This window comes from Solanum pennellii, chromosome 8 (genome assembly GCF_001406875.1).
Source record: "Solanum pennellii chromosome 8, SPENNV200".
NCBI classification, from domain to species: Eukaryota; Viridiplantae; Streptophyta; class Magnoliopsida; order Solanales; family Solanaceae; genus Solanum; species Solanum pennellii.
Window position 1 is genome coordinate 35,604,882 of NC_028644.1, and position 72,089 is coordinate 35,676,970.

Here is a 72,089-nt window from a genome sequence, read left to right on the forward strand (position 1 = left end):
TAGCACATAAACAACACCACCATAAGTGTACCATACCAATAAATACAATTCACTACAATTTTTACACAATATATATAGATTACGCCATCTTATTCCCATTCCCTAATAAACCCCACCATTCCATGGATCTTTCAATCAATTAACTTGACGAGGGATCTTACCAATAGCCGTATACTCAATTTCAAACCAATAATTCAACATAACAATGAACCAATCAATATAAAAAATGAAAATCATCAAATTAAGGTAGAGCATATCAAATTCTATCAAGATTGATAGTTAATTCAATACCCCAATTTAAACTACACAAGAGTTCAATACAATTAGGCCATCTTGAAATCACCCACATTATAGCAAAAAATAGGAATTAATGAATTGCGTTGAATCATAGAGTTTTTGATATAAGATCATTCAATTAACATTGATTCTATCATAAATCATTGATTCAAATCATTTTATGCAAGAACACGGCTAGAAGTAAAAATAACCCTTTATGTTTTCACAATGTCTTAGAAAAGAATTTGAAAATTTAAACCTTGAATAAAGAGGATTCAAGCATGAACCACCACGCCTTTAATAAAGGTAATCCACGAAAATGATGAAGATTCGATGGAGAAATCAAGCTCCTTTCTACAATCTTACATCAACCTTTAATGTAGTTTAGAGAGTTTTATTTTTGGTCTTGGGGTTTTGATTTGAAAAAAGAACTCTAATTCAAGTTATAAGCTTATAAAGTACCTGAAAATACCCAAACACCCATAAAATAACCGGCAAATCTATTTTTTATGGTAGGGGAATTTCCTAAAAGGCCCTCCACTTGGCAGAGAATATGCATGAATTGTGTAATACTCCAAAAGTCCATAACGTAATCTAGATCCTCACATGATGAACTAAGACTTGAAACAATTGTTATAAGAACAAAATTATGTATTGAAACTAAGTTGAAAGTGTTAGAGAAAACATTAAGAAACGACCATGACGTATGGAGGAGTGTGAAATGTGTGCTAGTGTGTCGTGTCATGATTCATAGGGTTTTAAGAGTCAAAATTTAGTGAAATTTTGTATAAATGTGTTAGATAATTAGAGTGTATTTAGGGTATGAATGTCGGGTACAAAGGCTATCAATTCCAAGTGTGCAACCATGAGCCAAGAAACGCTCCATCGATGGCCTTGTAGGTTGGTAGTTAGTCAATTGACAAGGATGGTCCAAGAGACCAATATCTGTCCCAAATAATAACCTGTGGTACGGGATCATCGATGAGAATATGGGGAATAGGTTGTGGGTTTGTACGTGGGGGTTCTGTTTCACCGTCATGTTTAAAGTTAAATTACCCGAATAGTCAAGTTGTTATTTAATTCGTAAAGAGTTAACAGATGATTAGTTAAGTTAGTTGAGGGACTATATGTGTAAGGATTCTCAAAATTAATTGAGGTTCTTAGATAATCACATGTAAATTATGTGTTTTACAGTATTTCTATTCGATTAGAAGTCATTTGGTTGTCAAATGTTCTAGAACGTCCGAGACATTCGAAAGTTAGCCCTTGAAATGTGTGTGTGTTTTCTACTAATAATTGGTACTTTTTATGTGATTTTTTATGATAAAAGTTATAGGAGAGTTTTCTTACATGTGTAGAAGAGTTTTTGAGGTGGAAACGTCCGGGCAAAACTATCCAAGGACCAACTGTATGGTCCTTAAGGAGAACCCAACCTTGGGCCAACAAGCTGCCCAAGGCATCAACTTTTGTTCCTTAGTAAAAATTGTTCCATGTCACGTACACAACTCATACATAACTTCTCCGTATATTATTTGCAACAAAATCATGCGGGAATCGATACGCATCGCAAACTTGTTCCACGACGAAGAGTTCGTAAATAGAAGTTGAGTTTAACATGTCTAAAAGTCAAAATAAGTGTTGGGGTGATTTGGTAATATTGGGAGACGGTTATAAAGAGTTTTTAAGCGTTATTTAACCCTTTTTCCAATTCAAAACCCCAACACCCAATATGAAAATAAAAAATCCCAAACAGTCTTTTTCTATAATTTCTCTTAAACCTCCATTGGAGGGAAAACTCAAGATCAAGCTAGAGACTAGATTTTTTTGTATTGTTTTGAAATTTCTCATGGGTATTCAATAAAAAAGGTATTTTATCATTCATTATTAGTTTTCCATTCATATAATCAAGTATATTCAAAATTGATTCGAAGACAAGAATTCAAACTTTTCAATCTGTCCATGTTTTATTCTCAAATTAATTTGAAAATCATGTTTATCACAAATTAATGATTATCTACGTTTTTAAATATGAATTTCAATCCAATTTCATAATGAACTCATGATCCTCCTAAATTCTCAAATTTCCCTATAATGTAGGTCTTGTGATATTGACTCTATGTTGATTGAATTATTTTTCAATTATGTTGAATTGCCTATTAGTATTTTTTTTTGTGTGAAATGAATATGAATTTTTCATGATAGATCAATCATGATCAATTTTCAGGGATTTGTTAAATTCATCTATATTTCTCTACTTTCTATAGATTTGATGAACTAGTGTACCCAATGTGATCTTTTAAACCATTATGTTTGAAGTATGAATTCGTTCATATAATGGTACCTTTATCTAATGCTTTATAAATGTATTGATATTTAATTATGGGAAATTATCAATTATAATCAAAGCTTTGAGGAATTTTAAGTTGGCCCTATTCTCTCTACTTTTCTATATAATTGCTAAATGGTTGGACTTGTATGACGTTGTATTGAATGGTCCACTTATGGTTGCAGTGTTTACCTTATTGTCCATACTTATATTTGTTGATCATGGCCTAGAATTCAATATTATCTTGAATGTGTGGTTATGATTATCACACAATGTGATTTAATATGCCTAGTCTTCAATACTAGTTCGTGATCTAGGTTATATTTATAATGCTTCCTATACATTTGAATTACTATGTTTGGGCTAGGTATGGTCTTCATGTTGATGTTTGAATAATCTTGTTTAGTATGATCCCTACATATGAACCTCCACATGAGTGTGTGGTCTTAAGCACGATTAGGAGTCTTAGATTCATGTAATGAAGATGTCTTGTCTCCTATGTTATAATTATGTTGTGTGTTGTCTATATATCCTATTACTCTATATGTAAGTTGTCTATGGTTTAAGGTACTTAAATGTGTATTGTGACATTTGTAGGGTGCCTGCCTTAATGTTAGGATTTTTGTCAATATGTAAAAATGTGGTCCAATATACACACACATCTGGTATTCTTATTAGTAGTACATGTTCATATTGTCTAATGAAAGAACAATACACATGTGCACTCTTGTCTACTACTACGCATGTAAATTTTATGTCCATGAAGTATGTTATATATCTCTTAACTAGGATGACTTGATAGGTGTACTAGTATGGATAAGGGTATGGGAATTTTTCAAGCATTACACATGTGTGTCTTTACAAAATAGTTCCTAGATTGGTTATCCATGTATATGAATATGAATGTATGAGTATGTTGTGAATGTGCATAGTTTCTAAATAAGTTTATATGAAAAGATTGCTCATATAGTTATATCTAAGAACTTATGCATGAATGAAGTACATTTATGAACATGTTTGGTCAAAGGGTGTATTATGTGAAATGTTTGCTAATATATATGCATACATACACACATATATGATGATCTAGTCAATATAGGGGCTCCTGAAATGTGCTCTCAATGGTACCCTAAACTATATTGTGCTTGAGTATGCGATGTCCATGTGGAAGATTTTCTCACATGAATTAGGTTGATGAAAGGAATCTTTCATCTATGACCTATGAGTTAAGCATATCGGGATTCAATCTTCTAAAAGCCTATTTTATAAAGTAATGAATAATTACAGATTTTCAAGAAGGAAACTTAGCTTAGCACCGAGAGAACGTGAGGATCAGGGATGCCCCTTTCTAATGTGGAAGGCTTCTTAACAATAGTCCGCATAAAGTTGATAACTACAGTGCCCCATTTGGAATAAGAGAGTTTCCATATATTCATCCTAGTTCCTTAAACTATTTTTGACCCATAGGATCTATCAAGTGATATCACCTAATATGCTAGTATTTTGTTAATGTTCTACTTTGGTAACGTAGTTCACCTTCCCTTTGTGTAAGGATCTATTACACCAATTCCATGTAGCACCCATGGTCTTTGTGTTGGTTAAGTCTATAGTTTCTTTAAAGTTAAATGGACAATATTTGAGATGAATCTATTATTTCGATTTGTTATTTGTTATTGAATTGCATGCACATAAAGACCATAAAAAGAGTATTGTTTTATGGTTCTTTCATATACGTTTTCTTTAATTGAATGAACGTTCTGATTCTCAATTTATCAAAATACTTCAATTGGTACACGCAAGAAATAGGCTAATTCAGCAGCCTTTTCTTCAAATTCTCATAGAGTCTGGTTTATCACAGGCAGTCTGTTAAGGGTTCCAAACTAAACGATGGAAAATAAACACGAGGGTTGCGCTCGTTGCGATACTAAACCGAACACCTTACAGCACGAGCGGACGACAACCAAGCACCACCTGTGTCCGCGTTCCCGAAGGCACCCCTCTCTTTCAAGAGGATTCGCGGCATGTCAATCCCTGGTAAGGTTTTTCGCTTTGCATCAATTTAAACCACATGCTCCACCACTTGTGCGGGCCCCCGTCAATTCCTTTGAGTTTCATTCTTGCGAACGTACTCCCCAAGCGAGATACATAGCACGTTAGCTACAACACTGCACGGGTCGATACATACAACGCCTAGTATCCATCGTTTACGGCTATGACTACTTGGGTATCTAGTCCCATTCTCTCCCCTAGCTTTCCTCTCTCAGTGTTAGGGTCGGCCCAGCAGAGTGCTTACGACGTTGGTGTTCTTTCTGATCTCTATGCATTTCACTGCTCCACTAGAAATTCCCTCTGCCCCTACCGTACTCCAGCTTGGTAGTTTCCACTGCCTGTCTAGGGTTGAGACCAGTAAGGACACTAACTAGAATAACCTAAGGGAAGTTGCTTAGTGTAGGTGAAGGCTTGGGACTTTACCTTTGCATTGCACAAGTAACTCTTGAAGGGAGTTCTAGGAAGGTATTCTAATGTATATGACTATGCATATGTTCCTTATGTATGACATTGTAGTGTTGTGTACTTTTTTTGATGATGTGCATGGCATGAGTCCTAATGATTCTATGTGATGTGGTATTACCTTATATGCATAACGTGGGTCGCATTGACCATTTGATGAAAGTCTTGCTTAATATGGATGAAATGTCTATACTTGTCTTGTTGATGTATGGAAATGCTATGATTGTGGTCTCTTTATGAGTTTACTAAGTATGTGTGAGGTTATGGGACTTAACATGAACACTGTACTATTGGTGTCTTACAGTGATTTATGTGAAGAGAAGTTCGCATGTATGCAACTTGAACATAGTTTCTATAATGGTAGTCTTGACTAAAAAGTCTCTTATGATATGTTATTCCACCAAGTATCACTAGCGTGTTATTGTGGAAGTTAATGAGTCGAAGAAATGAAGTTTACTGTAAAAGAAATGAGTTCACAGTAAATAAAATATGCTTATGTAATGTGTCTCTAATTATGCCTCCAATTCAATATATCGTTTTATGGGACATTATGACTATTGTATATGCCTAAATGAAGTATATGAATTGTGTGAGGCCTATTGTATCATGTTTTATGAAGTTTTCACAAAAACGAATGATGCATAGTTTTTAAGTAAAATGTCATTTTTAAATGCATATTTTTTGCATGGTTGCCATACTCAGTGCTTTCTTTTACTAACACCATTATTCTCTACCTTTTTAACTTAAAGTGTAGATTATCGATGCTTAAGGATGTCTCTAATGTGAAGGGCTTGATATGTGTTTCCCCAGCACAAGGAAAGGGATCCAAATGTTTCAAGGATTTCTTACATTATGTTTATGTTAAGTCTTGTAAAGGATTACATATGATTTATCTTTTATGGGTTGTGTGTCCCTGATTTACTCTAATGATCACGAGTCAAATATTGCAAAGAATATTAGAGTCTCACTATGTTAATAAGATATTTTATCTATTTAATGGAAGTGATGTTCTAGCATCTGATGTGCTATGAATGTTTTAAATTTTCCGCTACTTTTCCCATGGTAGTACGATGAACAATAATTATGGCCTTGTATAAGACCTCCAAGAGGTCAAATACAGTCAAAATCGGGGAGAACCCCCTAGAATTAACATGGCGTACTTGACCTCTCGGAGGTCTTAGACAAGCCCATAGTTATCATTCATCCAACTGTCATAGTAAATTTTAGCAGAAAAATTTAAAACTTTTCATAGCATATTATATGCTAGAGACTTTTCTTCATATATACCTAAAATATAAGTCTTAATACATACTTAGATCGTAAATCTCTTAGTCATGTTAGACTCAACAACATTAAAATACATTCGGGATACTACCCTTAAAACATAGGACATACCTATACAATATTTAGTAACCTTTACAGTACGAAATGAGTAGGGAATCCTTGGAACATAAGTATCCCTTTACTTGAGCTTGGGAATCACATATCATGTTTCTCAATCGTATAGACATTCTTTAACCATCCATAACCAAAACTTTGTGTAAATAGTATAGAAGAATGGGATAAGTACAAGAATGCACTGAGTATGACAACCATGCAAGAACATGCATTTAAAAGGGACATATTCTTGAAATCACACTTAATGCCTTTTTGACTAAATCTTCATCAAACCATTATGCAATAAAACTAATATCATTAACATACTTCATATAAATATATTCAAAGGGCAAACATCGTAGAAAATCAAATATAGAATTTATGACATTTTAAAGTAACATTACATTGAGCCAATTTCCCTTAACAGTGAACTATCTTCTCTTTTATTCGTTAACTTTCCAAGTAACCCTATAGTGATACTTGGTGCGATACATCCCCGTAAGGTCACAAACGACCATACATATAACATACATAAGCCTGCACATATCATCAGATAAGCATAATATATCAAAGACACATTTAAGTCAAAACCTTAGGAACATCACAGTAAGCTACATCACTTTGCACATGTATGTACTTCTTTTAATATACATCATTATTAGAGCCTGTTCATGACCCAAAAATTAGTATTCTACAGCAATGAATATATGAAGCCCCATAACCCCATATATTCTTAGTAAATCCTCATGAGACTACAAACCTTATCATTCAATTCATACCTCAATATAACACATAAGGACAACTCCATTTACATAAATAATCTTCATCAGGAAGTCATTAAGACTCACATAGTGCATGTAAGAATAAGACCATATCACATATACTCATACCATGCACATCTTCATTTAAAATAGACAAATCTTACCATGCCATGCGTAAACACATGCTCATGATCATAAACTTTAGGTCATCTTCCTAGGAATTCCTAAGCAACTATTTGAGCAATGTATACATGTGTTTATCACTTCCACCTATACTTTGCTCCCTTAAGTCCTCCTGGCAAGGATCCTATTCATTTACGTCCATTATCCATTTTAATTTAGGGAAATTTTAGCCTTAACAGACACTAAGACCATGGGTTCTAAACATGAAATTTTGGTGTTGTAGAGCCTTACACTAATGGAAGGTGATCCTGCCTAAAAAAGGTAGAACATTAACACGTGCTAGAATTTTAATTGATATAACATTGATAGATCTTATGTGGCAAGCATTGTTGATGGAACTTGGGGGCACAACAAAAACATCTCTCTTCACCCTTTTGTGTCATGCAGCTATCGACCCCGTGATTTCCGTAGTTGACCCTTTAGCCTACCCTTTTTAAAAAGGTGCCACCCCCTAATCTACAAGCTCATATGGTACTAAGCTAAGTTCCCTTTATTGAAAAAGACATTATTGCATTACTTTTTTAACATATAGGATTATGAGATTCATCCTATAATACGCTTAGCTCATATTTCATAGATGAAAGTACATCAACCTAAATCATCTGAGAAGATTCATTCACATGGACATAGCATATGTATTAGAACTATCTAGTTTAGGATATACTTGAGAACACCTTTCAATGCTCATCTATTGAGTTGATCCTCATTCATGTGTGTGCATTTATATATATGTGAGCAAATCTTTCACATAACACATAAATGTCACACGTGTTCATATATAAATGAATAAGTCTTTATGTGTACCCATATGAGCAATCCTTTCATTTCAACACTCCAAGACACTATGCATATCATTAGAATAAGAAGATAGTAACTATCCCATGAAGGTGCACATATGAAATGAATACACAAATTCCCATATCCTTGCCTATGCTAGTACACATATAAGTCATCCTAGAGAATGATACATCATTCAACATCATAGAATGGTAAGGATAGTATTCGACTCATTTGTTTAGACTTATAACTTTTTTACAATAAGCTTTAGTATTTATGTACCTATCTTAGCTTTACATAGCATATAGCATTATAAGACCTCATCATAGGCAGCATGTACATATAACCTTAACATAGCCATTTACATGCTCATAACAATAGTAACATTACCTAGATTCACAACTATAAAATAAGACTTGGCACAAGTTACACATATGGTGATAATTACAATCACACATTCATATGTTCATCAATTTTCCATAAAGGCTATGGTCAACACATCTATATTGACAACAATGTAAACACCGCCACCATAACTGGACCATACCACATAATGCCATACAAGGATTCATCAACTACATTAAGATAAAAAAGTAGAGAAATAAGCATTCTTACCCTTTGATCATCGTTGATAAATAAACCTTGTTATCGACAATTCATATACATAGGGAATTATCTAAAGAGATCATTACGCAACTGAAATCATTCATTATTTCCCCTAACATTAAGATAAGGTCAAATACATTGCAATATTTACTTTGTAGGATAGAAGAATCAAAATAAATCATTACCAATTCCATGATTATTTATTCATATCAGATCAATTATACCTAATTATTATCACAATATACATTTAGGCAGTAGCTAAGGACAATCAACTATAATTGACTCATATAGCAACCATCCCAATAAAGATCACAAGTTACTATTATATAACCTAGAAGAAACTAGATCAATTCATGCTAGACTCCTTTTCTTTGATCATCAAGAATTCATACACACAATTCATTAATATCATCCATATAAGAAAGTAGATACAACCATCCTTACATAATCGAATTCGACATTAATTCATTAAAAGTACAATGTTACAATGAATCTTTAAAAATTAAGCTAATCATTTTCAAATCTTCATACGTTGATCCATATGGATCCTTAATCATCGATTAAACATTAATTCACGTAAAACAATAGGCATAAGCAATTCAATGTAAGAGAATCACAATTCGATTTAGGGAAGTATCAAGGGTTCATCATGCAAATGGATTAAAATCACTTTAAAACCAATACATTAATATCAATTAATAATAATTGTACCATTTTAATTGATTTTAGAAAGAACCCATGGATAGATTGAAGAAGAAGAACTTTGATCATGAAACATTCTTTCAAAACCATTGAGATTAACTCTCCAAGTGAAAGGGTATTTAGAGATGAAGAATCACCATAACTTTATCGACATGAAAACCTCCAAAACATTGTGAAGAAAGCATAGGAATCCACGCTTCAAGCTTTTCTTTAGCTTCAACAATAATGGATGTTTCTAGGGAGAATATTTTTGGAGGGAAAGGTTCATTTCGTGTAGAAGGGATTGGGAATGGGTTTTTCACGTTTTTGATCCTTTAAATATTCCAAAAAATAGGTAAATTAATCAATCAAACTCAGTTTAGGACGTGGGCTAATTTTTTGATTCATCCCTTAAATAAAATATAGCAAGGCAGTGTTGCAGGCCACCATCGAGAGATCACCATCGATGGGGCGTTGGTTAATCTACTGGCCGTCTATGGTTTCCGTCGATTGGACCTTGGCCTTTTTTTGGGTTTAGACTTTCCCAGTATAAGTGTTCATCGACAATACCTCATTAAAGGTCCATCGGTCAACAAACTGGCTGTCGTTTTGTTCAGTCCACTCACACTGCTAAGGCAATGTCTCGACCAACCTTGTGTTCTTTTTCTAGGCCCTTTTGCGCGGAACATTAGATGTCATACATGGAAGTTTCCAACGTAAAAACAATCTTTAACAATTTTTAGACCTTCCAAATCAGTTTCACCCAAAACAGATAAACATAAAACGACCAAACATAGTAGGCCCCATCAAGACACACTTGGACGTCTCAATGGCTAACTTTCGAACGTCTTGGAAGTTGTTGGACGTTTGATCTCCAAACTTCACTAATCTCCATACATTGTCTATAAACATCGTTGTAACTCATTTCAAGACTTCATACGCTCATTAAATACAATCATAAACATGTATTGACACATGAGGCACATATGTTACTAGTTGTCGAACGTCTTGGTCGTCCCTTGATGTTTGACTTCCAAATCACCTCAAACATTACTCACTGCCTCTAAACCGTATTATAAGTCATTTTAGGACCTTATAACTTTATGATTAACATGTTAGGCTCTAGACATCCTATCTGATTTTGGGGGTATTACAATATCCCCCACTTGGGAACATTCGTCCTCGAATGACACTCAGAACACTTTAATCATAACAAGGAATTCCATGCCTCATAGAGTAGTTCATCACATTTAAAACATCATATAAATGAAATCAATGCACCCTACTTACCAAGAACATATCTTCAACTCATTTTAGCACTAAACGGAAACGACCAAGAAGAACTTTCTTTCACTTACTCTTTAACGCATCAAACACAAAGGCGCTTATCATGCTTATAGGAGGAACATCCTTCTCTTAGCTATAACATGGTAATCAAGTCATCTTACTTAAGATATCATCATGCAACCTTCTTTAACTCATACTTAGGAAGATTTCAACAACACTCAAGAAAAATACACACCCATACTTCAATGCTCAGAGAATTGAGTTAATTGAATCAACAAAGGTCTTTAGTTGTTAGACCTAGTGCCATGAAGGACATACACAACCATACCATTCCTAATGTTGTCCACATAGGAATTTCCTTCTCCTCAACACACTTACATGTATCATGAGTTGACACCTAAGAAAAGTACATGGTCAATTCCCTCTTAAAATGGGAAATTCTTAACTTTTTAACCAAGGTATGCTCATGTATTCGTACTAGTGATGTCTCAATGGTAGATCACAAAAAGTATATCACAACAAATAAGAATTCATCTCTCTAAATGTCAATTTCTAACATAGTAAAAACCTTTAGAGTACATATCATTAGGGAAAATAACATAATTCATAGGCAAACACATGTACACTAATCTAAACATACTTTAAATTTTCAAGAGTGAGCCTACAATCATGCTTTCGCAATCATAAAAGTCACAATATTTTTAGGAGACTCTACATATTTCATTTTAAGGTTAAACATCACCCCTCACAAGTGACTTCAACCTTGTTGCTTACCTTATATCTTGCAGTCAAATTCACAATTAGCAAGTTAAGATGCAAAATACACATGGGAAAACATGGATATCATAAAAATTATTCTCTCATGCACTTTGGAATCTTAAAATATCCTTAAGGTAATGTCAAACAATACATAAAAAACCTATAAAGTTTATGCAATTTATACTCTATGCAAAACTTTATTCACCCACAAGCTTACTAGAAATTATTAGTTTAAAGCTCATGTAAGAATAGAAGGACAAGGTAGAAAATATATACAACCTTACTACACCATCACCATCCCCCACTTAGGGTAAACCCAATGAAGAGCAACTTAACCCAACCTTAAGAGGATCATAGATTAACAACCTCCATTTTCATCACATAAAAGTAATTACCACTTTAAAAGGATTTAAAGTAAGTCAACCGAGGTATTCTAAACCTTATCACCTAGGAAATTTATCCCCAATTATCAAGTTAGCTCATACTATTCAACCGCATAAGTTTTTCAACAATACAATAGATACCAAGGTCATGCAACATTAGGGGAAACAAGAAGGAGACTTAGTCCTAAGGAGTCTTTCTTTTCTTTCAACATTAAAGTAAGAAAACTTCTAAGTCAATCAATCCCACATCATCACCATACAAATAAAAGAATACTAACCTCAATTCTAGGGGAAACATCAATTCCACAACATCAAGGGAGTCATAACACAATAAGAAGTTAGAAACCAATCTACAACTTATCATGCTATAAGACTATAATTCTATATTCCAAATAGTAAATCTCCTTTTCATATTCATTATCATGTTCATATGAATCAATTCTATGCACGTTTAAACAACATAACATTAAAGAACAATTTAGTCGATTTCCCAAAAAATATTACAGTAAGCTGCCTACATTACAGTAACCATGCTCCAAAATTCAAAAAATACAACATTTAGGCAATTGAAGGGAAAAGCATGAAAATATGATATACAAAACATTATCAATTCATCCTTGATAAAAATGCATACTACATTCACACCTAGGATCAAGTCTATACAAAAAATTACAATCCAAATAAAGAAATCATGAAGGTTCCCACTTCTAACAAAGGAAACATTAAACACCTTTAAACATATATTCTTAGGGTAGCATGCTTCCATAGGTAGTCACTAAACAGTCAAAGTTAAAATCATAGTATTGGGCTACCATCATGTAAAACCATATAGTGACACATTTTTTCAAAAGAAACTCATTTTAACTATAAAAACATCTAACATGGTTTAACAATATCATGACATATATTCTTCAACATAACATGCTATTTCACATAAATCACATACTTAGCCATAATTGACATGACATCATCAAAACATGCAAAAATTCATCTTCACATATACTTATAAACTTATAACAAAGATAAGCATTTTAACACACCTTTTCTCCTTCAAGCTTAAAAAACAGTCTTATCCAAGCAATCACATCTAAAAGACCACCGGACAAGAGAATATAAGAGAGGGATCTTATAGAGTTAAGTTCTATGGCACGATATGAGAATAACGAAAAAGGGAAACTCTATCTTCCAATAGCCTCTCATACCATTTGATGTGTCGCCACTCACCACCAATGCTACAAGACTCTAAAAGATCTGGTAATAGAAGGCTTCTTGGACCCTAAACCACTTTTAAAACCTGGCTCTGATACCACGTTTGTCACAATTGGGGAGCACCCCTAGATGTAAAATGGCGCGCTTGACCTGTTAGAGTTCTTATACAGGCCCATAGTTATCATTCATCGCATTGTCATAGTAAATTTAGCGGAAAATTAAAACTTTTAATAGCACATCATATGCTTGAAACTTTACTTCATATATACATAATACATAAGAAGACCTTATGTCTCTTACACATCTTAGACTCAAAAACATTAGAATGCAGTAGAGACACATCGCTTAAAACATAGGAGATAACTATAAAACATTTAGTAAACTTTACAATAATACATGAGTAGGGAATCCTTGGGACATAAGGAACCCTTTTCTCGAGCTTGGGGATCACATAACAAGCTCCTCAATCGTATAGACATCCTTTAAGTATCCATAACCTACACTTTGTGTAAAAATTAGAGAAGAATGTTATTAGAACAGCAATGCACTAAGTATGAGAAGCATGCAAAAACATGCGTGTAAAAGGTACATTTTCTTGAAATCATACTTTATGCCTTTTTGAGTAAATCTTCATAAAACCATTATATAGTTGAACGTATATCATTCACATACTTCATATAAACATATTCAAAGGCCAAATATCTTTTAAAATCACATATAGAATTAATGACATTTTCAAGTCACATAACAATAAGCCAATTTCCCATAACAGTGAACTATCTTCTCTTTCATTCATTAACTTCTCAAGTAACCCTCTAGTGATACATGGTGCAATACATAAAGTTAAGGTCACAAAGAAACATACATATAACCTACATAAGCCGACACATATCATTATATTAGCATAATATATCAAAGACACATTTAAGTTAAAACCTTAGGAACATCACAATAAGCTACATCAATATAAACATATATTTACCTCTTTTCAGATACTACATTATATGACCTTGTTCATGACCCCAATCTTAGTTTACTAGTGAAATGAACATATGAAGCCCCATAACCCATACATTCTTAGTAAACATTTCATGAGACCACAAACCTTAACATTGAATTCATACATCAACATAACACATAAGCACAGCTCCATTCGTATAAATAATCTTCATCATATAGTCATTAAGACTCACATAGTGCATGTAAGAATAATACCATATCACATAGACTCATACAATTAACATCTTCATGACAAATAGATAAATAGTACCATGCCATTCATAAAGACATACTCATGATCTTACACTTTAGGTCACATTCTTAGGACTTCCTAAGTAGTTACTTGTGCAATGTCTAGATTAGTTCATTACTTCCACCTATCCTACGTAGCCCGCCTTAAGTTCTCCTAGTTAGGATCCTATTCATTTACTTCTATTGTCCATTTTACTTTGTGTAAACTCTAGCCTTAACTGACACTAAGACCATGGGTGCTAAAATTTAATTTAGTGTTGTAGAGCCTTACACCAATAGAAGGTGTTCCTACCTAGCAAAGGTAGAACATTAACACATGCTAGTATTTTTGTTGATATGACATTTCTAGATCATATGTGACAATAATAGTTTATGTAATTTGGGGGCATCACGGAAACATATCTCTACACACTTTTGTGTCATGAGACTTTCCACCCCGTAAGGACCGTAGTGGACCCTTTCGCCTTCCCTCTTTAGAAAGGTGCCACCCCCTCATCTACAAGTCACTCGGTGCTAAGCAAAATTCCCTTTATTTTCAAATCCATTTTTGTATTATTTATAAAATATAGGTTTAGGATATTGATCCCCTCATATGCTTAGCTCATATGTCGTAGATGTTATTTAGCCTAAATCATGTGAGAAGATCCTTTCACATGGACATAGAATAAGTTTTAGCAGTATTGACTTTAGTATACACTTTATCACACCTTTCAAGGCTCCTCTATTGACTAGATCGTATTCATGTGTGTGTCTATATATTTATATGTTAGCAATCTTACAAATAACACATAAATGTCACACGTGTTCATATATAAAGGCATAAGTCTATATGTGTACCCATATGAGAAATCCTTTCATATAATCAACCAAGACACTATGCACATTCATACTTCATCAAATCATGTACTTAACATCATAGCATATAAGTCATATTCATAACATGTTCATGCAATCCTATGGATATCCTTAAAAGAATAACCTAGGGACTATCCAATCAAGGTGCACATGTTCAATACATAGGCAAAGTCCCATACTTTGCCTATGCTAGTACACTTATCAAGTCATCTTATTAAATGATACATCACACAACATCATAGAAATGTTAGCATAACATAAGACTCATTTATGTAAGACTTACAACATTCTTACAATAAACTTTAGTATTTATATAACTATCTTAGCTTTCTATCACATATATCATTATAAGACCTAGTCATAGGCAGCATGGACATCTAACAGTAACATAGCCATTTACATGCTCATAACAATATTAACATCACCTAGATTCACAACTACATTTAAAGACTAGGCACAAGTTACACATAAGGTGATCATCATAATCACTCATTCATATGTTCATCAATTTGCCATTAAGGCAATGGTCAACACATCTATAATGAGAATAATGTAAATGTTGTCACCATAAGAGGACGATACCACGCAATGTGATACAAGGCTTCATCAACTACATTAATATTGAAAAGTAGAGGAGATAAACATTTTTACCAATTCATTAACCTTGGATCATCATTGATCAATACACCTTATTTATCGACAATTCATATACATAGGGCAGTAGATAAAGACATCATTACTTAACCGAAATCATGCTTTATCTACCCTCACATTTAGATCATTTCAAATACATTACAATATTTACTTTGTAGGCTTAAAGATTCAAAATAAATCTTTACCAATTCCATTATTATCTATTCATTTTGAGTAAAATGTACCTAATTATTATAGCATTATTCTTTTAGGTAGTAGATAAGGTTAATCAACCATAATTGAGTCATATAGAAACCATCTCAATAAAAATCACAAGTTACTACTTGATAGCCTAGAAGAAACTACATCAATTCATGCAAGACCCATTTTCTTGATCATCAAGAATTAATAACCACGATTAATTAATATCATCAATATAGGACATTATATACAGCCATCCTTACACAATAGAATTCCACATTAAATCATTAAAAGGCCAATGCTGTGAATCATGGAAAACTAAGCTAAGAATGTTCAAATCTTCATACATTGATCCACATGGATCCTTCATCATCAATTAAACATTAATGCATGTAAATATAGTAGGTATAAGAAATTCATAGTAAGAGAATCGAAATTCAACCATTAACAATCCATGATCACAAAGCCCATGCAAGGACAAAATTTATTTAGGGAAGGAACATGGGTTCATCATGCAATTGGATAAGAATCACGCTAAAGCCAATACATTAACGTCAATAAATCATGGTTTAAGCATTTAAAACATTTGTAGAAAGAACCCATGGATAGATTTAAGAAGAAGAACTTTGATCATGAAACTTTCTTTGAAAAACATCGAGAGTTATGAAAGGTAACTTAGAGATTAAGGATCACCATACCTTTATCTATATGAAAACCTCCAAAACATGGTGAATAAAGTAGAGGGATCCATGCTCCAAGATGTTCTTGAGCTTCAACAACAAACGAGGTTTCTAGGGAGAAGATCTTTGAAGGGAAAGGTTTATTTCGTGTACAAGGGATTGGGAATGGGTTGTTCACGTGTTTGATACGTTAAATATACCCAAAAATAGGTAAATTAATCAATTAGAGTCAGCTAAGGACGTGGGGCGAATATTCTATTCACCCTTAAAATAGAACAGTCGCAAGGCAATGTTCCATGTCATCATCGACGAATCACCATCAACGGGGTGTTGGTAAATCGAATAGTCGTTTGTAGGTTCCATTGATTGGACCATGGCCTGTTTTTTTGTTGAGACTTGCCCAGGCTAATCGTCCATCGATGAGACGGTCGTTGGTCAACAAATTGTCCGTTGTTTTGTTCAGTCATTTACACTGTCAAGGCAGTGTCTCGACCAGCCTTGTGTCCTTCGTGGTAATTCTTACTCCTTGAACTAATTTTAAGAAAGAATTCATCAATTGGATCCCTTACCCTAACCCTTGATATGAATTGGACATGTAGATGATTAGAGTTGTTGATTTGGTTAAGTTATTATTTAATTCACTTTATTATTATGATGGTGAATGTATTATATGATAATTGTGATGAATTGGGGGTGATATTGTTGATGGACATATAGGCTATTTGGTAAGAATTTATGATATTGAAATCTTTACTTCAATAATGATGGATTATATTCGGTGATGATGTGGTGAAATTGAAATAATATGTGTGATTAGATGATAAAGATATGATATGATGAATATGATCACATGTTATGATTATGCTAAATATGATATCATGGTGAGTCTATGATAATTCCAGTTTGAAGATTGTTTCTCTTGTATTCCTTTGTTGATATGACCATCATAATCTCATTAATGATGGTTTTGTAATGAAACTAACTTCTCATCCTATACCTAATTATCTAAAGTAATGATATATAAGAGGGTTAGTCTCCTATGACCTTTGTTAAGCTATGATTGACTAAGAATTACTATATAACATTTTGAAGAAGGAACAGCAGCTTAGCTACGACCGAACATGACAATGAGAGGCTTTGACTCCTAATAAAAGGGAGATTCAGCAACTGTTCTCACGATATAAGAGATCCAAATGCTAATGGGCATGTAGAGGTTTCAATACATATCTCCTAGTTCCATAAATATGTTGCCTACATAGGAATACTATCTAGTAGATCCACCCAGAATACTATGTTGATTTTTGGTCGTACCTTGGCGAGTAGACCACCTTCTTTCGGTGTATGGTTTCTTGACACCAGATTCCATGTTTATTCTCAATAGGTCAACTTTCGGTTAAGGTGATTGTTCATGAAATTATAATGAAAGTAATAAAGTGAATTGTAACTAGGGTGACTTAAGGGTATATACTTAGTGAAGGTAAGGGTATGGGACTCTATATATATATTACACTAGTTTGCCTTGAGGGAAGTCCTAGGAGGTTGTTCTTATGCTCTTATGACATGAATGGTATGCATATGTTGACTGTACATGTTGATGATCTGATATGATTTTAGTTTCATTTTTGTATATGCTATTAATCGATAGTGTTATAGATGATAATAAATATTCATCATGCTATGTTATATGAATTAAGGCATTACTTATGGTCTCTTTCTTTCTTTACTTGATTATGTGGGGTTATAAGGCTTCCATGAGCATTAAACTTGTAGACTTGGGATGGAATATTTGGTAAGGGTCTTGTATTATCTCTTGTTCATGAATTGTTGATATGACTTTATGTTGAAGCATTCATGTTGATATGACCTTATGTTGATAATATTCATGTTGACTTGACTTTATAATGATATTGGTCCTGTGTTTAATATGGACATGCCTTAAATGAATATGTGATCATTGGCTTGTATGTGTTCTTAATCGTGCATAAAGGCTTTTGAATGTGACTTATCATGAGTTTGAACTAAATATCCTTCTTAGCATGATTTCAATGGTTTTGTGTGCATATGTTTTCATACTTAGTACATGTGGTTGTACTAACCTATAATTTTTCCCTTCTTCAAAAAAATGTAGGTTCAGGCCGTTCAAGTTTGAAGGTTACTTTGCAAGAAGACATGGACTTTTCATGTTTTGGTAGGTCTTGTAGATCGAGGGTGGTGCCAGATGTTCCATCTTAGTAACTTTGCTATTTTCTAAGTCATTTATTTCTTTCCTATTCATGAAGACATTTGTTGAAAGCCCTATGTTGAAATTATTAATTTGTATAAGGTCTATGCCCGAATGTTCTACTTCGTTTTAGATGGTTTGATGTGAGACACCTTTATCACACTAAATATTTACAATTGGTAATTTTGACTAAACTAGAAGCCTATGAAAGATTCATATGATAGGATTCGAAATAAACTCCACATATACTATGTGAGAAGTCTATGTATACCTCAATATATGAAAAGTTATAATTTTTTGCATTTTTGCATATAATTTAATATGAAGAATGTTAAGGGATTCTATAATTCCTTACCGAGGATGACAACGTTTGTTACATTTGGGGGGTGTTGCCTGTAGATGATTGATCGTCGATGGCAAGACGCCTCCTTCCTGAAGGTCCGTAGATAGTATAATAGAGCACATTTTTTGGGCTTAGTTCCCACGTCTATCTGTGGAGCAACGATCCCCATCAACGGAGCGTAAACTGTACTATTCTTCGTCATTTAGGCACAGTGGTTTGGGAATACTTCTTGAAAGTTTCAAGCCATAGAGTGGGTCCTCCTCAAGGACCCTTAGAGTGGTCACTGGAGAATAGTGCTTGCACGTTTAAACCGCAAACATGCTCATCTATGTGTTACGAACCTCTCGGATAAATTTAAACTCAACTCAACACGTAAAACTTGGAAAGGAACACTATAACACACTAACACGCACTAAAGAAAACTTTTGAACGGCTTGGACGTTCTTTAACGTTTCACCTCCAAACTCTTGAAAACATAACACATTGTCTTATAACACGATAACTAATCATTTTAAGAGTTTATAAACACATGAAACAGATGATTGGCTCTAGTTTAACTTAGTTCATGTTAAAGGGTGTTAGATTCTCCGCCACTTGGACAATATTCATCCTCGAATGACACTTGCTACATTTAGGCACTATCAATAGATAAAGATTCAAGACGAGAAACTCAAAACTATACCACCGCATATATAATACTCATAGATAGGGTGACTATAAACTCCACAATAATCAAGAGACTCAAAACACAACAATCAAGTAGGAACAACATCTACCACTCATAATGCAATAACACTCAAATTTTTCATACCATACAACTCATCATGCTTGTATAAATAATTTCTAAGCAAAAAATTTGAACTTATCATGAAAACTAAATTTAACAAAAGTTTCAAAAACCTTATAGTAAAGCATACTCACTATTTCATTAAAGCATACTCACTATTTCACTAATGCTATTTTTAAGCAATTTATTGTAAAGGCATTACAAATATGAGAGACGAAATTATATATAATCAATTAACAACATAAACATAACCTGATGAAAATTCAAAATATATGGAGACCAATGAAATTCATTTTCACTTAGAGTCCTAGAATATATGCAACATGCTACTATAACTTTTAACTCTCGTGCTTCAATATAATTGAAGAGCAGAGACAACAAATCACAACACAACTACTCACCATAATCCACAACTTTGAAGGAACTCATATCAACTAATGAGAGAACATTATGGCCTACCGGCATTCTTATTCAAATTTACCATTATCTTGGATAACATAGAAGCTATTCCTCTTTGGTGCACCACCATCAGGAGAATTTTGAGGAACTTGCTTCGCTTCTGTTCCTCTAGACACAATAGTACGACAATCTCTCACCCAATGACCATCCTTACCACAATTAAAGTACCCACCAGTACTGGATAGACACTTAACAAAATGCTTCTTCCCACCAGTAGCAAAAGTAGGCTTAACAACCTGAGAACCACTATAACTCTCAAGCTTGACCTAGGAGCACTATGAGATCTCTTCTAAAACCTATGTTGGTTTTGCTAATGGGATCCACCCCTTTTCAAATTCCTTGAAATACTACTATGTTTTTACACCTCAATGGATTGTTCATACACCATAAGCCTATACAAGTTGATGTGATTACTGAGCATGGACCTACGACACTCTTCTTTCACAAGGTCGGCAACGCATGTCATAAAACTACTCATCTTATCCCTAGGGTTTGACAAAAAGGATGGAGCATACCTAAACAATACAGTAAATTTCAAAGAATACTCTTCCACACTAATATTACCTTGGCCAAGGTTTATTATCTCCTCAAGTTTAACCTACCTTATCTCACAGAGAAAATACATTCCTAAGAAAGCTTTGTTAAGCACTTCCCATTCTATAGGACTCGACTAAACTGGCCTATTGTCTTTGCATTGGGTGTGCCATAATTGACCAAGTCCCCTCGATTGGTATGAAGCCCACTCTGCTTTATCCTTAGAACTCACCACCATATAACTCAACACCTTAGAGACACCAATTAAGAACTCTTGAGGATCCTCTATCACCTTAGAGCAATGGAAGATAAGAGGATTCATTCTCCTAACATCCCTCAATCTAGAGGTCATGGTAATTTAAATTAATTCACCCTAGGGTTATTATATCTATTAACTTAATACATTATGCCTCGGTCTAAGGTTAAAAATGCCTCTCTAATATCCCCATTAATCAAGTCTGGGGGAACCACCGAAACCTCATTCCATTCGTCCATTATAGGGACTTGCTCAATATAAGACACCAAAAATTAGTTAAGGTGTCTAGAGCGTCATTTGTCACTAATAAACTTGCCAATATGTTAAATATGTGTTTTAAAGAATGCATGCATGAGTTGAAGTCATTTAGAAGTCAAACGTCAAGGGATTACCAAGACAATCGATGATTAGTCAACAAGAGGCCTTAAGTGTTTTTAAGTGCTTATGTGTATTTAATAATTTGATTCTTTATATCATCTTCATATGCAGTGTGTTAAGTTTTATGAAGTTTGGAGGGTAAACGTCCAAAAACGTCCGAGTTCTTCGGAAGATAGTCCTTGAAATGTGTATTTTAATTCTAGTTTGGGTTGCTATGTTTTTTATGTTTTTTTATGCTCAAATTTATAGGAAAGATTCGTAACATGTACACGAGAGTATTTTAGGTAGAAACGACGGGGCAAAACTCCTTGAGGACCGACCAAATGGTCGTAGAGGAGAACCAAAGCCTTGGGGTTGCATGCCGCCCACGATAGCAACATTTGGTCATTGTGGAAAAAAGTCCACATCGGAGACTTTGTCCAACAAAAGCCAAAATGTTGATCCAAGATGCGAGCACATGGTAGACTTCACTGGTTCAGAATATAATTTAATAAAGTTTTGAGGGTGCAACACAGCGTCACAGACTTCTTCCCTGACAAAGATTTCAAAAATGAAATTTGACTTTCACATGTCTAAATGTCCAAATAAGAGTTGGGGTGTTTTGTTAATATTAAGAGAAAGTTATAAATAGTTTTTAAGACTTGTATTACCCCTTTCGCAAGTTAAAACTCCAACTCCTAATAAGAAAATAAAAAATCCCAAAACTCTCTTCTTCTATAATATCTCTCAAACCTCCATTGGAGGGAAAACTCAAGATCAAGCTAGAGGCTGGATTTTCATGATTTCTTCCCAAATTTCTCATGGGTCTTCAATAAAAAATGTATGGTGATCCTTCATCCTTTGTTATCCGTTCATCTAGGAGTCAATCAAATATTTTCAAAAGTGATTCAATGAAAAAAATTCAAAATTTTCAATCTAGCCATGAGTTCTTTCTCAAATTGATTTCAATAGCATGTTTATGATAAATTGATTATTATCTACTGTTTTTAAGATGGCATTCAATCCAATTTTATTATGAACCCATTATCCTCCAAAATTTTCAAATTGGCCTATAATGTGGGTCTTTTGATATTGACTCTTTGTTGTTTGAATTATATTTCAATTATTTTGAATTCAGTATTACTATTTTTATTCATGTGAATTGAATATGAAATATTGATGATTGATAAATGATGATCTTGAAGTAGTGTACCTAATGTGATCTTCAAACAAGGATGTTTGAAGTAAGATTTACTTTATGTAATGGTACCTTTAGATACTATTTTATACAAGTATTGAAATTAAATTATAGGAATTAATCAATGATGAGCATGATCAATGCTTGGAGGAATTGTAAGTTGTTCAACTTATGGTAGTGGTGTTTACCTTATTGTCTATCCTTATATGTGTTGTTCATGGACTTGCAGGAAATTGTATCTCGAAAGTATTATTATCTTTATATGTGTAGGTATTCATAGTTGCCTTGTTTTGATTGGAGTATTTTGTATAGTCTTGATCCTAGAAGTAGGGGTAGCATGATTGTATTTGTAGGGTGACGATGTGGGTCGATTGACCTAGAAGTTAACTTACTATAAAATTCAAAGAAAAAGAAAAAGTCCATATGGCAAAGTCTCTTCTATTGCTTCCCCTAAATGTTGTATGACCTTGGTGTCTATGGTTTAGTTAAGACCTTATGATAGTTTAACCTAACATGTATGATATGGATTTCCTTTGGGTATTAGGCCTTGAGGGATGGTTGGGATTGAATTAGTACACTCCTTGATGTGAGATTTGAAGTGAAAATCTCAACGATGTTAAACCTTTTGTGTGAGGAGTATGAAAGGTCAATCCTGAACCTTGGTGTTTAAGAGTATGAGGTTAATATGCATACCCCAAGTGGGGAATAAAATGCCTAATCTATAGGATTTTATATGCCTTTGATGTCTCTATTTGAATTTATTGTAATTCCTTTTAGGTTGGTAATCAATTTAAGTGATGATGATGAAGGTTGTTAAGCTAATGATACTCTTGAGTTTGTGTTAAGTTGCTCCAACATGTGTTTACCCTATGTGGGGGGTGGTGATGTGAGTAGTAACGTTGTAGATATGTTTATTTTATCCTTCTATTCTTACTTTAGATTGAAACTAAAGAATTCTTAGTAAGGTATGAATTGCATGACCTTCCTATGTTTTGTATATCTTGATTGACTCAATCTTAAGAATATTTTGAAGATACTAATGTACTTGAAAAAGAATTTTCATCAAATACATATTTTTTTCATGTTGATTGTGCATCTCGTGATATGCTAGTGGTGCATTTAACTTCATGAGATAAGGTAGGAAACATGGTTGTGGAAAATTTTGTTGTTTAAGGTTTAGCCTTTAAATGAGAAATTAAGCCTCTTTAAAATGAAAATGATGATTATGTTGAAAATTGCGTGACTTCTATTGTTTGGAAATCATTATTGTAGGCTCCCTCTTAAAAGCGAAGGCATATCTATCTAATGTAGTTGTGTGTGTTTATAAATTGTGAAACGACGACTTATTTTTGTGATGTGTGTTGTGTGCATTACCATTTTGTATTCACCGGAAAGAAAGTTTGAGCATGCTTTTGTTAAAAGTTGTGAAATTGTCATTCTAAAAAGAATTGACCTTTGTGCATTTTTTTGGTAAGGACTCATGAGACATATAAGTGTGTTGAGGAGAATTACATTCCTCCATAAACATGACTAAGCACGGTATGGTTGAGTATGGTTGTTATGGAACTAGGTCTAACAAATAAAGATCCTTGTTGATTTACATAACTCAAGTCTATTTGCATTGAAGTATGCGTGCTTATTAGTTCTTGAGTGTGATAGAATCTGCCTAATTGTGACTTAATGTTGTTGCATGATGAGCTCTAATGAATTAAATTGTAATGACCATGTTATGATTAGGAGAAGGGTGTTCGTCCTATGAACATGATAAGAGGCTACGTATAAGATGCATTTTTTAATGTGAGTAAAGTAGGATTTTACTTGCTTTTGTGAAATGAGTACTACGTGGCTTGGAGGTTTATGTTCCTTGTAATGTGGTGCATTGGCTTCTATGTCAAGTTCTCATGAACGTTTTGAACTGCTCTATGGGTTATTGAAGTCCTTGTTGTAAGTAAAGTGTTCCAAATATCATTCGAGGACGAATGTTACCAAGTGGGGGATATTGTAAGGCCCCATAAATGAGCTAAGGTGTCTAGAGCCTCACATGTGCCTAATAAGATTGCTAATATATTATATAAGTGTTTTATAGGATGCATGCATGAGTTGAAGTAATTTGTATGTAAAACGTCAAGGGACAACCACGACGTTGAAAGATTATTCACCAACAGTCCTTAAGTGTTTTTATGTGGTTATGTGTTCGTCATGGGCTTATGAAGTCCTTATATGAGTAATAATTATTTTTATAAGAAGTGTGTTAAGTTTCATGAAGTTTGGAGGTTAAACGTCCAAAACGTCTGAGACGTTCGAAAGATAGCCCTTGAAATATGTGTTTGTTTTCCAGTGTGGTTTTGGTATGTTTTATGTGTTGTTTGATTCTGCAATTTATAGTAATGATTCATAACACGCATACGAGAATATTTGAGGTGGAAACATCCGTGCAAAACTAATGAGGACTTACCAAAGGATCCTAGAGGAGGACCCAACCTTTGTCTAGCATGCGCCCAAGGTAGCAAACTTTTGACATTGGGGGAACAACTCTGCGCCCCAGACTTGGTCAACTAAGAGCAAAAATTTTGATCCACGTCTCTACAACATGGAAGACTCCACTTGTTTGGAATTTCACTTAAAAAAATATTGCGAGAACATCTCCGCGTCGCGGACTTATTCCGCAACGAAGATTTCAAAAATGAAAGTTGAGTTTGAAATGTCTAAAAGTCCAAATAAGCGTGTGGGTGTTTTGATAATATTGGGAGGCGCTTATAAACAGTTTTAAGATTTATTTAACCCCTTTCCCATGTCAAAACCCCAGCACCCAATAAGAAAATAAAAAATCCCACAACTCTCTTCTTCTCCAGATTCTCTCAAACCTCCTTTAAAGGGAAAACATAAGTTAGAGATAGGGACTGGATATTCATGGTTTCTTGTCAAATTTCTCATGGGTCTTCAATCAAAAAGGTACGGTGATCCTTCATCCTTAGAAATCCATTAAACTAAGGAGTAAATCAAGGATTTTCAAAAGTTATTACAACACCGAAATTCCTAATTTTCAATCTAGCCATAGGTTCTTTCTCAAATTGAGGTCAAAAGAATGTTTTTGATAAATTCATGATTATCTACTATTTTTTAGATGAATTTCAATCCAATTTTATGATGAACCCATGATACTGCAAAATTATCAAATTGGCCTATAATGTGGGTCTACTGATATTGACTGTATGTTGATTTAATTATATTTTAGTTGTGTAATTACTATTGTCCTAGACTTGATGAACTAGTGTACCTAAAGTCATTTTGAAACCATGTGTTTTAAGTAAGGTTTCATCTATGTAATGGTACCTTTAGATACTCTTTATACATGTATTGATGTTGAATTATGAGAATTTATCAATGATGATCAAAGCTTGGAGGAATTGTAAGTTAGCCAATTCTCTCTACTTCTCTATAAAATTGCTTGATGTTTTGCCTTGTGTGGCATTGTGTGGTATGGTGCACATATGGTGACAATTTTTACCTTATTGTAAATCCTTATATTTGTCATTCATTTTTTGAAGGCAATTTATTCTTGATAGTATGGTTATGATGATAACATAATGTGAAGTATTATGCATAGTCTTCAACGTTAGTTAATTTTATAGGTTAGTTAATTTTATAGGTTATATTGACGATGCTTTCTATACGTGTAAATGACTATGTTAGGGTAGCTATGGTATACATGTTGATGTTTGAATACTCTTGCGTTGTATGACATCTACCTATGAACCTCTACATGAATGTCAGGTCTTATGCATGTTTAGGAGTCTTAGATTCAAATAATGCAGATGTATTATATCCTATGTTGTAATGTTGCTGTGTAAGATCTATAGTTTCTATTACTCTATATGTGAGTTTTCTATGGTTTGGGGGAGTGGAAATGTGGATTGTGACCTTTGTATGGTGGCTGCTTCAATGTTAGTATTGTTGCCATTACGTGATCATGTTATCCAATGTACACACACCTCATGTATGTCAATATCTAAAGGTAGATAATGAAATGATAGTTCTCATATGCACCTAATTTCTACTTCTATGTATGTGAAGAATATGTTCCTTAAAAGATGATAGTGTAAATTAACTACGATGACTTTATAGGTTTACTACTATGGACAAGGGTATGGGACCTTGTCTATGCATTGAATAGGTGTGCCTTGATAGGATAGTTCCTAGGTTTGGTTTCCTGTGTACATGAATATGAATGCATGAGTATGTTATGAACATGTGTGTTCTAAAGATGCTATGTGAAAGGATTACTAACGTTTATATACACACATCAAGGATAATCTAGTCTATAAAGGGTCACCAAGAGTGCCCTAAATCTAGATAGATTCTTGAATATGATATGGTCTAAACATATGAGAACTCAATATCCTAAATCTATTTTTATGAAATAAGGTAATAAAACCTTTTCAATTAAGGGAACTTATCTAAGCACTGAGTGTACTTGACAATGAGAAGTGTTCGCTTCCCTTGTTGGAAAATTAACCTTTGGTTCTTATAAGGTATTGATTTCCCTTGGAGGAACATTCACCTATGGTTCCACATGAGGCGTTGAATTTCCTTGAGGAAGATTCACCCATGTTTTCTCATGAGATGAGGCTCCAATGCAAATGAGCATGTAGTGGGTTATGTATATATCTAAGTTCCTTAAACTATTCTTACACATAGGATCTAGAAAGGGATATAACCTAATATGCTACCATGTATTAATGTTTTGCCTGGGTTAGGTAAGAGAACCTTTATTTTGTGTAAGGCTCTACAACATGAAATTCCATTTTTAGCACCCATGGTCTTAGTGTCGGTGAAGGGTATAGTTTCCATAAATTATAATGGATAATGGAAGTAAAGTAGAGTAAAGGACCCTAACTAAGATAACCTAAGGGGAGGTACTTAGTATAGTTTGAAGTAATGAACCCACCTAGACATTGAACAATTAACTACCTAAGGATGTCATAGGAAGGTGGTCTAATGTATGTGCATACATTTATGGTTCTCTTGCATGAGATTGTGTTATATTCTACATGATGTGATGATATGCAAGATATGAATTTCTAATAGTACTATGTCACTATTGTACTGCATTGAAGTGTTTGTGGTTTGTTATAGTATTGTGTTTGGTATGTGAAATATATTTTAAGTCTTGTGGTCTCATGATAGGTTTAATAAATATGAGTGAGGTTATAGGGCTTCACATGTACGTTGATGTAGTAGACATCGATTGGGATTATGAGTAAGGTTTAATAACGTTCTATGTGAAGTAAAATATGTACATGTGCATAATGACTAGAGCTTACTATAATGTCCTTATGGTCTTGGCTTAAATGTGTTGATGATGAATTATACTTCCATTATGGTATGTGCTGGATTATGTAAATTGTATGTATGTTTTTCCTTTATACCTAAAGGTGATGCATTGCACCAAGTACCACATCACTGTTACTTGGGATGTTAATGAGCTAAAAGAAGAATATCATTGTAAATAGGAAAATGCTTGGAAAGTAGGTTACTGTAATGTGACATCAAATGTGCCTTAAATGCATTGCATGATTTTATATGTTATATGACTAATGAATATGACTATATGAAGTATGTGAATTGTATAAATGCTATGGTATCATGTTTAATGAAGATTGAAGAAAAAGTCATAATGCATGATTTCAAGTAAAATGTCCCTTTTAAATGTATCTCTTTGCATTGCCATACTTAGTACATTATTGTACTAACACCATTCTTCTCTACTTTTTTACACAATGTTTCTAAATGGATTTAATCAACTCATTCTTCTAAATGGATTGAATCCATTACTTGAAAAGCCAAGTCTCACATTGCGACAATGTAGTGCGAAATGTGGATGCAGCCTATCAAAGCCTTTCCATGCTAGACCATCAGCAACATGCCGTAACTTTCCATCTTTAGAACGTTCCTCTCATGCCACCTTAAAGAATCTTCCGTCTTTGAGGATATAAATAGCCTTTTGAGTCTAGGAATTAATGAAAACTGTCTCAAAGAAATTGGGAAACTAGATGTTGTTTTTTTGAAGTCTCAAGCTCACTATCAACTTTAGGATATTGAATATATCGTGAAGCTCCACAATTATGAAAAAATTCATCATCCTTATGACCATTCGTGAACAACATGCAATTATTTGGACTTGCATCAATTTTCTTAAAATCCAGACCAAGATTCTTAACCATAGACTGGGTTTAATTGTAAGACTGAGGAATGTTAAACTCGGGCATCGCCTCTTTTAATAACTCTAAAAGAGAAGTAATCATTTCTCCATCCATGTAAAAACATCAACAAATATAAGTGAATTGTGAATGATAATTTAGAGAAACATGTACAACCAGAATATAATTCTTGGTTTGCCTCTTCAACTAATCTATGAAATTTCTTGGCATCTACATTTGGACCATCATAAACTCCTCCAGACTGTGCAACATCTCTAAATTGATCAGTCAAACACCCATCAATATCATCACGTGAGTAATCAACGAATCCATAGAATATTAAATGAAAATACACTACATTCCTTTGAATCCAAAGAATATTACAACATTTGGCACATGGACAATGAATTTTCTCTCCATGAGGATCTCCATAAGAGTAAGAACAATCTAGAAACGATTCAATGCCATCAATATATTCTTTGCTTTACCTTGCTTGATTCATCCAATTCTTGGATGGGATATCTGAACTCCTTGAAGAAGATATCAATATTTAATCTTTCAATAACAATTATTAACTACTTCACAAATATGTTTTAAAAGACATGAGTAATCTATCAAAATCATATGTTATGAGATGATAACAATTTCTTACCTAGTCATGACACTTTCGCTATGCAAAATCAAACCTTGAATCCTCCACAAATATTTTTGAATGTTGATGCTACTACCAAGGAAAAATAATAACAATTAATAGGATACACATAATTAAGAAAGAAAATAATAAATAGAATTCAAATATTTAAATGATAATGTTTGTGATTGAATTTAGAGCTTTAGAGCTTTAAGAGTTTTATAAAACTAAGTACAAAGCTTTATAATCTCATTGTTGTGCACACCCAGTCAGAGAAGTACCAAATATATAATACCATGTTTAATTCAGGCAAAACATTCCTATGATCCTATAATAGATAGTCGATCAACAAATTACGAAAGTCGCTTTGTATTAGTAATACAATAATTTTTATATTTGTTGTATTAGTAATACAACAATTTCTAAAATTTACTGTATTAGTCACACCAAAGGTTTTTAATTTTTCCCCATATCATTGATACAAAAATAGATAAAAAGAGAATTGTTGTATCATCGACAAAGAACGTACTACAGAAACTCTTTTACTGTAAATACATATAGAATTTCTGAACTGTTGTATCAATGATACATGAAGAAAGGTTTTTTTTTCCTTCCCTTTTGTGGTCAATATTCTGTGAGTGTAGTATTATTACAACTGTTATCATATTATTAATATTTCAGCAGGAATTTTTATTTCACTATTGAAAGTAAACTAGAAAGCTGCAATAACCCCAACCCATTCAATAAAAACTTTATGCATCATAGTCCAAGGATATTCAAAAGGTCAAGCAGAAGAGTAGCAAGAAAATAACTTTTAGTGAAATAATGAAAACATCAGAATGATGATATGAAACCTCTATTAGCGGATTAAATATACTCAAGAACCTCTTTATTCCCCATAAATATCCATAAGGGGTACTTTCTTAGATTTTTTACTGAAGACTCACTTGGTTTTTTTAAATAAGCTTGTATTCCCTAATGCTACTTTTGGTTAAGTTTTAACTTTGATTTATGAAGGGTTTTTAAGCATTTTTATCTTTTATGTACATCCTATATGTTCTATTTGACTTTATATTTCGCTTACAAATTCACTAACTATATTTCTGAAGCTTAAAGGATGTGGATATATCTTCTAATGTTTTAACCCGTGTAGCCGTGTAAGCACGTCAAAAAACAAGAAAACAAAAGTATTTTTAATATTATTCAACACAATAATGATACTTAAATATAATTAAATACAAAAAACGATATCATGACAAACTCAGGAACATTTAATTAAACAGTCAGTCAATGCATTTTATTAAATTCAACAAGTATTTCATCATGTGTTTCTTCAGCATTTATTTTTCATTATACCTGGTAGCACCCCTGGTGTTCAGAAAGAACATGGTTAGAACAACAAGTAAAGTCAATATGCTTATGGAGTAATGATTCCTCATAAGTCCTACTTTATCAAGGATAAAGTCAACTAAATACCACATCAATTGGAACCAAGTATTTCCACATCCATAGTACAAGAAGTCAACAAAGGTGAATAGAAAAAATCAACAGAGAGACATGATTTTAAAATATTGCATGCTTTTCAATTTGAAAAAAACATTTTACAAAAGCTCGACCCAATTTCTTTAGCTACAAATGTAGTTACAGGTGAATTTTTCAAATTTATATAAAAATAAAAATTGGATTTTTTCTTGTATCATGTAAGACAGTCTAGACCAAAGCATTTAGACATGCACTTTTTTTAGTCATCTAAAATAGTATAGACAAAGGCATTCCAGTCAGCTACATTATCATTCTTCACACTTTTTATAGAATATCATTTCACAATAATGCATAGCTCAAATACTATCTAGATAACTATTGATATGGTGATCGTTACTTTGCAATTGACTGTATAGAGGATTGGACATATTATCCAACCTATATCGTGAAAGAGCAGAAACTTTCACATTTTTTATAAAGGAAATGGAAAATATTAAGTGTTGTCTTTATCACTTATTTTAATTCTATATTATTTTACATACATGGTGAGTTACTTCATGTCCTTAAAGTGAGAGATGCTAGCTTAAATATCTTATCTCTACTATGTGTACTCTAAATTAAAGACATTCAAGAAGTTATATATTCATATTTGCATAAAAAGACATGGAGAATAAACTGACCTCAATTTACCAAAATAAGATGATTAGCTCATTAGCACATGCTACACATGTCAAGTGATTTTTCAATATGTTTTAGTCAATCAATTCATCTGATCTATGGAAGTGGTACAAGTCGTAATTAAGATCAGCCTGGATAAACTTTCAACCCATAAAACAGATATCCAATAAGAAATAGGTAAGTAACATAGTGTGAATCATCTAATTAGAGATTTTGAATTCATTTTTAAACAAGAAAATCATGAGGATGTACTAGAAGTTACAGATAAGCAAGAAAACTCACAAAAGGGTAGAAAAACTGTGAGACAAAATACAAGAATACCAACCACCAGCATGTATGCTAGTTCTAGTAGGTCTAAGAGTAAAGGTCATTAATGATGTTTTTAATTTTTGAACAGGAGTTTGTTAAATAAGAAAGAGGTTTCACCGATATGAGAACGACTCTTTGAGAAATGCTAAAGAACAACCCCAAATTTCTAATTTTATATATAAGTCCTTTGTTGGAAGAGTTAAACCATGCAAAGGAGCAGAAGTGTGAGCTTTATGTATGGATGACAAATTCATATTAAAGAAAAAAAGAACAATAGGACATAGCAAAATATGCATTGTGATAAAAGATGATTTTTAGTTCACTTTGTGAGACAAAGTAGTCTTAGCTAGTGAAACTCAAACTATAGTTTGAGAGATCTGTAAATATTATTTACAAAACCTTTTGTCTTCCACATAGATATGATAGTGTACAGAAAGTAAAATCCCTCATTAAGGAAAATTAATAAAATATATTAGTGAGATGCCTTCCTTCTATCAAAGAAGTCAAAAATTTGAATTCTTAAGACACACACACGTAGAATAGTTATGTCACTATGAACATACATCGCCAATGTTATGTTTTAAATATAAAAGTTATATTGCTAGAACTCTTCAAAAATAATATTTAGTGCGTGTCAAATTCTCCAAAAGTAGTGTATTGATGGAGTATCTAAATGGGTGTGACAATATTTTTGGAGATCCGATAAACATAGAAAAAAAGTGAGGAGGTTCTCTATGATTATGAAAGGAAAGAAGAGAACATCATTGTTTCTTGATGTTGATTCTTATATGTTCAAAGTACATTTATTTAGATTCATCACGAAGATGAGTAGACTCTAGTTTTACATATATGGTCACATGTTTCAAACTTGGAAGCGCAGAAATTACAACATGTTTATTCATCAACAATTAAAAAAGAATAAATTTATTTTATGCTCTTCAGTAGACTTATTCATGTTCACTACTAACTATAATATCCACAGTTTGACATAGACTAAAGGGCAAGGCGTCCAATAAAGTCATATGGAAAAAGTGTTAGTGGATACCACCATAGGTCTCCTCCCCAGAAGCTCAAAAGAAACCCCACTTTGTGGAGCACGACAGAACCATTGAGGTCGGTCGGAAGGAGAAACATAAAGTCAGTGAGGAAAAGGTTGATAATGATGCTATTAAATTAATCAAGACGAAACACATAAACATTGATCCAGAAAAGATGGACACTTTTAAGGTCTATTGAGCATACAACTAGTTGTTTGGAAGCCTACGCACTTATGAATGATCATTAGGTCATATTGAAGCACTACAATAATCAAATGTCTTTCTTATAGCACTTGACCATAGACTGTCCTTACAGTTCTGATTACTTTTGTTTTATATGCAAGTAATGGCATGTAATGAAATTAGAAAGTTACAAGCTATTCTCTCATCTGTTGCATCTAGCTCATCAAAAAGGACAGACTCAAGCATCATCCAAAATTTTCTCTCCATTTCGTTTGCACTGACTGCTCCTAATTCTTCTAAAATTTAGATAAAGCGAGCCTCACTTTCAATAATATACAAATCTCAACAAGTTGTCCATACTATAAAAACAAATCTTCTACTTCTATTATGTTATTGCTACTAACAGTTAGCAGAAAAGAATGAAAGCATAATCCTCAAGTTGAAAGTAGAAAAAGAAATAAAACTATTTAAAACGTAGAAACAATTATTTTACTAAGAATTTAAGTTATATACATTAACAATTAAAGCATGTTTAGCTATCACTATTGTTTTACCAGTTATAAGAGGTAATAAACAGTATTTTTGAGATCACCAACCAAACGTGTCATACACAGTCACTTGCTATTATAAATATTAAGAAACAATGTGTTGTCCGTTAACAAAAGTTAAAATCTATCACTATTATTTTGCTAATAGATTCCTTTAAAGGAAGAAATTTCCTATTTGTCATAAGTGTAATGTACAGCTCTAGCAAAACACTCTCACAAGGTACTTCTCCCTCTCCACCCCTTCTACACTTGAAAAATATATCCTATAAAGTGCAACTAAAACTACAAACCAAGTTTCTCAAATTGAAACTACGAGGTGATCCCAAGACAACTAAGTAATATTGAACTAATGTTCTGTTCTATAATTTAAAATGCGCTACAGAAACAAAAAAATGACGTCTAGACACTTCAAGACATATAGTCGAAAAAAACAAAAAAAATTCCAACAAATAGCTAGAAGACCGAATCATTGGGGTTAACAAAGAAAGAAACCAAGATTAAGGCGAGCACAACCATGTAGTCAGGATGACTAAAAAATCATTGCCAACAGATAAACCAGACATTAAAACCTTTTGAAATTCATGTAGATTAGCTACTTACAATTGACGAAATCTAAATTAGGGACAAAATATGATAGTTATCGCTATCTTCAACACTTCAGTTCGTTGAAGAAAGAAGACTTAGCTTCAGCTCAGTTCTTCAGATAAAGGCGACTTAGCTTCAGCTGTAATATTGAAAATTTAAGAAAAATAACTAGTCTGTCAAAGATAATATGCGTATTTATACGTAATACAACTAAAAAATAAAGTCCCAAAATCAACAAAATTCTTATCAACAACACAAGAACATAAAAACCCTAACATAAATTTTTGACTAACAAAGAAGAATATCAAAATCTTAAAGCTATAATTTAGAATTTTAAAGATAAAATCTCTTACCTGATAAACTCTATTAAAACACTAAAGCTTTAAGACATGAGCCAAGTTTATTTGTGAAGCATTTTCTTTCAATTTTCAAAATGAATTATAATGGAATAGCAGTTTACCAATGAATGTTTGAAGAAAATCATGTTCTTAAGATCTCAAATATTCAACAACAATGTTGAGAGGAAAATCATCTTCTTCAATTCATCATCGAAAAGATCGCACTGCTCTTCGGTTTTTTAGCTGAAAATGGTGTTCTTCAGCTATGTTTGACAGAAATGTGAGTAAAATCATAGTAAAAATTTATTTCTTCCGTTCTCAATCCTCTTCTTCAGCTTTTGCAAATGGTATTCTTCAGCTGAAAATGGTTTCAGTTGAAGTTTCAGGAAATGTTACCTTTTTGGTTGTTTAGGTGAAAATAATATATCGTTAATGTTTTATTTCTTAAACAATTAAAATGGGAGGTAGATCAAATATTAATGTTAAAATGTTTGAGGGAATATAAACTTTGGTTAAAACACTAAAGCCACATTTTTAATGTGTTATATTTACAATTATAAAAATAACACTCTTTAATTGTGTGGCCATTTATGTAATTAGTTGTTTCAAACTATAGCAACACTTATAAAGTGTAGGTTATCCCATTACAGAGTACACTTTAGAAGCGTTCCTAATATTAGTGTAGCTAAAAGTCAAAATCTTAGGCTACACTTTAAAAGCGTTACCAAAAGTATTTTAGGCAAAACTTTATAAGTGTTGTCAAAATTTAGTGTGGCCGTAGACTTAAAATGGTGTAGTGGTTAAGCGATATTGTCTTAATGCTTATAAATTCTAGAGTAGTTTTCTATGGGCTATTGAATGATGTAAGAATTGTATTCAATTGATGTAAAGTTGTCTTAGATTAATAAATATATATTGAATTAACGTAGATTCATTGAGTAGTATGGTTCTTGTATTGAATTGATGTTTATGGCCATGATTAAGGTCCTTATGATATTGAGTTGGGATTTAGACATGGATTGAAGTCTAGAGAATGGATTGGTGTACGCTACCCTAATTCTCTTTTTTTAAGAATTATAGCTCTTGAATTGTGTTGTGATTGGTATGGTCCACTTATGGTGGTGGTGTTATGTGAATGATGTGTCCTTGTCGACGTTAATTTATATATTATGATGATCATGGCCTTGGCGACACTACTTGATGTAATATGATGATTTTTTTACTTGATTATGTGAAGTGTAATCATATCTACCTACATATGAAGTAATGTGAAAGTATGTTTTTTTTTTCTATTGATGCTATTTAGGTTGTCGTGTTAGACTATGACTATGTCTTTGTATGTGTAGTCTTAGAGTTGATGCGTGATTCTTCCTAATTTGTTATTGATTCTTATATTGAATATATTGATGATGTTATAGTGGTGTATAGGGTGAGCTAAAGTTTATGAAGGTTGTGCCTATGTGCTTCTTGAATATAATACGCAATATGTGCTAAGTGAAGTATTGGTGGGTCTTGTGTGGTAGACTTGTATCCCTTACTTGATGCATGCATTAATGTGAATATGAGGTGTCTTGAGTTAGGATGCTAAAGCCTCTTAGTCTTGCATGTATGAATGATATGAGACGTTGAATGATGTTAAGAGGATCCTTTATGTGAAACCTTTAACCTAGTTGTAAGGTTATGAAACTTGAAGTAGAAAGTCATAATGTTATCCTTCTTGTAATGAATGATAGACTTATATTTTGTTGGCTAGAACGACATCATATAAATCCTTAGGAAAGTCATATGACCTTCTTGTCTCCATTTCAAGGTAGCTTTAGGGGATCTCTTTGGTAGGGTAAATGTAATTGAGTTATGAACTTGATATGGAACCTCTCTGTATGAACTTTTAATGTAAATTACTCTATGAGAACAAAGAATAACACCGAGCGAGTATGGTATGGGAAGTATTTCTAGTTAAAGGATTAGACTAGGATACAAAAAATGCCCTTCATATTCCTTAACCATGTGCCTACATGGGATATATCCAAGTTCTACCTTTGGCAAGTAGAACACCCTCATCAGAGTAGGTCAGAACTACGGATTCCATACTTTTCTACCATGGTCTATATAGGTTATTGCCTATTCTCATCACGTGGGCTACCTACTAACATTAGAGAAGTTCTACGAAGTTTAGGTGGTGGTATGGGACATAGTTTATACATTGCACGAGAGGATTTGAAGGTGTTTGTTAGAGCGGAGAGCATAAAAGTGGTTTCTTTTTGGAGCTTCATAACTAGTAGCACTTTGTTTAACTTGTCCATTTCCCTTCTCTCGATTCTCTATGTTACAGAAATCTCTACCCTTGTGGAAACTCTTTCCACACCCACAACAATTCTCCGTCCCCACTAGACACTCACCTCAATGTTTCCTACCACACTTGGAATAAATTGGTTTCTGGCTACGTGAACTTCCACTTCTTACTTTGAAGACTTAGGGTTAGACACCCTATCTTTACTTTCCTTTTAAAGGTTGGAAGTACCTCCCTCATAAGACTTAGCCCTCTTAAACTCCTTATTCATCCTCTTTAGTCTAGTATGTTCCAATTGTTGTGAATGAACCATCAACTAAGAAATATCCATATTGTCATTGAGAATCGCCGAACCACTCTCTTCAACCAAATCATCGAACACTCCCATTATAAAGCTACTCATCACATTCCTTGGGTTGGTGACCAAGGAAGGAGAATATTTGGAAAACATAGTAAACATCAAAGAGTACTCTTGCACACTCATACCTCCTTGACGAAGGTTGATGAATTCTTCCACTTTCGCCTCTCTTTTCCCTCTAGGAAAGAAAAAATAAAGAAAAACCCTTCTAAACACCTCCCAAGTGATAGGACCCGCTCTGAAGGCCCTATTATATATACCATGTTAGAGATACATGCTTGAGTTGGTAGGAATCTAACTCATCCTTTTTTATTTGAAGTCAACCCCATGGCATTGAGGGTCTTGTACAACTCATCAATGAAGTCTTGGGATCTTCGTTATTTTAGACCCATAGAACATAAGAGGGTTCATCCTCATGAAATCCCTCAAGCGGAAATCTGTGGTACTAGAATTTTGTTGAACCCGAGGTCTAACCTACCGATTGGCTTGCGCCATTATGGGTGGGCTTGAGAGGCTACCACTTGAGCTTGGGTAGTCATGTATTAGGCAAAGATCAAAAATGTCGACCTTATCTCTCCATCGGTTATAGGTGATGGAGTGACCATTTCTTTAAGCTCATGCTCTGATACAATGTTTGGTCACGACCCGGGAGCACCCCCTAAGTGTAACCGGTGTTGTCGTACTCGGAGAGGACTAAGGCTTGCCTCTTATCACTCCTCATTACGCATTATAGGCTAAAAGTGCAAAAAAAATAAAGCATTTCATATGAATCTATGCAGTAAGGTTTACACAGACCTCTCATATACTTCATAAGGAGTTTAGATAGACTCCTCACATAGGAAACTTACTTAGGGTTCTACTTTTAGATAGCATAATTGATACAATTGATTTAGTCTAATACTTCGTCTCATATTGAACCATCTAGTTAGACTTCAAACCCCTTGAATAACCGAAGTTAGAATTCACTTTTCTTAACCGACATCGACCACAAGAGCTAATGTGGAATATGGTTCATGAAACCCTACATAGAAAGAAGGTGGACTACTAATGAAGGTAGTACCAAATCATGAACATAGCATCTAGGGGGATCCAGTATCTAGTATTCCTACGGTGGAAACATAGATCAAGAACTAGGAGAAATTTTTAGACCCTTTTTATTCCATTAGTATTGTAATATTTATCTATGAGTACAATAGTCAACTTACCTTACCTACTTGGAAAGGGACACTTCTAACTACTTTTTCACACGGTACTAAGCTAGAGTCCATTTTTGAAGCCTCTATTAATTATCATAGGTTAATATAGGTCAGAGGAGATTAACCCCTTTGTATATAATCACCATTATCTCATTAGGAATTGCATGAGTCCTTTAATTGCAACCCTTCATTTTCTGAGATGAATACATTATCATCATTATATCATAGTGAGGCATATCAGTAAATCACAATTAACCTTATATCATCGTACCTTAATTAAAATCTCAAAAACAAAATAGTCAAGATATTTCAACTACATTCATCATACCATCACCTTTATAATCTAATCACAATCAACACTTCAATTGAACATCATCATTATGTATAAGCCATCACAATTGAAGTAATGATTCAATATCATCAGTCTTACCAATTAACCTTCACAAGGATTCATCCATGGTCTTATCATCAACAAACCACTTTCATCCACTAATATGTGTTATAACAGAAGAAAATAATAGTTAACACAATAAGTGTGTCAATTGTGTCATCACTATCCACGTCAACATCAATTCATGACCTAGGATTAGGGAATAGGGTCAATTCATGATCTCTTTCATAGAACTAGGTCTAACTAAAATAAATACCATAATTAACCAATAATTCATCACAATATATCCATAAAGATAAAAACCAATCAAGAACAATACAATTTGCAACATCAATTTCGCATTAAGAATGAACCCATTTTTTTGTGAACTTTTTGAAATCAATTTGTAATTGTCCTTTGGAAAAAGAAATCCCAAAGGTGAAGAATTCCCATATGTGTTTAATCATTGAAAATTGATGGAGAAAAATTATAAACCTTGCAGCCCTAAGCTTTTTGACCTTTGTCTTCTATGGAGTCTTCTTTGGGGAGAGAGAAAGTATAGAGAAGAAAGAGAATTTGAATTTGGGAATTGTGTGTGTTGGGTTAGGTTAATGAAAGTTAGGTCTTTATAGAGTTCCTTTATTAACTTAATAAGACCCCCCTTAGACCTTAACCAACCAACTAAACAAATAATTAATTAACTGACCCCACTTAAAATCAAACAGTCAATGACAGGCCTAACCTACGAGACCCCGACTAAAAGTCCGTTAGTTAGACAACGACCCTAGTACCCACCATCATGGACATCCATCGCTAATGTCAAAGACCTGGTTTTTTGATACTTATTGAATTTTTATAAGGCATCACCTATAGAGGCCATCGATGCTTAGTCTCCTAGATAATAGTCCGTCATTTGGCTCGTAAGTTGCCACTGTCATTTGACAGCTCTTGGATCAATTTGGAAGGGACCTTTTCAAGGAAATTTTGGGTGGTCCTTAGGGAGTCATACAAAATCTTTTCTACCATAAACATACTTTAACACTTGTTTCATTCATTTACCCAATTTTAATCAAATTTCAACTCCTAAAACCTTGTATAATAGCCCAAGGCACACTAGCACCCATTTAACTAATCTCTGGACGTCATGAACGTTTCTTAACGTCTTGAATATAAAAGTTCCTAAAAAGTTTATAATAATTATTTTAGATCTTAACACAATGTTTGAAGTCTTGGATACGCATCTGAGGCTCACAATTAGGTCTTGGTATTTCTAAGTGATGCACATTATATCCTCATAGGTAGTCATCACCACATATAACAATTTATACCAAAAGATTATTTATTAACATAGTAAACATCATATAAGGGTTTTATCATTGTGATGGCAATATATAAACCGGAGCACATACCCTAGATGAGACTGGCGGCGGCGGCCTCTCAGAGGACTCTTACATGCCTCTTAGCATTCGACATATAATGTCATCAGTAAAAATTTTGCAGAAAATTCAAACATTTATATTCTACTTGAAGTATACTTACACTTCATACTTAGCTTTCATAAACAATACGATATTCAAAGACATTGTCTCACATATATATAACCATCTAAGAATGCAATTTGGACATAGCCAATACATAGTCAATATGCCATATAGGCCGTAATACAAAAGAATCCAAAGAAAATGATGGAAAATAGTATATTCCTAATATCTACTAAAGTCTTCATGAGCTTGTATATGTATGATAGTGTCCTGAACATGAGGACCTACCAAGACATGGAGAAAGAGTTCCAAGCTTCAACAAATCGACCTCCTTAAACATCAGTGGCCGGAACCTACAGTTGTGTAGTAATATAAAGTAATGGGGTTAGTACGCCACATGTAGTAAGTATGGGTATATGCACTTAACACTTAAGGGAATGCATGAAAAGGGATCATTTATTGTTTAATTAGAAAACAGCTAAGTCATGTGAACATTTTTCAATAAACATACCATAGAACATATACAAGTCAAGGATTCTATAAACATAAAGCATGATAATAATTAAAGATATATTATCATAGAATCGTGTTAACTTTTCATATTCAATAGATCATATAACGTAACATACAAAACACTTACTAATGATCATATCCCCAACCTACAAAAAAAATGGTCATCTGAAGCCCTATAGCCCCCACACAACTAGTAGATAAGATAGGAGACCATAGGTAAAGCTTTGCTTCATATAAACTTGTAACATAACTAGCCATCACTTCATATAGCAATATAACCCTAAAACATATTCATGATAATGACCAACATCATATAAGTGTTACATCATATATCATAAACATATATCATTCATGTTATCATATTACATAAGAACAATCTCCTAGGACTTCCATTAGAGTCAACTTGTGCAGTGTCTAGGTAGAGTACAACACCCTTACCTCTACTATGTAGACTCCTCAAGTCACCCTAGTCAACGTTCATTTACTAGTCTTTCATTTTACATGAGGGAAAATAAGCCTTAACCAACATAGATCATGTGAGATAAAAATGGAATCCGGTGTCCTATAACATCACAACGAAAAAAGGTGGTCTGCCGGCAAAAGTAGAAAATAACATGACATAGCTTTCTAGGTCGATCCACTAGCTATTATTGTATGGTGGCAACATAGTTCAAGAAATAGGAGAATCATTAGATACCCATAGTTCTACATTACATTGTAGCCTCAATTTCATAAGAGTCATTGTGAACCTACCTTTCAACTAGGGAAGGGACACCTATGATATCTCGTTCATTGATACTTAGCTTAAGTCCCTTTCTTAAATAACCTTTAAGTTGTCTTTTATTATAAACTTATCATAGGTCATATGATATTAACTCCTTCTATAAACATAATCATGAGCTCTTTGTGATTAGATGAGAATTCACTTTCATCATAACCCTTCGTATGTAAGATTAACATAACATTGTCATCTTGTGTAAAGCATACAAGAACATATCATAACTAGCATTATCGTGTTCTTATCATGATCTCTCAAATAACATGTTCGTTGCCCAACAAATTCTCATAGCAAAATCATAAATACTTTTCATAACATAGCATCATAATTTATTGGATAACATAAACATTGAGGAGTAACCACACTAAGAAGACTTACCTCTTGCTTCCAATAAACTTATTCGTCTTAAAGTATTATAATCAGACATAGTGAAATACTAAATAGCATAATCAAGAACAACTCATCAAATCATATACAAGATCAACAAAAAATGTAGGATAAAGGAAACAGTCATTTAAGAGTTCATTCTAGTCTTAGCTCCAATCTATATTTTTACGTGTCATCAAGCAGTAGAAACAACCATATGAAACCATCATGTAGATAAGAACATGATTCACACAAAATTCAAACATAACTAATAACATACTCATAATATCATGTGGAACAAACCATAGAAAACACTTACTCATTGAAAATCATAAATCTAGGGTTCAGAAGAAAAATCCATTACGTAGAGTAAAAACCCTAGTATTTGAAGTTCATGAAACCTTATCTTTTTATGTACCTCTTAGGGAATGGAATCCCAAGAGAGAAAAACCCATAACTTATAGATTATGAATCCACAAAAATTGTATGAAAAGTTTGAGGTTTTCGTCTTCTTCCATAAGCTCTTCTTGTTCTTCAATGGACTTTAGAATAGAAAGCGTTCTTGAGAGAATGAGAGAAATTTTGGTTGATCAGTTTTGCGACGTGTAAAAGCGGTCTATAACTAACGTAATATCAATGTATAGTCGTTCGAATTATCCAAAATACCCTTCACTTAAATAAGTCTTTCTAATAAGTTAAATTACCAAAAATATGACTTTTACAATTCTGGGAAGTAGCTGCAACTCGCGAGGCCAAATCTCATCATTTTTATTGAATTTTGTTTTGAGGTGATAGACCGTGGTTACACAGTATTTTTTACTATTTTTCCTTAAGTTTAGTGTGTGTCTAAAATCCTTTTTGTATAAATTTTTATGTAAGTTTCTCATTATTTGTAGGAAATCTGTCTAAGAGATGAATCCGGAGGTTTTTGAGCAAAAAATGCAGAAAAGTACCACCTACGGAGCCCGTGACGGTCCGTAGATGGCATCGTAGTGAAGGTGCTGAAGGAAGATGGGGAAGTCCTACCAAGTGTGGGGTTATGGAGTGCGTGACGGACCATCATAGCTATGACGGTCCGTCCAGTTGGTTCGTCATGAAGATCAGAGAAGTAGTCCCAGTACCCAAATTCAAGAGTTCAAGTGTTATGGAACGGAGACACTCGACGGACCATTGTGCCTGTCAAGAATTTGCAAAGTATGGGATGACGGAGTCCATGACGGCCCGTCGTGACCACAATGACCCATCGCGAAGTCTGCTGACCCAGCCGCGTTTTGACAGATTTCCAGAAAATAGAGTCCTTATTTAATTAGGTTTCTTGTTTTTTATGAATAGTTCGAAAAACCTCATTTTTGGGGTTAGACTCTTTGGTGATTAGACTCTCTTATAGTTAGACTCTTTGTTATTTTAGCTTCTTTTATGGATTAGACATGATGATTATTATTACACTTTTGGAGAATCTTTAGTCTTCAATTGATTTTAGTAATTGATTGTTTGTGATTTTGTTGATAATCAAGTGAACATCTAGATTTTGTTCTTTGTCATTGAAGTAAGTGCATGCATTCTTATATTAAATATTTGATAATTGTGATTATGACTATGGGTAACTAATATCCATAACTAGGGTTGTGGGAACCATAGGCGAATAATGAGGTAAAACGTAACTAAAATAACAATTCTAGAATAGTGTATATCAAGTATTGATAATTCTTTCGCTTAGAAGTCTTTTTAACGGATGGGCAACGTGAGAACTCGCCTTAATGCTACTTGTCGTATCAAGGAGGTAGATAATACGAAAAGATATACCAACATATATTTAGTGTATACAATCTAATAGGCTAGTATTTATTTGTACAAGGTAATAACATAGTCAAATATCGAATACGATGCTTAATATGAGGTAAAGGTAAATGTTAGTATAGCAACACACGTAGCCGGGCCAAGGTGCGGAGTGAAATTTTCTAGAGGCCGGACCAAGGATTTAGAAATACATAACTTATCACTTTGCATGGAAGATACTGGAAATGAATTGTTATACTTAGAGTTATCAAGTTAGAAACCTTTGGGGAACACGTAAACCCTAGTTACTTTTATTAAAAGATTAAATTCCAACATTTGAATTTATTAGTGGTCTACTTTGATATAGCTAGTTATTTTCATTCATTTAGAAATATAAATCCCGCTTTTATTGTTTTTGCTTTCCAAGGAAATAATGACTAAGTAGTAGTAATAATAGATTAGAATTAAGTCTGAACTATTTTCCTCGTTTGATGAGGCTGACTGTTCTGAATCCACACCCGGCTCACCGACTGGTGCTCTCTCCCCGGTTGCCGACCAGCCCAACCGATGGTGGTCGACGGGCATTATCAAGTTTATTCAGACGCAAACTTTCTGAATGTCAAATGAGTCATGACACGGACTCTTACATTGGAGAGGCGGGTACTTACGGGAAGTCTCCCGACTATGCCAGTGATCCACAATCTCTTCAATAGACATCGACTGTAGTGGACAGCGCGTTTGTTGGGCCGTAATAGAAAAGAGTTGGTCCGAGAGTTCTGAGCATCCTACGTGGATACTCTGAGATCACAGATTGATAGGCAGGCTTCCCCCGCCAAACAGGCCCCACTGGAGCATGTCCGAGCACGTAGCATTAAGGTTGATATCTCCCTGCCTGCCATCCGCCGGTATCTATGCGGCGAGGATATTGATGCAAACCAGACCCCTCTCACCGTCGAGTTGAACTACCGGTGGAAAATTGTCAATGATGGCCAATTCTTGCGTGAGCCATCGCTGAGAGAGACCACCAAGAGATGGATGCCCCTACAGTTGTCTGTTCATGGAGAGGGTGCTGACTGGGTAACCTAGCTGAATGGACCCATCAACAAGGCTAACCTGACCTTCACGGCGAAGTTCTTATTGTTGATTGTCCTGCACTACCTTTCCCCCCACAGGCGCTATTAAGATAGGCACATAAGATCGTGCAATACTGATGGCGGCGATGAAAGACGGGTTTGTGGTAGACTTGACTTGGCTTCTACAGGTGGTCATTCACGAGAGGACTTTTAAGGTCACAACTACTTACCCTTTCCCGTGCATGATATTTTCGTTATGCAGGTCCGCAGGTGTGCCCATCTTGCACATTGATCAGCTCAAGACCCTGCTGGGCACTGTTTATATCAGCCTCATCAGGGACGAGGGCAATGAGTTGGCTCCATGTAGAGGGCCCCGTCCTGAGTTGCCTCCACTTGGTGACAAACTGGTTGATACAGTAGCACAGGCTCGCACGGCTGCGCAAGCTACTTCCACTGACACTACCCCGGTCGATTCTATCTCGGGTAGTAGCACTGCCCCGAGCTCCTCTCTCTCAGCCCCTTTCCCCTCTTTGGTCCCGCTTGTTCGGGTCCAGAAACTAGACACGTAGATGGCTATACTTCTGCATCACATTCATCTTTGAATGCAAAGGTCTATTGCTAAGGCAGAAGAGCGCTTGTAGCGGAGAATGGTCATGCACACATAGCGGAATATCACTGAGGTTCATCAGCGCTTTGACGCATTTGAGTTGCGAGTGCTAGCCCGGCCATCCCCTCAGGTGGATGTGTCGAACCTTCAGGCTGCGGTCGAGAGTCCACGCACAGATATCGATATGATCTTAGAGGCTAGGGTGCTTGAGTCTGAGGCCCCTTCTGCAGCGCCTGCTAAGGACACAGTGATGGCTGCCTTATTTGCCACTTCTGAGATTCCGCCACCTCCCCCTTGAAAGCATGCCAAGACGCGTAGGGGTCGAGAGGAGGATGAGGCTAGAGCACAGAAGAAGGAGCGTCGTGAGATAGAGGCTGCGATGTGAGACTCACTTGCTGATGAGGATGCGCGTCGGATGAGGGCCGTAGAGTCAGCTGCTGGGGCATCTAGCTCCAGAAATGTGGAGATAGCGGGAGTTACTGCTGATAGTGTTGTTGCTGCTGAGGACACTACTGAGGTTGTCCCGATTACAGAGGTAGTGGGTTTAAGGGAACCGGACCCACCAGCTTGCTGATCGTTGACGCTTTGCGCCCCAGGTTTGCTTCATCTACCACTCTTGTATTTTAATTTTTTTATGCATTGGGGACAATTGCATGTATTTTTGTTGGGGGTTCGGTAAATGTAAAGTGAGTGGTAGGATGAAGTCTGAGTATCCAAATTAACTATCCTCTTTTGGGGTTTATTTTCCTGTGTTCTTTTTCACCAAGAGACTGATTATTTTTACTGTTGAACCGCCATGAGTATATCTTGTGTACATAGTTTAATTCTAAAGCATGATGGCTAAAATGATATCCTAATGAAATGAAAATTATGCATGACTAGGCATAGTAGTTGATAAATGTGTGGCTCTATGCATGACATACAGGTACACCACTGCATGACCCTAAGTCAAAAATTTGAACTAGGTGGCTGATAATCTGGTAGAGTAATGAGATGTCAACTGAGTTTGCGGAAGATTTGAATAGTCCACTGTTTCAACTGAACTAGAACTTGCCTGGTTAGTCCTGCTAAAAGTAAGTTCTAATAGACAATTAGGAAAGGATCATAGGCTCTTGCTCAATATAGCCCATTTTTAGCCTAGATAGAAAAAATGAAATTAATCCTTCTTTGATCCAAATGATTTGAGCATAAACTAGACCTTTCTTTTTTACCCCAAATGATCTTTTTTGGGAATGATGTGTTGGCCCTAGTCCCTCCTTGGACATGTGCACCTCAGCTTATGCCAAAAGCATAAGTTGTGTGTGGCTAATGCAGTAAACAACCTTTTTATGGCCTTGACCAAACTTTTGATATTGTGTATTTTGAGTCATGGTCAAGCCATGAGTAGAGGGTGGCTATTATGAGGAATGCTCAGGAAAGTGGGGTTGAAAGAACAATGAGAGAAAAAGAATAAAAGTAAAGTGATTCAAGAATAATTTGAAAGAAAAGTGAAATAAAAAAAATACAAGAAATACAAGCAAGAAAAGAAGAGAGTCACTTACACAAATGAAGAAATAAGGGAAAATAGCAAGATAAAAGAATATGAGAACTGGGCCAAATAAAATGATTAAAAGGGGTATGTTTAGCCAATATGTCAAGAAGGGAAAAAAGTCACTAAACTATACCTTAAAATACCCTACCTACCCCTGAGCCGATGTTACAAGCTAAGAAAGTCCTATCGTGGTCCTAAAAGTTGTATAGCGAACTTAAAGCAGTGAAAATAAAGACACGCTTATGGAAATATGTATGAATGAGTTGTGAATCTATTCTGAGAGTGAGTGTTGAAAAGTAATCATAATACTCAAACTAAAATCATTGTGTGAAAAATGAGGATATTGTTTTGAAGTGAGGATACTAGTTGCAATAGCGAAAATATTAGCACCTCGGTGAGAAATTGAAGAGGATATGTGTTAGTGCGTGGTGAGTCTATGTCATGTTCTGATTCCACATAATTCAAGCCTAAGAATGATAGCATGCATAAATATGATGAGACTTATCCGGATTGATAGCCAAATGATTGCGAAAGTTAAAACATGGATACTATTGTACAATGATTTTGTAGTGAGTCATAGTGCGTCGCTTGAGGACAAACAACGAATTTATGTTAGGGGTGTTGATATACCGTGGTTTCACGGTATTTTAAATGCTTTTTCCTTATGTTTAGTGTGTGTCAAAAAGCCTCTTTGTATTAATTTTTGTGTAAGTTTCAGTTTATTTGCAGGAAATTTGTCTAAAAGATGAATGTGGAGTTATTTGAGCAAGAAATGCATAAAAGTACCACCTACGGAGCTTGAGATAGTCCGTCGTGCCCGTGATGGTCCGTAGGTGACATCGTAGTGAAGCTTTTGAAAGAAAATGGGGAATTCTAACCTAGAGTGGGGTGACGGAGTGCATAATGGACCGCCGTAGCTATGACGATCCGTCCTGCGGGTTCTTCTTGAAGATCAGAGAAGTAGTCCCAGTACCCAAATTCAAAAAGTTCAAGAGTTATGGAACGGACACCCTCGACTGACCATTGTGCTTGTGACGATCCGTCACACCTACCATCAAGGATAATGAAGAGAGCAGCATAAGAATTTGCAAAGTATGGGATGACAGAGTCCATGACGGCCCGTCGTGACCACGACGACCCGTCGCGAGGTCCGTCGACCCAGCTGCGTTATGACATATTTCTAGCAAATAGAGTCCTTCTTTAATTAGGTTTTTGCTTTTGATAAATATTTCAAAAAACCTCGTTTTTGGGGTTTGACTCTTTGGTGATTTGACTCTCTTATAGTTAGACTCTTGGTTATTTTAGCTTCTTTTGTGGATTAGACTTGATGATTATTATTACACTTTTTAAGAATCTTTAGTCTTTAATTAATTTCATTAATTGATTGTTGGTGATTTTGTTGATTAATCAAGTGAACTTCTGGATTTTATTCTTTCTCATTGAAGTAAGTGTATGAATTCTTATATTACATATTTGAATATTGTGATTATTACTATGGGTAACTAAACTCTATAGCTAGGGTTGTAGGAACCATAGGCAAATTATGACGTAAAACCTAACTAAAATAATAATTCTAGGATAGTGCCTTGCATGTATTGATAATTCTTTTGCTTAGAAGTCTTTTTAACGGGTGGCCAACGTTAGAATTTTCCTTAATGCTACTCTCCCGAACAAGGAGGCAGATAATAGGAAAAGAGTTATCAACATAGATTTAGTGTATACTATCTAATAGTCTAACATTGATTGGTACAAGGTAATCACTTACTCAAATATCGAATACGCTCCTTAATATGAGGTAAAGATAAGGGTTAGTATAGCAACATACGTAGCCGGACCAAGGTGCAGAGTGAACTTTTCTAGATGCCAGACCAAGGATTTAGAAATACATAACTTATCACTTTGCATGCAAGATATTAGGAAAGAATTGTTATAGTTAGAATGATTAAGTAAGAAACATGTGGGGAACACGTAAACCCTAGTTTCTTTTATTAACTGATTAAACTCACACATTTGAATCTGTTAGTGGTCTACTTTGATTTTGCTAATTATTTTCATTCATTTAGAAATAAAAATCTCCCTTTTATTTTCTTTGCTTTCCAAGGAATAATTGACTAAATAGTAGTAATAATAGATTGAAGTTAAGTCAGAACTATTTTCCTCGTGGGAACGATCCCAACCTCATTAGTGGGTTCTTTACTTGATACGACCACTTTACTTCATATTTGAGAAGTTTGAACGTATCATGAGGCAGTGATTGCATATCAGCTTCGCGTCGCGAATTTGCTCCACAATTCTTTAGGCAGAAAACCTCGTGTTCATTGCGCGTCCCGCACCCACCTTCATATTTGGCATTCTCGCAGGCTGCCAAGCAGCTTGGCCGTGCTTGCTTGGGCCTCCCTAAGGACACTTCGGTTGGTCCTTGGGGTGTCGTCACCGTACTTTTTGACCCTTTTTACTACATACTACCTATTCAAGATCTCATTTAAAATTTTAGTCATTATTTGACACCTCTAAACCATCACCAAACATGGGGACGTAAACTAGTTCAAAAAAGCTAGTTTCCGGATGTCAAAGTCTTTCTTAGTCGTTTTTGCTCAAAACTATGCCAATGAGTTTACTACATTAATATATGTCTGTAAACATCTTTTTAAACATTATTTGATTGATAAAACTCTAGTCTAAATCATGGCATTTCCGGTGTGTTACATTATCCCCCTCTTAGGAACATTCGTCTACGAATAACACTAAAATCTTTTGGAGTGTAGGAATAGACTCAATACTAGCAGCCCAACCAATCAACAACACAAAATCATAACGAGTCACAGCTCATAAGTGTAAATCACAACTCCATACAACATATACCATAACATTGCACATACCACTCAATTCATGATACACAAACATAAAAGAGCTACATATATCATATCACATAGTGAGGAATTTCCTTTTTAACTTATCATAAGCTCAAAATGTATGAAATATTTGACGTACTATCAATATTCTCAAGACAACAACAAAACAGAAAAATCTCAAGAAGACACATGCATACATATTTCAAATAAGTTCAAGAATAGAGTATGAAGGAATTTTCTTAAAACTATAGTTGGTACTATCTTTTACCAAAACATTCACCTATCAACCAAAAGTCAATTTCATAATTATGCATTACATTCTCAATTAAGAATAATGTGTAACCTTAAGCAGCAAAGTGATGAGGGTAGCGGGAATTCATGTCAGCTTGAGCTCCCATGTTGCACCCTCAAAAAGGTGGTTCCTCCATAGAACTTTTATAGAGGCAACCTCCTTGTTTCTGAACTTCTTGACTTGGAGATCTAGGATATCAACCGGAAACACTTCATAGGAGAGGGTATCACCCACGCCTAAACCTTTTATATCCAATGGATAACAGGTCGCCTATGCATTTATTCAGCATAGAAGCATGAAATACCGGATAAACAAAAACTAGTTCACTAGGTAGTTTCAACACATAGGTAACCTTCCCAATTATTTGTAAAACCTCATCAGGACAAACATACCGGGGAGTTAACTTCCCCTTTCTACCGAATCTCATCACCCCTTTCATAGGTAAAATCATCAAGTAGACATGGTCACCTATTTAAAACTCAAGATCTCTTCTCCTATTGTCAGCATATTACTTTTGCCGACAATAGGCCGTCTACAATCTATCGCTTATGATTCGAATTTTCTCTATAGACTCATAGGTAATTTCAGGACCAAGTAGTGAGGACTTACAAACCTCAAACCATCCAACCAGAGATCTACACCTTCTACCATAAAGAGCTTCCAAAGGTGCCATGAAATGCTCGAATGATAGTTATTGTTTTAAGAGAACTCAATCAATGGTAAGTGATCATCACAACTTCCTTCGAAATCAATTAAACATGCTCTTAACATGTCCTCAAGAGTCTTAATGGAAAGTTCCACTTTACCATCCGTCTGAGGATGAGAAGCGGTACTAAGTTTCACTTGATTACCTAAACCCTTTTGAAAAGCCTTCAAAAAATGAGATGTTAATTGGGAACCTCTATCCAAAATGATGGACAAAGGAATCCCATGAAGACTGACAATCTCATTAATGTAGATCCTTTCATAGTCTTCAGCCGTGTAAGTGAACTTAACATGAATAACATGGTCAGATTTGGTCAAACTATCCACAATAACCCATATAGAATCATTATGCTTTTGGGTTCGAGGCAACCCAACAACAAAGTCCATATTGATGGCTTCCAACTTCCATGTAGGAACATCCATGATTTGCGTTAACTCACCCAGTTTGAGATGATCATCTTTAAATTGTTGGCAGTTTTTACACTTAGCAACTAACTCTCCTATGTCCCTCTTTAAACTATCCCACTAATAGACCTCTGTAAGATCATAATACATTTTTTTGGCACCCCGATATTTAGAATAGGGAGAACCATGGGCTTTTTGAAGAACCTGTTTTTCTCAAATCCTCAACATCGGGTACACATAATCTACCTTGCTACCTAAAAAAACCATCCCCCCCTTGGGAGAATGACTAATTGAGCTTACCAAGTACCGATTCCTTCAACTCTATCAATATTGGATCAAGATGCTACTTAGATTTCACCTCCACCACTAGTGATGAGTCAGAGTTATGAGGGACCATGAATCCACCATTTGGAGAATCTTCTTGCAGCACACCTAAGCGAGCCAACCTATGAACAGCAGTTAACTCAAGATCATGAGTTGGGTAATTCATCTCATGAACTTTTAGTTGCCTAGAATCATAATCAATCACCTTTCCATGTGGCACAAGGACACATCCCAAGCCCACTCGCGAAGTATCACAATACACTACAAAGCCTTCATTGCCCTCCGGTAAAGTCAAAACTGAAGCAGAGATAAGCTTATCTTTCAACTCTTGAAAACCTCTTTCACAAGCTTCAAACCACTCAAACTTCACCTTATTTTGTGTTAATCTGTCAAAGGAGAAGCAATGGACTAAAATCCATCAAATCTTCTATAATATTTGGCTAGACCCAACAAACTCCTTATGTCCATGGGAGTTAAAGGTCTAGGCCAATTTCTGACCGCATCCGTATTCTTTGGATCAACCTCTACACCATAACAAGAGATAACATTGCCAAGAAAAGAAACCGACCTTAACCAAAACTCACACTTCCTAAATTTGGCATGAAGTTGGTGTTCTTTGAAGACTTGGAAGGCTAACCTCAAGTGATCTCATGCTCATCTTCATTCATGGAGTATATCAAAATATCATTGATGAACACAATCACAAATGAGTTGAGATAATCTTCGAAAAAATCTATTCATTAGGTCCATTAACGCCGCTGGGGCATTCGTTAACCCAAAAGACATAAATAGGGATTCATAGTGACCATATCTAGTTCGGAAAGCTGTTTTGGGAACATTATCTTCTCTCACCGTAAGATTGTGATATCCCGACCTTAAGTCAATATTTGAAAAGTAACTAGCACATTGGAGTTTATCAAATAGATAATAAATCCTAGGGAGAGGATACTTGTTCTCTATGATTACCTTATAGAGTTAGCGATAATCAATGCACGTTCTAAAAGACCCATCCTTTTTCTTAACAAACAAGACCGGAGTACCCTATGGAGAAATACTAGGTTGAATAAACACCTTATAAATAAATCATTTAGTTGAATCTTCAACTCTGTCAATTCCACCAAACCCATCATATATGTAGTAATTGATATGGGATTCATATCCGGTAACAAATAATTGCAAAAGTCAATTTCCCGTTCTGGAGGAACTCATAAAAGGTCATTAGGAAAAACCTATGGGAATTCTCTCACTACAGGGTCTGACTCAATAGAAGGAGTTTCACATTGTAGGTCCTTACATCTGACCACATGATATAGACAACCCTTGCTATTATCTTACAAGCCTTCAAATATGAAATTATTTGGACCCTTGGCATAGAATTTCCCCCTTTCCATTGTATAATAGGTTCATTAGGGAATTGAAATTTCACTACCCTTGTTCTACAATTTATGTAAGCGAAACACTGATGAAGCCAATCCATACCCAAGATAATATAAAAATCAAACATGTAAAGTTCTACCAAATAACCCAGAGTAACTCTATTGGGCAGCATCATAGGACATTTCCTATAGACTCTTTTTGCAACAATCAGCAAGAGTAACTCTACTGGGCAATATCATGATACATTCCCTACATATTGTTTTCGCAACTACAGAGTCACCCAGTGGCATAAAAACAGAAAAGGGTTCAATCAAAACATCGAGAAGTACATCAAACTTCCTAGCTACCAAAGGTGTAACGAAAGAAAGAGTAGCACCAGGACCAAGCAATGAATAGACATTAACAAACAAAACTTGTAACATACATGTTACAACGTCGAGAGAGATTTCTTGTTAACCCCTTGACTTGAGTGCATAGAAACGATTCCTTTTTGGAGCTTCAAAAGTAGGACCACTTTGTTGATCTTGATCATTCCACTTTCCTTGGCTTCTCATATTAGGGTAATCTTTCACCACATGGCCACCGTTTCCACAACAATAGCAACTATTAGTCCAAACAAGACATTCACCCACATGTTTCTCATAGCACTTACCACAAGTTGGTCTCTCTTTTGATGGATCAACATTTCTCCCCTTTTGAGTTTTAGGATTAAAACATCTATCACTGTGATTCTTTGAGTTATTAGAAGGAACCTGATTTGAAAATTCTTCTTAGACTTAGAATTGTGTTGAACATCAAGCCTACTCTTAGAAGAACTACTTCCAAACGACTTTGCCCTCTTAGCTTCCCTATAACTCTTCCTTAGACGACTTTCCTCATCCTTTTAACAATGAATAATAAACCTAGAAAGATTGATATTAACATGAATATTTCTGCAAGACATTCTTCTTCAAGCTCTTCGGACACGCCCATTACAAATCAACTCATTTCATCCTAACATTACAAACCAAAGAAAAAGCATATTTGGACAGCTTAATGAATTTCAAGGTGTATTCAATTTGACACTCATAACTCCTTGACGAAGGTTAATGAACTCCTCTACCTAAGATTCTCTTTTCTCCGTTGGGAAGAATATGTCAAGAATGGCCTTTTTGAAGATCTCCCAAATAAGGGGACAACCTATCCTTCCACTGATTGTACCACGTCTAATCCACATCCTTAAGTTGATATGCAGCAAGATCGGCTTTCTCAATAGTACTCACTACCATAGAAAATAAAATCTTGTAGATCTCATCAAGAAAATCTTGATGGTCTTCATCACTTTTGATCCAAAATACATGGAAGGATTCATTCTCGTAAAATCTCTCAAATAGCTAGCCATAGTACTAGCATGTTGGTTCTCTCGAGGAACCACCTCCCTGTTAGCTTGACCTATGATGGGTTTATCTTAGGTGGTGATTACTTGGGCCATTTGAAACAGGGTTGCCTCACCTCAACCTCCGTTATAGCCGGAGAATTTACCGAAACTTGATCATTTTCAATAGCTTGCACCTGGGGAGCATTTCGATTGCCTTGGGAAATATCTCCCGTAGTCGCAATCTCCACTCCTAATCTTCTTGCGGCTGTCCTTCTTGTGTTAATATCCTATAACTACAATAAAGGGATCAGATGCTAAATGGCACATAGTGTCAAAACTCTTAAGGCACGACATTGGAGTATCAAGTAAAGAGAAGATTCCTAATCATCACATAGCCTCTCGTCCATAATTGTGGCGCGCTACACAACCATGAACAATACACTAGGTAATATGGTTTAGTGAGACACTAATCCTAAGGATAATAAACCACATGCTATGTTATCAAGTTTATCACACCCAAAGCGCACACCGCGGATGAGACTGGCATCATCGTCCTTTCAGAGGACTTAGGAAAGCCTCTTAGTATTCGTCATGACATGTCATTAATTAAAATTTTGCGGAAAATTGAAAACTTTTACATTCTACTTGAATGATACTTAGACTTCATACTTTTAATTAATAAACCATACCATATTGTAAGAAATTGTCTCACATATGTAAAACCATCTAAGAGTCTGAATCTCAACTTAGCCAATACATAGTCAATGTGCCATATAGGCCTTAATACAAAAGAATCAAAAGAACACGATGGAAAATAGGATATTCCTTATCTCTACTAAAGTCTTTGTGTTCTGGAATATAAATGATAGAGTCACGAACATGAGAACATACCAAGACATGGAGAAAGAGTTCCAATCTTCTGCAGATCGACCTCCTAAAATTTCAGTGGCCAAAACCTATAGTTGTAGTAATATAAAGTAATGAGGTTAGTACAACACATGTACAATGTATGGGTATATGCACATAACACTTTCTGACAGAGATGAAAAAGGATCATTTATCTTTACATTAGAAAACAAGCTAAGTCATGTCAACATCTTCAATTCCAATACCATAGAACATATACAAGTCAAGGATTCTATCAACATAAAGCCTAATCATAATTAAAGACATATTATCATAGAATCATGTTAACTTTCATATTCAATAGATTATATAACATAACACACAAAACCATTACTAATGATCCCATCCTGAAACATATAAGTGCAATGGTCATGTGAAGCCCCACAGCCCCATACAACCTAGTAGATAAGATAGGAGACCATAGGTAAAGCTTTGCTTCTTATAACTCGTAACATAATTAGTCATCACTTCATAAAGCAATATAACCCAATGACTTATTCATTAGAATGACAAATATCATTGTTAACATCATGTATCATAAACATATACCTTTCATGTTATCAAATATAATAAGAACAATCTCCTAGGACTTCCAGTAGAGTCAACTTGGGCAATGTCTAGGTAGAGTCCCATACCCCTAGATCTACTAAGTAGACTTGTCAAGTCACCCTAGTAAACATTCATTTACTAGTCTTTCATTTTAAATCAGGGAACATAGTCTTTAACCGACATAGACCATGTGAGCAAAACATGGAATCCGGTGTCATAAAACCCCACCCGGAAAAAAGGTGGTCTACTGGACAAAGTAGAACCTAACATGACATAGCTTTCTAGGTGGATTCACTAGCTAGTATCCTATAGTGCAAATACATTTCAAGAACTAGGATATGTATTAGAGACCCATAGTCCCACATTACATGGAAGCCTCAATCTCATGAGAGTCATTCTGAACCTACCTTCCAACTAGGGAAGGGACACCTCTTATATATAGTTCATCGGTGCTTATCATAAGTCCCTTTCATTAATAACCTTTAAGTTTTCTTTCATCATAAACTTATCATAGGTCATAGGAGATCAACTCGTTGTATAAACATGATCATGTGCGCTTTGTGATTAGATTAGAATTTCCTTTCATCATAACCTTTCTATGTGAGATTAACATAACATAGTCATCTTTGTAAAGCACACAAGAGAATATCGTAACTTGCAGCTTTCGTGTTCTTATCATGATCTCACAAATAAAATGTCCGTAGCCCAGCATATTCTGATAGCAACATCATACATACCTTTCAAAACATAGCATCATATTGTATAGGATAACATAAACATTGGGGAGGATTCACACTTTGAAGACTTACCTTGCTTCCAATAACCTTATTCATCTTACAATATTCATAATCATTCTTAGTTAAATACTCAACAGAATAATCAAGAACTACTGATCAAATAATTTATAAGATCAATGCATAATGTAGTATAAAAAAGAGATTAATTTAACAATTAATTCTACTCTAGTTCCAATGCCTCCGTTTACGTGTCATCAAGCAGTGGAAACAACCATATGAAACCATAATGTAGATAAGAACATGCTTCACATGAAATTCAAACATACGTAAAAACATACTCATCAAATCATGCGGTATAGACCATAAAAACACTTACTTTTCATTGAAAATCATAAATCTAGGGTTAGGAAGAAAATCAGTTTCGTAGAGTTTAAACCCTTGTTTTTGAAGTTTTTGAAAATTAATCTTTTAAAGGAACTCTGTGTGAAAGGAATCCTAGAGTGAAAAACACATACCTTATAGATAAACTATCAATAAAAATTGGATGAATAGCTTGAGGTCTTCATCTTCTTACTTATGCTCTTCTTTTTCTTCAATGGAGTTTGGAAAAGAAATCGTTTTGAGAGAATGAGAGAAATTTAGTTTGATCTAATTTGGTACGTGTAAAAGCAGTCTAAAACTAACGTAATATAAATGTATAGTCGTCCTATTAACTACACAAAAGACCCTACACTTAAATGGGTCTTTTTAATAAGCTAAATTACCAAAAATACGACTTTAACAATTCTGCGAAGTAGTTGCGCGTCGCAGGGACAAATCCAGTAATTTTTGTTGATTTGGAGTTGAGGCAGTGAGGTGCGTGTCAGCCTCGCGTCGCCAGGTTTCTTCTCAATTCTTGAGGCAGAACACCTCGTGTTCCTTGCACGCCGCCCACAACACCTCCACAATCTGGCCTGCTCACTGGCAGACAAGTAGCCTGCCCACACATGTTTGGTACTCCCCAAGGACCCTTCGGGTGGTCATTTTGGTGTCGTTACAAGAAATTTGGACCCTTTGTACTACATAATACCTATCCAAGGTCTCATTAAAAGGTTTGTAATTCATTTGACACCTCTAAACAATCACCACACATGGGAACGTAAACTAGTTCAAATTAGCTAGTTTACGGACGTCAAGGTTTTTCTTAGTAGTTTTTGCTCTGACCTCTTCCAAATAACTTTATTATATTAATATAGGTCTGGAAACATTATTTTATGGATTAATATCTAGTCGAAGTCATGGGATTTTCGGAGAGTTACAGGCAACATTTCATAATAAATAATATCATAATATATAAGACAATCTCCTAGGACTCCTTTTAGAATTAACTTGTACACTGCCTAGGTAGACTCCCATACCCCTACCTAGCCTAAGTTGACCCCTCAAATCATCCTAATCAATGTACATATTTATTTACATATAGTCATTCATTTTACTTTTGGGATCAATTGCCTTAACCGACATCAGCCACATGACCTAAATGAGGAATAAAGTGTCATGAAACCCTACACCGAAAGAATGTGGTCTACTTTCCAAGGTAGAACCATAACATGAACATAGCATTCTAGGTCGATCAAGTAGCTAGCATTCCTATGCAGGAAACATAGTTCAACAACTAGGAGACATAGTAGAGACCCTCTTTATGCTATTACCTTTGTAATCTCTATCTTATGTGAACATATTGAAGCTACCTTCAAAAATTTGAAAGGGACACATCTCACATCTAGTTCGCTCGGTGCTAAGGTAAAGTTCCTTTTGCAAATGTCTTTATGTCATTCTTAATAATCATAACATAATATAGGTAATAGGGGAATAACCCCTTGTATATTCATAGTCATTACCTCAATAGGGATTGCATGAGAATATCCTTTCATTACAACCCTTATATGTGAGATCAATACATCGTTATCATCATATCATAGTATCACATAAGTGATTCAAAATTAGCCTTATATCATCATACGTTAATTATAATCTCACAATTCACATAGTCAAGACATTTCAGCTACATTCATCATACCATGACCTACCTAAAGGAATCACATGAAATACTTCAATTGAGCATCATCATCACTTATAATTCATCATAATTGCGTAAGGATTCAAGATCACAAAGTCTTACTGATTCACTTTCACAAGACTTCCTCAATGGTCTTACATTTAACCAACCATATTCATCCATCAATACGTCTAATAACATCATAAAGTAGTAACCAACCCAAAAACACAGTTAATTATATCATCAATAAATAATTCGTCATCAATTCATAACCTACACTTAAGGGAAAATATTATCCCTCTATTTATCAAGAATTAGGTCTAATACCAACAATACATGTCTCTAGGAAGTCAATAAATAGATTGTAATAAGTACAACCATAAACACATTCATAAATCCCCATCAATTCATAAGCAAGAACAATGATTTGGAAAAATTGGGGAAAGGACGTGATCTACACAAAAATCCCATCAAATAATATCTATTACTCATGAATCTATACTCAATTTGCCATGGGTAATCACAATTTTCGTAATCAATCATATATTACATGTTTAGAATAAAAACCCTGAGGACTGGGTGATTTAGAAATCAACATTGAAGTAACCTCTTGGGTAAAGGAATCTTAAAAGTCAAGAGTTCATATCTTAATGAAGCTTCATCCACAAATTTGAGTAGGTTCCTTGGACTCTTTGTCTTCTTCTTCAAACTTCCTTTTTTCTTCAAGGATGATTATAGAGAGAAAGTAGAGAGAGGTGGGAGGACTTTGGTTTTCAAAATCTGTTTGAGTTTTGGAGTGGGAAAGGAATGAAATTTGATATAAAATCAAGATATAGTCAACCCCCGAAATACTTAAACTACCCCACATTAAGTTGGACTTCCAAAACTGATGTCCAACTAAACTTCAATCTGTGAGCCCCGTCCATCTTCACGCCCCACTTCACGGTCTGTGAAATAATTGATGGACCGTGGTGGTTGTCATCAAAGGTAATGATGTAGATCCCTTAACGAGAAACCTCAAATTTTCTCAAAGGCAAGTGAACGATCACTTGCTCCCTCCCGTGAAGATGCACCACGGCCCGTTAAGTAGCTTGTGCTACTGTTAGGCAGTAGCTAAACAAACTCCACCTCTCTTTCAACCAAATGTCTGAGGCATCTTCCCGGCACCCTCCCCCTTGGTTGTGGTAAAGCCCGTGAAGTGTGAGACAGTAGCCTCCTTTCTGTGGAAGCCTTGGCCTCTTGGCTTTGTCTTTCCCTTAGAAGTTGTCACACCTCCCTTGGACTAGTTTCCATGTACACCATCTTAGTATATTATTTCCAATCTCATATCATCACTATAATTAACCCTTTAGACATCCCTTTAAAACCATTACGACACTACACTAGTCCAAGTTACAAGTTCACCAGACGTCATGGGCGTTTCTTGATGTATTGATTCAAATACATTGTAATTAGTATAAATACATTAATTTGGTCTTGGAAACATTGTTTCAAGGGTTCAGTTCAATATGTGAGTCTCTAGACAAAGTCATGAACTTCTAGACAGTTACACCACGACTGCCTATTGAAAATCATGAGTAGGATAGTTCTTCGCATAAATAATTTACTTCCTAGAGGCATTAGCAATCACCTTATCCTTCTGAATCTATACACCATGAAATCTGACTCTTAAATCATTATAAATAAAGAAGTCTACACCCTCCTGAGGCACAATCTATATTAGTGCAAAAGTCAACAAAGTGTTGAGCTTTTGAAAGCTCTTATCACACTTATCAAATCATTAAACACCCCACCTACACACCACACACACTTTGCTGACATTTGTTTAAAAGATGTTGTGATAATAGAGAAATTTTGTAGAAACCATCAATAATAACATGTCAATCCCATAAAATATGAATACTGATAGGAGAAGTAGGTCACTTGAGGCGTTTAGTTGTCTCAGTCTTGTCTATATCCACTCTAATACCCTCTTATGAAACCATGTGTCCCATGAATGACACAAAATTACTAAATAACCCTCACATAGAGAAATTAGGGTACAACTTCTCTTCCCTCAACCACTGAAGTACAATAATGAAGTGTCACACACGGTCCTCCTCAGTCTGGAAGTACACTAAAATATAATTGATTAATAAAATAAAAAAAAATATTTAGGTAAAAAAACAACTCATTCATCAACTCAGTGAACCCTATAGGGGCATTAGTCAACCCAAAGGACATCAAAAGTGTAATGCCCTTGAAACTTGTATTCTAGACTAGATCCTTACACTAGGGTGCTTGTGTTTTATATGAGGATTAGAGCATCCTTGAGTCTTTCCATGCTTAGAATTAGGCTTTTAGAGGTTTAATGTAAAGGTACTTGTTGCACCAGGTGGTTTAGAAGACCATTTCAGGTCTTATTAAGGGTTGCAAGGGTAACTACCAAGACAAAGGTTAAAAGACTAAACAAAAGTCCAAGGCTTCGCCATCCTTGGCAAGGTGCTACCTGAAGTTCACGACCAGTGGTATTGACCATTGTGCGTGTATGGTCTTGTGAAGTTCCCTTAGACTTGTGGGAGGAAAGGCCTTATGGAAAAGCTAATTCAATAAGGTCCAAGAGACACATTAAGGCCACTGGTCTTGACCACGACTCATGGTCATGCCTTAGAATTAGGGAGGCAAAGATACTTTGTCCAAGACACTGAATATAGGTATCAAGGGCAATACGACGACTCTTGGTCTTCACCACTTCTCGTTGTGCCTAGGAGTGGCTTCCTAGTAAAGGATGGTTTACTATATTTCTTTTTAATATTTTAATGTAAGGGTAATTTTCAATGTACATTGTACACCTATATAAACTATTTAAGTTAGTAACCTCCCCAATTAGTGCATTTGAATTAAAACCCCAATATATTCTTATCTAAATCATTACTCAGTATGACTTGAAAAACAAGATAGAGGTTGTAAATTCGGTTAAGAACAAGTCCATTGTTCAAAGATTTTGTTAGATATTCAATTAAGGCCTAAGTCATCTCCAGCCACGCAAAGTTGTCCGCATAATTCATATAGACACCTCAACTAATTCTTGTGCTAATTGAACACTTTATTTGTTCAAAAGTCATTCCTATTAGACACAAAATGCTGACATGGCCAAAAATGTGTAATTCACTTTCCTTGAGCGCGTTAATTTATTAAAAATAATATTTTTCTTTTTTTTTCTCTTAATTTATACCCCTAAGTTAATTTTTTTTAAAAAAATTAACAAAAAAGAAGAAGAACAGTTGTCTTCTTCTTCTTCCCTATTTCTATCAACCCCACCCCACCCCACCCAAACCCCCATACCCATACACCAGTAGTTATCTTCTTCCCCCATCATTCTAATGATTTCAAAATTCATAGTTTCAGTGGTTATCTTCTTCCCCCACCATTCTAATGGTTTCAAAATTCTTATCATTTTGTTTCATTTATAAATTTTTCGAAGAGATTCTTTTCCCCATCTTTCTCTACCTAAAAAATGAGATGAAGTAAAAATTTATAATTAATAAAAAACCTGATGAAAAAAAAATTGTCAGGTTAAAGATGGAACTGTACAGGGAGGGGAGGTAGCCATTAATGGAGTTAGAGGAAATGTATGTTTTGTTCCAGTTGAAGGCAGGGAAGTTTAGGTTTTACTTCTCTTTTTTTTTCATTTTTTTTACTTTAAAATAATTTTTCTTTTTTTTACTTTATAATATAATGTTTTAATAATTTTTTGGATTAAAAAATAACACATGACATTATTTGATTGGTCAAATTGACATGTCAGCGCGAGTGTATTTCACACATCCTCTATTTTTTGTTTATTCTCGAAAAAATGTTCAAATGGATCAAATTCAGAATGGTTGAAGTGTTCAATAGGTAGTACGTCTAGTTGAGATGTCTAAATGAATAATCGGGACAAGTTTGAGTGGCCGCATATGACTTTGGCCTTTAATTAAAGTATGTTTATCTTATTCATCTTTGGGTTCTTCAACCCATAGAGTCATGTTGACACCCAATTTTGATCAACTTTTAACCATTTTTAGAGATTCTATGCTATTAGATGCGTATTGTAAAATGTATTTTAAGTTTAGAATTTAGTCGATTTTGCATTAAAAATATATATATTACTATGTTTACTTTATAAAAAATTATTGTAAATATTGTTAAAATATTCTAAAAATTGTAAATAAAATTTTAAAATAATTGTTTTATTAAACTGTTTTAAAATTTAAGTAGATTTCACTATATATTATTTTAATGTCTGTTGTATATTAATTGGATAGCAAATTCGTAAATTTTAATCAAAAATCATTTAAATCTTGGCGTATTCTATCCTAATTTTCTTCAATTCTAACCATTCCGATTCCAATTTTATTTAAATTATAACAACCCTTTTATTTCAAATATAGCCATTTCAAATTTGAATTTTGGCCATCTCAACTTCAATTCAATAACTTCAGCTTTAATCTCGCCTGTCCGTTTAATTCACTAAATCCTAGATCGACTCTTAGCTCTACATCTTAATTGATTCAATGGTATAGATTAACCTCATCTCTACATCTAAAAGACTCCTAAAAACCTAAAATTTTCATATTTTTCTTCCCACTCAAAGAGAGATCATCAGCCTCCTCCTTCCCCTATCTCTCTTCTGTGATTTGCTGCTCCAGCACGAGAAAACCGGCGGACCAGCAGCTCCGGCGTGGCCAGCAGCTGTTGTCCGCCTATTCTTCTCTCCACCCCTCCTCCATTTTTCTCCCCTCTTCTCTCCCTCCCTTTCCCGTGGCCTCTCTTCACCTCTCTTCTTCCTCTTTCTCTCCTCTTTCTGTTTTCCCATTCTTCTTCTACTTTTCATTCTTCTTTTTTGGCAGAAACAGCAGCAGGTGCAGCAGCAGCCTTGTGAGGAGCAGCAGCGACAAGCGATTCATGCAGCTCTGACCGGCGAAGCAGGGAATTGATCCAGCAGCAGTCTCAAGCAACAGCAGCATTCCTGCGTAGCAGCGGCGAACAGCAGCAACCATTCCGACCAGCAGCTACACGGAAATGGCAGAACTCCGGTGAGTCATCTCCTCTCTTGTCCTTCCTTTTCTTCTCTTTTCCAGCAAGGACGTCAAGCAGCATGTGCGACAACCAACTGCAAATTTTTGTAAAGAAGTAGTAGCGTCCAGGAAGGCGATAATTATCAAGAACTATGGCGAATTTAAAAGTTCGTTAAACACCGATCTATTCAGATACGTCCAGGTTCGTTTTGCTTCTAATTAAAACATAATTTTCAATTTTAATTGATTTGCATGCTCGTACTATGTAAGAATCATTTTATTCTATTCTGTTGTTTTTTTGGTGAACCAATTTCTGTGATTTTTCTGGATTTCGTTAAATTAGATATATTAGTCTTGTTAAAGTGCCCCCTAATATCTCTTCTTAGCTTGTTAACTGCTATATTAATCTGCTCATGGTCTAAAAGTATTAAGGGATATGATAATTGATGATTCCTAAATGTTTCTTATACCCTTGAAGTACACCATTTGTTGTGTATAATTTAAGCCTTTCATAAGTGGTAATATGAATAATGAATTTTTATCTATTGTATTGCATGCTAAGGTGATATATAAAATCCCCATTTTGTTTATAATGAGTTATCCCCTTCGTTAATTGTTAATCCCCTTAATTGGCGTTGTGTTGGATATCTTTTGTAGGAATTGCTGAATCGGACTAATGTTCGTTTCTTCCAAATCCCAAAAATCTCTAACTAAATTTGCTGGTTTTAGTCAACTTTGACTCTTAGCGGTAAACATTGTTTCCATCTTGCCACTAGATTTTATATATTCTTACCCTTTTTAAGATTTCTTTGCTCGTTTGGAGTGTATCAACTTGTTTTTAGATTAATTTACACTTTCTTTGCTTATTTTACGGCTGTATTCTGAGTAATTTACTTTTTTTGCTTAATTAAAATTTGCATATTTCTTACTTGTGAAAAAAAAACTAAATATAAGTTAAAAATTGTTTTTTTTGTGGCTCCCTTGAAATAATGAAAATATTTAATTGATTATTTAATTATTTCTTTCGTTAAATTATGTCAATTTTTGTGTATTATTATTATAGGAAATATCCTTCTGTGATTTGCTTGGGTAACTTGAATGTAAACAAATCTCGTACTTGTTTTATATTTGGTTAAATAATTTAAATAATTCTGAATTTGCTCTTAATTATTCTAGGAAAAAATATTGCTCCTCCTAATTTTATTCTTGTCATAATTTCTTACATGTTTATATTTGGTATGATGGTATCTTAAATTTTATTCATTTGGCTCTCGTTTTAAACAAGGAAAATGTAATATAATTTGTTCTAGAAATATATCATTTCCTTCCACATTGTTCCCCTATTCCCTACATAATTAGACTCTCCTCTCAATCTATCATTTACTCATATTCTTATAACACAAGTTCTCTCATTGGTCATTCACTCACATCCTAATACTTTCTCATATACTTCTGCTCTCTAAAAGAAAATTTAAAATTTTCTACGAAATATTCAAGTTTTTTCTTTGTTGTTATGCTATAGTGGTTTGGAAATTCTATCAATACTTCATTCCTGATGAACCTTCTGCGTAAATTGTTAGCCCTCTTCATTATATTAAAATTTGTTTTTACATAATTATCATTGTTGTGTGTTAGAAACAAAAAGGAGGCAGCCAATTTAGTTTCCTTATCCTTTCTCCCTATGTATGGTAACATGTCTATGCCTATGCTTTGTCCTTTTTATTTCTTATGTGTGTTGTTTATATATGTATATATGAAAGTAATTTGTTACTATGAGTATTTTGTATTACAATTATTTCTCCACTGTATATGTGTTACGTTACATCTTCTAAAAGGTTTTGAACTTATAGTTCAAGATGTTGAAGAGTGACCTAGACGACATTTAAGATGAAGTTTCATTTATTTTAATGTTGCGTATATTTTTATTTGTTATTTTTTATTATAATATGTGTATAATTCTCTAATCTTACATATATGTGAAATAAATTTGGGGATCGTCTTTGGGGAAGTGGAATTATGTGCTAATATATCTTGTATGTTGCAAACTTTTCATGTTAGAAAGCATTCCTATAGGATGTTAATTCGTTTAATAGTTCTCATTTAATAAATTGGAAATATCTAACTAAAGAATAAAAGAAACGAAATAAATTCTTCTTTGCTTGATGACTTGGCTAATCTTGTCTAATCAAATGTTTGAAACTAACTTTATTATGATATTAATTAATTGAGATATGAGTATAGATTTCCCTTTAATTTTCTAGAATTTGTGTACATGTATTGTTATGCCTATAGGATTAAAACATTTTACATAATTTGGAGGTATACAAACATGCCTATATGTGTTGTTTTGACTTTCCAATCGCCTCGAAATCAGGATCGTAGGAATCACCAACTAATCTCTGGCATGCTAACTTATTTTGAATATTAATTTGCACCTTAGTTGTTAATATGAAATTTTATTACTAAGTTTCAACATGTTCACGTAGAAACCATGCCTATAAGTTTTAATTAAATAAGATTGTTCATTAAAGTCATTTTCTAATAATGTTGAACATGTTTTAAATATAGATAATCTGCCAATATTTTCAGCAGTATGTAAAAAAGCCAATTTATTTATACATTATTATTTTGTGTTTCTTCTTTAAAAAATTGTCATACTAATTTGCCTACACAAATTTCCAAAAAAGAATTTAATACTTTGTTGCATCATATTTAACATCTTTTGCATATAAAATTTTCTACTAATTAATTCATGCATTGTAATTATTTTCTGTCTAAAAAGATATTTTACTAACATTAATTATCAATCAGTAAATCCATGAATGTTCTAAAAATAATTTTCTGCACTAATAATAATTTGTCACTTATTAAAAAGATATTTTATGTATTAGTAAAAATATCTCTATTGTTGTCCATAAATGTAACGACCTGTTTAGTCGTTTTGAGCAGCAGATTTATTTCTGGAAAAACTGGCTAAGATTACGGACATCACGACGGACCGTCATAGGCACGACGGCCCGTCACAGATGTCTCGTTTCAGCATACTTAGAATTCTGAAATTGGGTACTGAAAATCGACTCTCTGTAATCGGTGACGGACCTGCAGGACGTGCCGTCACATCCACGACGAGCCGTCGTAAGCTCCCGTTGCAAAACACTTCAACTCTTGAGAAATTGGTACGGGAAACGAGTCTCTGACCGTCAGGACGGAGGTGCAGGACGGACCGTCACAGGTGTGACGGGCCGTCACAGTCCACCTGGACTTTGGGGAGGTTGCGACGACCATCGTGACGGACCGTCGCAGGCACGACGGCCCGTCACAGGTTGCGCAAGTCCCAGGCAGAATCGGATTTCTTCACACGTTTTAAGGGACGCATTGGACTATTCTTTCCTTAATTATAAAGTTAGAGGGTTAATATTAATAAGTCTAATTACTTGGGGGTTAAAAGAGGTAACCTTAAGTTAATTAGTGGGTTTTATTGTCCTCTTTCACACTTAATTATATGTTAATTAGGGTAAAAGAAAGAGGGTTTTGAATAAAAACAAACAGAAAGAACAAAGAGAAAGAGAGGAGTCGATCGAGAGGAAGGAATATCAAAGCTTGGGAATTTGCTTGTGGATTTCAATTCTTCGGTGGAGGTAGGTTATGGTTTTTACGATATTCGTAGTGAACTCTTAATAGTGAATGATATGTATTGATAGTATTGTAAACCCTGCTATGTGTTTAATTGTATGCTTGCATGATTGTGATTATGAAATTGTGATAAACTAAGCATGATGAAGTTATTGAATCCTAAATCTTGAAAGAAACCCTAATTCACTGTTAATGATGATGCCTTAGTATAAAAGAAGGCTTGATAAATTATATAATGAGATTGATGATGCCTTAGTATAAAAGAAGGCTTGATAAATTATATAATGAGATTGATGATGCCTTAGTATAAAAGAAGGCTTGATAAATTATATAATGAGATTGATGATGCCTTAGTATAAAAGAAGGCTTGATAAATTATATAATGAGATTGATGATGCCTTAGTATAAAAGAAGGCTTGATAAATTATATAATGAGATTGATGATGCCTTAGTATAAAAGAAGGCTTGATAAATTATATAATGAGATTGATGATGCCTTAGTATAAAAGAAGGCTTGATAAATTATATAATGAGATTGATGATGCCTTAGTATAAAAGAAGGCTTGATAAATTATATAATGAGATTGATGATGCCTTAGTATAAAAGAAGGCTTGATAAATTATATAATGAGATTGATGATGCCTTAGTATAAAAGAAGGCTTGATAAATTATATAATGAGATTGATGATGCCTTAGTATAAAAGAAGGCTTGATAAATTATATAATGAGATTGATGATGCCTTAGTATAAAAGAAGGCTTGATAAATTATATAATGAGATTGATGATGCCTTAGTATAAAAGAAGGCTTGATAAATTATATAATGAGATTGATGATGCCTTAGTATAAAAGAAGGCTTGATAAATTATATAATGAGATTGATGATGCCTTAGTATAAAAGAAGGCTTGATAAATTATATAATGAGATTGATGATGCCTTAGTATAAAAGAAGGCTTGATAAATTATATAATGAGATTGATGATGCCTTAGTATAAAAGAAGGCTTGATAAATTATATAATGAGATTGATGATGCCTTAGTATAAAAGAAGGCTTGATGAATTTGGGGATCGGGTGCCACGTTCCGGTACCAGGATAGAATATGAGGATCGGAGTGTCACGTTCCGACACCAGGATAGAATATGGATCGGGTGCCACGTTCCGGTACCAGGATAGAATATGAGGATCGGAGTGTCACGTTCCGACACCAGGATAGAATATGGATCGGGTGCCACGTTCCGGTACCAGGATAGAATATGAGGATCGGAGTGTCACGTTCCGACACCAGGATAGAATATGGATCGGGTGCCACGTTCCGGTACCAGGATAGAATATGAGGATCGGAGTGTCACGTTCCGACACCAGGATAGAATATGGATCGGGTGCCACGTTCCGGTACCAGGATAGAATATGAGGATCGGAGTGTCACGTTCCGACACCAGGATAGAATATGGATCGGGTGCCACGTTCCGGTACCAGGATAGAATATGAGGATCGGAGTGTCACGTTCCGACACCAGGATAGAATATGGATCGGGTGCCACGTTCCGGTACCAGGATAGAATATGAGGATCGGAGTGTCACGTTCCGACACCAGGATAGAATATGGATCGGGTGCCACGTTCCGGTACCAGGATAGAATATGAGGATCGGAGTGTCACGTTCCGACACCAGGATAGAATATGGATCGGGTGCCACGTTCCGGTACCAGGATAGAATATGAGGATCGGAGTGTCACGTTCCGACACCAGGATAGAATATGGATCGGGTGCCACGTTCCGGTACCAGGATAGAATATGAGGATCGGAGTGTCACGTTCCGACACCAGGATAGAATATGGATCGGGTGCCACGTTCCGGTACCAGGATAGAATATGAGGATCGGAGTGTCACGTTCCGACACCAGGATAGAATATGGATCGGGTGCCACGTTCCGGTACCAGGATAGAATATGAGGATCGGAGTGTCACGTTCCGACACCAGGATAGAATATGGATCGGGTGCCACGTTCCGGTACCAGGATAGAATATGAGGATCGGAGTGTCACGTTCCGACACCAGGATGAAATATGGATCGGGTGCCACGTTCCGGTACCAGGATAGAATATGAGGATCGGAGTGTCACGTTCCGACACCAGGATAGAATATGGATCGGGTGCCACGTTCCGGTACCAGGATAGAATGAGGATCGGAGTGCCACGTTCCGGCACCAGGATAGAAAATAGAGGAGCGGAGTGTCACGTACCGACACAAGGGGAAGAAAGATAATGAATCTTGAAAGATAATGAATATACTCAATCTAATGAACCCAATTCCCAAATGAGTATGGTATTGAGGCTTGAGTCCTCATGTGTGAACTTAGTGGAAATTGTTAATGATATAGTACTCGTTGTTGCTACATGTTAAGCATCATAGTTGATTTTATGATATTACTTGATATTTATTATCTTCTATTTTGAGTTGGCCGATGATATCTACTCAGTACGTGTGGTTGTACTGACCCCCTACTTTTATGTTTTCTTCTTTGTTATTTGTGGAATGCAGCAAACGTTCCGTCAACTTCAACTCAGCAGTAAATCAAGCCAGTCTTCGACACACCGGATCTTCAGGGTGAGCTAACGCTTCTAGCTTGGACTGGGTCTTCTTCTTCGAGTCTTGATGCCTTGAACTTCCGGCATGGACTAGCTTTTTAGTTATTTTTGTTCTTAGACATTCTTAGTTTAGTAATTTGAGATAGATGTTCTTGTGATGATGACTTCCAGATTTTGGGGAATTAATAGATGTTGATTTGTTTTATTTAATGAGTTTAAGTCTTCCGCATTATTTTCTGTTGATATATGTTAAAATGATAAGGGTTAGATTGGTTGGTTCGCTCACATAGGAGGGAAATTGTGGGTGCCAGTCGCGGCCCCGGTTTTGGGTCGTGACAATAAATAAATTTTTTCATTACACAAATAAAGTCTACAATTCTAAATAATATTTTTTGCATTAATAATTAAATTTGCTACTATTTAAAAATAGGTCTAATCAATTGGTGACCCCCTAAACATGGCAGGAATTTTAACTTAGACACCTTAACTAAGTTTTATTCATTTTATAAACCTCATGTCATTCTGCATTGTGTTATTTTAACAATCATCTAAATATACAAGGTGTGTGTAACACACTAGCCGATGACGTGTCAAAGTTATAAATTTAATAAAAACACGTAGCATGTATATTAAAATATTCTTAAAATAATAATATCTTAGTAGAATGAACAGGTAGCCAATGACTTAATGACACATGAACTTTTTATACAAAAAAAAAAAACAATCTACCGAGGTCATTTCTTTACCCACCCCCTCACCCACCCAATGTCTTCTACACATTTGTCCATCCTAACCCCAACCCATTCCCTACCCTCATCGTCTTCTCCACCCCTCTCCCACCCCATCCACCCTTTTTCAAGATTTATCGCTGCCCTTATTCTTTGCGACAAAAAAATTGTGATTTATTTAATGGGTTGAAATTTATTTTTTGCGAAATCTCTTCGTATATAAGTTTGTTTTTTTGGTCCATATTATCGTGAAAACTATTTCTCCATGTAAGGACATCAAGTTTAGAGAAATGGTGACTAAAAATAAGGAAGAAAAGGTTAATAAAATAAAACTGATTAAATAAGCCTTTTACGCGATAGTAGTGAGTGGTTTACACTCACTATGCCATATCACCAAAAAGTATTCAATGACACAACGAGTCATGGCATGAGGTGTTTAAAATGAACAAATCTAAGTTAATGTGTCAAAGTTAAAATTAGTGACAAGTGTAGGGGGCCACCGATGGGTTAGGCCTTTAAAATATATATGCATGTGGGACCACTTCTTAGCTACTTGGAATAAAAAAATTAAGTCTTTTATGTCATTAATTTTTGCTCACTTTAAATCAGTTGAACAATAAAATCTACATCCACGTCATAATTTTTTCCCTCCAATAATTAATTTTTAGTTAATATAACTTTGTATATTTGTATGTCCACACACCTTGCATGAGACCTTTAACAATTATGTGTTGTTTGTATGTATATGTAATCAATATATAGAGTCCAAATTGAAACTTATCATTCTAAAATGATCGTCTTGAATGTTTGACTTGGTGTCTAAGAGGGTCTTATATATTATTTTTGTCTAAACCCACCCTATTAAGTGTCCAATGTCTCTTGGACATTAAGTTGAGAAGATTCGGCACCATTTAGGTATGTTATGCATGTGGTTGTAGGGTAGGGGTAGTTTGCCTGACGGAGATGATTACATCGACTCTCTCTTGAAAAGACAAACCTTGATTTTATTTGTCCCTATACGGCAGCCTATAAGAAAATAAAAAGAAAAGTAGAGTTCTGCCCCAAAAAAGTCTCTCTTAGAGTCTCCCTTACCCATTTACACCTTTATTTCTTTTATAGTTATATTTATTTGGGGTAGATTAAAAATAAAATAATAAAATTATTTGCCTATATGATTGAAGATTTTTTATCCTCTTGCTTATCTCTATACTAATTGCTTAGTATATGTATTAATATTATATATTGTTATAACTGAGACTCGCATGCTTAAATATTTAAGTAAAATAACAATATGTACTATTTGTTCAACGTATTGTTAT